Source organism: Capra hircus, chromosome 5, assembly GCF_001704415.2.
Source record: "Capra hircus breed San Clemente chromosome 5, ASM170441v1, whole genome shotgun sequence".
NCBI lineage: Eukaryota > Metazoa > Chordata > Mammalia > Artiodactyla > Bovidae > Capra > Capra hircus.
This window is the reverse complement of record NC_030812.1, coordinates 73,265,153-73,317,149: the sequence shown is the minus strand read 5'-3', so window position 1 is coordinate 73,317,149 and position 51,997 is coordinate 73,265,153. Positions and strand designations below refer to the sequence as shown.

Sequence of the window (51,997 nt, the reverse complement as noted above, 5' to 3'; positions counted from 1 at the left end):
GGTGTTTGCTATGACCAGTGTATTTTCCTGGCAAAACTCTATTAGTCTTTGCCCTGCTTCATTCCGCATTCCAAGGCCAAATTTGCCTGTTACTCCAGGTGTTTCTTGACTTCCTGCTTTTGCATTCCAGTCCCCTAGAATGAAAAGGACATCTTTTTTGGATGTTAGTTCTAAAAGGTCTTGTAGGTCTTCATAAAAGCGTTAAACTGCAGCTTCCCTAGTGTTACTGGTTGGGGCATAGACTTGGATAACTGTGATATTGAATGGTTTGCCTTGGAGACGAACAGAGATCATTCTGTCGTTTTTGAGACTGCATCCAAGTACTGCATTTCGGAATCTTTTGTTGACCATGATGGCTACTCCATTTCTTCTGAGGGATTCCTGCCCGCAGTAGTAGATATAATGGTCATCTGAGTTAAATTCACCCATTCCAGTCCATTTTAGTTCACTGATTCCTAGAATGTCGACGTTCACTCTTGCCATTTCCTGTTTTACCACTTCCAATTTGCCTTGATTCATGGACCTGACATCCAGGTTCCTATGCAATATTGCTCTTTACAGCATCGGATCTTGCTTCTATCACCAGTCACACCCACAGCTGGGTATTGCTTTTGTTTGGCTCCATCCCTTCATTCTTTCTGGAGTTATTTCTCCACGGATCTCCAGTAGCATATTGGGCACCTAATGACCTGGGGAGTTCCTCTTTTGGTATCCTATCATTTTGCCTTTTCTTACTGTCCATGGGGTTCTCAAGGCAAGAATTCTGAAGTGGCTTGCCATTCCCTTCTCCAGTGGACCACATTCTGTCAGACCTCTCCATCATGACCTGGCTGTCTTGGGTTGCCCTGCAGGCATGGCTTGGTTTCATTGAGTTAGACAAGGCTGTGGTCCTAGGGTGATTAGATTGACTAGTTTTCTGTGAGTATGGTTTCAGTGTGTCTGCCCTCTGATGCCCTCTTGCAACATCTACCATCTTACTTGGGTTTCTCTTACCTTGGGCGTGGGGTATCTCTTCACGGCTGCTCCAGCAAGGCACAGCTGCTGCTCCTTACCTTGGATGAGGGGTATCTACTTACCGCCTCAGTTCCTCACCTTCAACGTGGGATAGCTCCTCTAGGCCCTGCTGTGCCTGCGTAGCCACCGCTTCTCGGGTTGCTCCTTCCAGCCACCAGCCTTGGCTTTGGGCATGGGTGGCTCCTCCCAGCTGCCGCTCCTAGCCTCGGGCTTGGGGTGGCTCCTCAGGGTCACTGCCCCTGGCCTCGAGCGTGAGGTGGCTTCTCCCGGTTGCCCCTGACCTCGGATGCCCCATGGAAAAGAAATGCAAAAAAGCAAAATGGCTGTCTGTGGAGGCCTTACAAATAGCTATGAAAAGAAGACAGGTGTAAAGCAAAGGAGAAAAGGAAAGCTATAAGCATCTGAATTCAGTGTTCCAGAGAATAGCAAGAAGATAAGAAAGCCTTCTTCAGCGATCAGTGCAAAGAAATAGAGGAAAAGAACAGAATGGGAAAGACTAGAGATCTCTTCAAGAAAATTAGAGATACTGAGGGAACATTTCATGCAAAGATGGGCTTCATAAAGGACAGAAATGGTCTGGACCTAATAGAAGCAGAAGATATTAAGAAGAGGTTGCAAGAATACACAGAGGAACTGTACAGAAAAGATGTTCATGACCCGGATAATCAGGATGGTGTGATCACTCATCTAGAGCCAGACATCTTGGAATGTGAAGTGAAGTGGACCTTAGAAAGCATCACTATGAACAAAGCTAGTGGAGGTGATAGAATTCCAGTGGAGCTATTTCAAACCCTGAAAGATGATGCTGTGAAAGTGCTGCACTCAATATGCCAGCAAATGTGGAAAACTCAGCAGTGGCATAGAACTGGAAAAGGTCAGTTGTCATTCCAATTCCAAAGAAAGGCAATGCCAAAGAATGCTCAAACTACTGCACAGTTGCACTCATCTCACATGCTAGTAAAGTAATGCTCAAAATTCTCCAAGCCAGCCTTCAGCAATACGTGAACCATGAACTCCCTGATGTTCAAGCTGATTTTAGAAAAGTCAGAGCAACCAGAGATCAAATTGCCAACATCCGTTGGATCATGGAAAAAGCAAGAGAGTTCCAGAAAAACATCTATTTCTGCTTTATTGACTATGCCAAAGCCTTTGACTGCATGGATCACAATAAGGTGTGGAAAATTCTGAAAGAGGTCAGAATACCAGACCACCTAACCTGTTTCTTGAGAAATCTGTATGCAGGTCAGGAAGCAACACTTAGAACTGGACATGGAACAACAGACTGGTTCCAAATAGGAAAAGGACTCCATCAAGGCTGTCTATTGTCACCCTGCTTATTGAACTTCTATGCAGAGTACATCATGAGAAATGCTGGACTGGAAGTAACACAAGCTGGAATCAAGATTGCTGGGAGAAATATCAATAACCTCAGATATGCAGATGACACCACCCTTATGGCAGAAAGTGAAGAGGAACTCAAAAGCCTCTTGATGAAAGTGAAAGAGGTGAGTGAAAAAGTTGGCTTAAAGCTCAACATTCAGAAAACGAAGATCATGGCATCCGGTCCCATCACTTCATGGGAAATAGACGAGGAAACAGTGGAAACAGTGTCAGAGTTTATTTTTCTGGGCTCCAAAATCACTGCAGATGGTGACTGCAGCCATGAAATTAAAAGACGCTTACTCCTTGGTAGAAAAGTTATGACCAACCTAGATAGCATATTCAAAAGCAGAGACATTACTTTGTTGACTAAAGTCCATCTAGTCAAGGCTATGGTTTTTCCTGTGGTCATGAATGGATGTGAGAGTTGGACTGTGAAGAAGGCTGAGCACTGAAGAATTGATGCTTTTGAACTGTGGTGTTGGAGAAGACTCTTAAGAGTCCCTGGGACTGCAAGGAGATCCAACAAGTCCATTCTGAAGGAGATCAGCCCTGGGATTTCTTTGGAAGGAATGATGCCTAAGCTGAAGCTCCAGTACTTTGGCCACCTCATGTGAAGAGTTGACTCATTGGAAAAGACTCTGATGTTGGGAGGGATTGGGGGCAGGAAGAGAAGGGGACGACCGAGGATGAGATGGCTGGATGGCATCACGGACTCAATGGACGTGAGTCTTAGTGAACTCCGAGAGATGGTGATGGACAGGGAGGCCTGGCATACTGCCATTCATGGGGTCGCAAAGAGTCAGACACGACTGAGCGACTGAACTGAACTGAAGAACAATTACTACTGTTATGTTACTACTACTGTTATTGTTACTGTTACTCTCATTGTTACTGTTACTGGGGAAGCAATATCATTGACTCAACAAGTGTAAATGCCCAATATGTTGAAAAATCATATTTCAGGTGTTTGGAATAACTCAGATATTAGTTTAGACTTAGGGAAACTTCATAATCAGATACAGACTATGGAACACTCTCAATTAGATTTTACTGAAGCAGGAGCAGCCAATGACTTTTTCCATACATTCTCTAACTTCATTTTTGGAACGACTATACTGTCTATTGTTTTTAGGTATGTTGCTGTGGGTGCTCTAATCTTGCTCATCATAATCATTCTTCCGTGTATTGTCAGGATTCTTCGGCAGAGCTTCAGAGGCTCGCGACTGAACTGCATCTGGCTGCTTTCAGAAATTAAAAAACGGGGAGATGCCGGGAGCCAGCATGAGGAGTCCCGCCCGTGGCAAAGGTCATGAGGTTAAGGGGTCCGACAGGCAAAGGCGAGTATGGCCTTAAGGGAACCTCGCTGGATTTTATCAAGCATCTACCCCCAAAACCAGAGTCTGCCTGCCTTACTGCATTAGTTGCTTTCACCAACTCCTCTGACATTAACAGGGGGCTGTCCCCCACCACCTTCCTCTAATAGGAATTAACTTAGGGCTCCAGTCAATAAGTCTCCTGGGCGTAAAAAGAAAGTCTCAGCTTAAACCCCTCTGAGAGCTTTCTAACTTACCTGACTGGTATGTCCGGACTTTTACAACTACGCATGTGATTGTTTACAGCCCCCCATCCATGAGAGGCATGAAGCTTAAAACGTCTTAAAGATACAGAGCCTTTTTTAAAGAGCTAAGAATTATATTAGTGTAAGTTTTCATTGTTGAGTTAATGACTGCTGCCAGGCCTCCATATTCTTTATCTTTTAGGCACCTGGAGGATATTAATCAATGTAATTGGGATGTAGAAAAAGAATATAGCAGTTTTGATGTTAGCAATACTAGACTTTTGAGTTAATGAACTTTCTCTTTGTTATAAACCACTGTACTCCTGTTTCCTTGTGATAAATTGTTGTGTCCTTGCTATGTAAGAATGTAACCTTAATTAGTGCTTTCTGAGAGTGGCACCAGACTTTAGTAAGAACAACACTTTTAAGGCAAATAAGTTTTCTGGTTGATAGACCCTTATCAGAAAAGGGCCATAAAATGCTAATAGGCCTCCTGGCCAGAAGATGATGTAAATCACCTAAGACTTGTGTATACAGCTAGGTATGCAGAGAGAAAGCCTGGTCTCGATAAGAGTCAGGGCTGCTGATCTTGCATAATTTTGTGTTATCCATTGATCTCTATGTACAACCAAAAGTATAAAAACGTTTCCTGGACAATAAAGGATGGACCAGCCACTGGAAAGGCTGGTTTCCCCCATGTGGTCTTTTCTCCTTCTTTTCTTTTCTGGCTGAATTCCCATCTGGAGTGTGGAGGCTCACCATGTCTACTTACTTGCCCTGGCTTCTAAGACCCATGGGAGAGGGAGCTCAAGGCGGGGCACCCTCCGCTATTCAAGTGTGCGCCAGTGGCCTATGTAGATGGTGCAAATTTCTTGTCTTGAGACTTTATTAGCTTTCCATGTAAACCAAGTTATTTAGCCTCTTTTCTCTGATATTTTTCCTACTACACTATCTTTTCCTAATCTCTCTTTTCTAATTAAATAGTCCTTTCCCAGATTTTGACTCCATCTCCCCTTCAAATGGCCCTGGATCCACTGGGGCTGGACACTGGCATCTCCACGCAGGACCCTTGTCACTTGTCACCTTGATTTCTGCAGGAAGACAGCTGGTCACGGCTTCCTCCCCTCTGCCTTGTCCTCTCTCCACCTGACTCTCCATTACCCCTTTCTTGTCCATTTTCAGGATGTACTCTCTGAAACTCTTTCCCTACCATCTCCACAGCTTTCTAAAAAGTACCCTTTAAAAGAATTGAGATATCAGTCACATAACATACAATTCACCATTGAAAAGTAGCTTTTAGTATATTCACTATGTGTACAAACATCACCACTACATAATCCCAGAACTTTTCCATCATCCCCAAATCAATGCCCATACCTATTAGAAGTTAGTCCCAGGTCTTCTTACCCCCTTGCCTTGGTCTTATAGTTGCCATCCTCTCATTCTTGTCTATTTCACCAGTTAAGTGTAGAAGTCAACAGGAAGGCTGAGGGATGGGTGTGGAGGTGGAGGGGTGATCCTTAATCTTGCCTAATATAAGAGCTGGCCTGGGCCAGTCTGGGAACTGAGTCTTAGAAACCTAACGGGGTCATTGATTCACAGGCCACAGTGCTGGGATCCCCTGGAGAGGTGAGGGCTCAGACATGGGATCCTGGGAGAAGTCAATGTCAAAGCCACAGGCGACCTAAGCAATGGTCAATTTCCAGAGGCTGAACAGAGAGGCAGAGTTCTGAAAGGATGAGAAGACTCAAAGCCTAGAGGAGGAATGAAGCCTAGGGATGTTTTGTATTGGTTAGGATATGGATGCTGGGCTGCTGTAACAAAGGGCTCACAAGATACTAACATATTGACTCAAACAATGTAGATGTATTCATTTCAGACACAAAAGTCCAAGTTTCTAGGCATTTAGGAGGTAGGTGGTAGGTAAGTCGACCAGAAGTCCAGCCTGTTATTGCTCAGCCATCATATCCAGTGAGGAGTCTTATTCAATGTGGAAGCTGGTTTTCATCACACATTTCAGCCCAAAATAGAGCAGAGAAGGACACAGAGCTCATAATTTCCCTTCAAAGGCATGACCTAGAAGATCCACACATTATTCCTCTCACCTTTGATTAGTCAAAATTTAGCAATGAGGTTACATGGAGCTACAAAGGAGACAGGGCTAAACTCGCTGTCTTTTCTATATAAAATAAGGACACTAGAAATGGCTGAAGTAGTTAATTTTATGTTGTGTATTTTTCCTATAATTAGAAACTTAAAAAAAAAAGTTTTTTTTTTTTTTTTGAAGGAGTGAAGGATGAAAATTTGGGAATGATTATTTGGTCTCTTCAGGGCTTCCCTGGTGGCTCAGACAGTAAAGAATTCGATGCAATGCGGGAGACCTGGGTTTGATTACTGGGTCAGGAAGATCCCCTGAAGAAGGAAATGGAAACCCACTCCAGTATTCTTGCCTGGAGAATCCCACAAGGCTACAGTCCATGGGGTTACAAAGAGTCAGACACAACGGAGTAGCTTCACTTTCTTTTCTATTGGTCTCTGCTACAGCTGCTAATTCAGAAAAAAGTATGACATTTTTGCAGGAAAGAAACTAAAAGATATTACCTGGTCACTGTTGAAAAATTCTTCAAAAAACAGAATCAGTGTCATCTTTTCTGTTGATCTCTCTAGGTTGTCCTCACTGTAGTTTTTTATAGAACCTTAATAGGAAGCTAAAGCCCTTTTATTTGCCCAACAATCAGAGAACAAAGTTCATTGGCCTGGCCACCATGTTGTCCTATGTCTCTAAATGCCTGTTGCTGGCATATAAAGGGGAGATGCTGGGACACAGCATCGGATGTGATCTCACTTGCTCTTGAATTTATTTATCCCTCCACGGTGCCCCTCTGAGCATCTCACCATCACCCCAGGGGACCGCAGCCAGAAAATTAACAGACATTTCTAGTTTTGTATTCACAATCATAGTCTGGGAGGAAACTTCAGAATCATATAGAAAAACAAGCAACTGTATAAAATTAGGGATGAGGGTATCGCTAATGCCAGGAATCAGAGACCAGTAGGAAAGTCGACAGCTCAGTGGAGGCAAGTGAAGAGGTGAGCACTTGCTGGGACCAGGGTGGACGGTCCACCTCAGGGGCCAGCAGTGAGGAGGGATGAACAGGGGGAACGAAAGAGGCTGGACAAGGAGAGGTATTAGAATTGATGCTCCACGGACACACATGGCCAGCTGGAAAGTGAGCAAGGACCCCTCCCTTCCACAAGGGACTCTGGGATCAGTGGCCCCTGGGCGCTCATGCTCATGCAGCCCTGGGGACTGCTCCCTCCCCCTTGGTGGGCAGACATGGGCACCTCCAGCACTTCTCCTGCACAAGGTGAACATCAGTCCAGAGGACCTTAAGAGGGAGAACTGATATTAGTGGGTCCTGGAGTGAGTTACATGATAGCTCCCCCAAAAGTACATCCATGCCCTAATCTCTGCAACTGTGTATGGGACCTTATGTGGAAAACGGTCTCTGAAAACCCTTTAAGTGAAACATCTTGTAATGAGAGCATTGCGGCTGATCTGAGTAGGCCCTAAATCAACTAGCATCCTCGTAAGACACACAGAGACAGCAGAGAGCAGGGGGAGAAGTCCACGAAGAGACGGGGGCAGGATGCAGGTGTGCAGCCACAGCCCAGTCCTGTCCAAGCAGCTGGGAGAGGCGGGGAAAGCCCCCCAGAACTTCTATGGGAGTGGGCCCCCGCTGACAGGAAGCAGCACCCCAGCTCCAGTGCTGGCCCCACCTCTCTCATCACCTCCTGCTGCTTCCTTCCCAGGGCCCGAAAGTGTACCTGCTCGGTGGCTGGACGGGTCAGCAGCTGGAGGCCTGGCAAGCGTTTGGTCTAGGAGCCTGCAGCTCTCCTGAGCAACTAGGCTGGCCAAAGAGAGACCCGGGGGCCTGCGTGCAGGCCTGCTGCCCAAGTGCAAAACATCCCTTCTTTGCCATAGATAAGTCTAAACCCAGCATATACAAAACAGTGAGGAATACAGGGAAATTGAGCCACCAGTGTAGACCTGGTAGGACAAGCTACTCTCTTCTAGATGTGGAAGTGACAGTGAAGGTCATTCAGTCCTGTCCGACTCTTGGCGACTCCATGGACTGTACAGTCCATGGAATTCTGCAGGCCAGAATACTGGAGGGGGTAGCCGTTCCCTTCTCCAGGGGATCTTCCCCACACAGGGATAGAACCCAGGTCTCCCTCATTGCAAGCAGATTCTTTACCAGCTGAGCCACCAACGAAGCCCAAAACTTGAACCACTTCTTTGGAGCCAGAATCCAACCAGCTACCTAAGGATGACAGCAGCTAACCACCTCTACAGTCCTCTGCTCTGCCAGCTGAGCTACCGAAGGGTGCAGACATGGAAGGACAGTGATACAGACTAGGAATTTTACCATTTTTACAGGAAGAGGAGAAAAGACAGCATTTTTTAAAATCAAAAATCGAAAAATTAAAAAAATTTGCAACTAACACAGATTAGTTTTTATGAGCAAAGCAGCCTGAGACACTTTAATAATAAAGGGATGTTTGTAAAACCTAGGGAGTACCTAGGCAGATGCAGATCCAGAGCCATGTTTCCTGAGTAGGCAGTGCTGTCTCTACATGGAGCTGACATGGGGACGCGGGTTGACAATACCTCGGACATCCATGCTGGACATGTGCCCCAGCTCATATCCCTCGAGATCCTCAGGGCAGGACCCTTCCCGGCTCAAGTTCTGGGCCCGGGGACACAAGGGTAAAGTGCCAGCCCTGGGGCTTGAGCCCCGCAGGAGGCCAGCGTGAGGCCCGCTCGTCCCTGTGCCACGCGGAGCCCCTCCAGACCCACCTTGGTGAAGAGCCGCCGCCACGGGGTGGGCAGCTTGAGGTAGGCGGCGCAGTTCCTCTGCAAGACCTTCATGGCCGCCAGCTGCTGCCGCCGCTTGGCGAAGGCCCTGTGGGGCGAGGGTCATGGTCAGCGCCTCCAGGCGGAGGCCGGCCAACCTCCCTGCCCACAGTCCTGACCTCGCTCCCGGGGCTTTTTCCAGAGCTAAGATCCAGTGGTGTGACCTCACCCAGGGAACTGTGTCACCAGCACCCCCAACCCCCACCCACCCAGCAGATGTTCCAGGATGTCTGGAGACATTTCTGGTTGTCACAAGTAGGGAGGGCGCTCCCGCCCTCTGGTGGGGAGAAGCCGGGGCTCCTGCTAAAGCCTCTCAGAGTCCCTATATGGGCCACAAAAATGTGGTGGTGTGAGGGTTGGAAAGGATTTCCAGATACAGGGTATTTAGAAGAGAGAAAGTATTGGGAACAAAGGGCAGAGGGAGTGAGGAGCGCTGCTCACAGTGGGCAGACTTCCTGATGGACCAGGGACAGCCGATCATTTGATCAGCCGGCGTGCTTGATGCTTTTGTGGGCCAGTGGCCAATTCTTATAGCCTCAACACATAGGAAATTCCTGCAGGAAGGGCACTAGGTGATTCGTTAGGGTGAGGGTTTTTTTTCACCTACTATGGGGTCGGGGAGCTGGCCGGTTTAGATTACCGGGCTACCGGGCTCATGGCAACGGTTGCTCTGGGGCACAGTCAGTTTGGGAGATGAGCTTGGTGCGGAGCTCTGTATCTGTGGCCGTGGTATAGGGCTCCACATGGCATCTAGCTTTGCCCTCGGGGGACCCCAAGGTCCAGAAGAATACTTTGGGCTGCATGTGTTACAGAATGCAAGTCCGAGAGCCTGACATACTGTGAGCCAAACAATAGCAAAATATCAGAATTTGGGGCCCAGAAAGGTTTACTGCTGGGCCATGCAAGGAGATGAGAAGTAGCTCATTCCATAAACATCCTGAAGTCCCTGATATCTCTCAGCAAAGCCCTTGGACTGGAAAGGTGTGGGAGGGGAGTGGTTAGTTTTCGCAGACTTCTTGTTGTCAGATCCTTTGTTCTTAAGGTCAGGTCACTGTCAGCTCATGATGTTTGTCAAAACCTCCACAATAGAAATGTTATTTTCTGTTCAGACAAGAAAGGGAAAATTCCCAAGCCTCAACTTTCACTCTCTGAGGTCCAGGCCCTATGTAAGAGGAGAGGGTCCCATATGGGCTGGTTACCCTGCCCAGAGCCTTCTTCCAGCACCCAGTCTAGGTTCTCCCACCCATGCCCAGGCCCCGATAAGGAGGCAGATTTCAGCTGACAACACCATCAGGTCCCTAGGCCCTGTCCAGCCGTCATCACTGAGGGAGCCGGGCACCCAGACCCAGCTGTCCCTCAGGCTTCACATTTAACATGGAGAGATCATTGCATGGGATCTGCAGGGACATGTGTTGTAGCAAATGCCCTTCAGGTTAATCCCTAACCCCCAGCTGTTGCCCTTCTTAGAACAGCCCCCACCATAGAATGGCCTTGAAGCGATGCTGTGCAATGTCCTTGCCACTTAACCCTGACCTCTGGCACCTTCTTGGTGTCAACAACTGACCTCAGCTGGACCAGTTCTTGGAACTTGAATGGAGTGACTGAAGCTGGTTAAATCTGTCACCTTAATGAGAGTGTCCAATTACTCCAGTTGCTGAGGCCTCTGTGGACTGGGACCCATGGAGACCTCCACCACCTCAGTTCTCAGAGGTGGGGATGGATGAGAGGTTCACTGTCTTCCCAAGGATGGGCCCGGCCAGTGGGCGGCCAAGCGAGGGCTCTGGAGCTCTGCTGGTCACCGTCCCCAGCCTGTCCCCCACCCTTCAGCTCACCTTCAGGCCTGAGGCTGGAAGGCCTGGAGGGCAGGGGAGAAGGCGGCCATCCCCCTCTTATAACACTACACCGTGAGGACACCACTGCCAGGCTGAGTGTTGGAGGGAGGGCTCTGCGACCACCCACTCCTGGTCTGCCAACAGTCTCCTTACTGTCTCGAGCTAACGGCTGTAGGACCCCGTCCCTATTACACTGGGAGGCTTTGGGCATCTGTGCTCAGAGTCATGGGTGCCGGGGAAGAGCTGGAGGCAGGTGCTGCTAAGGTCGATATTCTTAAGGGTCATTCTAGCCCTGTGGGGAATACACGGGTGGGGGCAGGGCAGTGCCTTAGGTAAACACAGGAAGATGGTTCTGGAAACTTCTGCAAGAGTCCTAGAAAAAATGTGAAGGCAGCCTGGGTGAGGCGTGTGCTCTCTCTCTGCCCCTCTGTTTACGGCTGACCCTCTCTCACACCTGCACATAAGCCCTCTGCTCTCCATCACCCTTGAGTGACCCGTGTCCATTCTGATCCCCAGGCTTGGAGGAGGAGTATCCCCATGCTCAGCCCAAGTCAGATGACACGGGCTCCCCTGGATGTCCCATGGGCTACGTCTGTTTGCCCCAGGCTTGTTCGTCTCCTTGACACACCCTGAAGTTCCTTGACATGTTGCAGCCAACTGGTTTCATTTTTTCTCTTTTTTGTTTTTTCGAAATCAGTCTCTGTTACCGCACAACATCTGGAATTTCATGGGAATTTCCCGACCAGTGCACTGATCTCTCAGTGCACTCTGGACCCAAACAGCACCTTGCAGTTTGTTAGATGTTCCATCCACTTTGTTGTCATCACCACTGAGGCCACCACCATTATCTTCACCGTCGTCATCAAGAAGTCACTGCCTGAAGCTGTACATAGACCATTCTTCATGAAGACATACAGACGGTCAACAGGAATAAGTAAAGATGCTCAACATTGTTAATAGTTAGAAAAATGATAAAACTACAATAAGGCATCACCCCCTATCAGTCAGAAGGGCCATTGTCTAAAAGTCTACAAATAAACAATTTTGGAGAATATGTGGGAAAAGGGAAGCCTCCTGCACTGCTGGTGGGAATGTAAATTGGGGCAGCTGCTATGGAAAACAGAATGGAAGTTTCTTTAAAAATAAAACTATCAAGTGATCCAGCAATCCCACTTCAGGGAATATATCTGGAAAAGACAAAAGCTCCAAATCAAAAAGATACATGCACCTCAATGTTCCTGCTGCTGCTGCTGCTAAGTCGCTTTAGTCGCGTCCAACTCTGTGCGACTCCATAGACGGCAGCCCCCCAGGCTCCCCCGTCTCTGGGATTCTCCAGGCAAGAACACTGGAGTGGGTTGCCATTTCCTTCTCTAATGCATGAAAGTGAAAAGTGAAAGTGAAGTCACTCAGTCGTGTCCTACTCTTAGTGACCCCATGGACTGCAGCCTACCAGGCTCCTCCGTCCATGGGATTTTCCAGGCAAGAGTTCTATGATCACACTAAGTGAAGTAACTGAGACAGAAAAGACAAATATATAATATCACTTATATGGAGAACCTAAAAAATAGCACAGGGGGTACCTTGGTGGTATAGTGTTTAGAATTTGGTGTTTTTACTGCTATGAAATTGAAAGTGAAAGTCACTTAGTTGTGTCTGACTCTTTTTTACCCCATGGACTATACAGTGCATGGAATTATCCAAGCCAGAATACTGGAATGGGTAGCCTTCCCCTTGTCCAGAGGATCTTCCCAACTGAGGAATCAAACCCAGGTTTCCCACATTGCAGGTGGATTCTTTACCAGCGGAGTCACCAGGGAAGCCCTGTTCATTCTCTGGTCGGGGAACTGAGATCCCAAAAGCTGCTTGGCATGGGCCAGAAAAAAAAAAAAAAAAAGAGGAATACAAATGAACTTCTTAACAAATCAAAACAGACTCAGAGTCACAGAAAATAAATTTATTGTTACCAAAGGGGGAGAGGCGTAAATTAGGAGTATGGCATTAAAAGGTGCACATTACCATATATAAAATAGATTGAAAAAACCACCCAAGAACTTAATGTATAGCACAGGGGAAAATATTCAGTATCTTGTAATAATCTGTAATGAAAAAATTAAAAAGAACAGATATATACATAGATACGTGATAACTGAAACATTTTGCTGTATATATGAAACTAATACAATATTGTAAACCAACTGTACTTCAATTAAAGAAGCAAGCAAAAGAAGGCACTGGCTGATTAAGATAAGCTGCTGGATTGAAGGTGAGTTGATGCTGGAGAGGTAGGGCTAGAGGCCACCGACAGGGGGAGACTCTTCTTTCTGGGGCATCAGACCTTGGGGAGGGTGATAGAGGAGCCCCTGCTACTTCTGGATTCCAACAATCCTAACTCTTTGGCTTTCTCTCATCTTCAACCCGTTCATGTTCCTAGTGTTTCATTGCTAGTTCCCCTGCCTCTCCCCTTATTCTGCCTCTAGGGACTTCTTTAGTTCAAAATAAGTGGTTTCTGATGGGAGGGGGTTTGAGGGGAAATGGATATATGTATGTGTATGGCTGAGTCCCTTCACTGTTCACCTGAAACTATCACAACATTGTTGACAGGCTATCCCTCAATATAAAATAAAATTTCATAGTATGAAGGAAAAAAGTGGTTTATCTCCCCCCACCCCCCACCCTTCTCTAGTTCCCCTCTTCCCTCAATCCAGGCTCCAGGCTCCTTCCTTCACTCTCCCTGAGCCGTCACCAACATCCAGCCCTCCCCTGCTGTGCTCAGCTGCAGAAACCCTAAATTCCTGAGACTCAGCTCCAACAATTTTCTCTCCCTCTCCTTTTTTCCTCTAACAAGGTACCTCTGCCCCTTGACCCGTGTGTATCCTGGCTCCTGCACTGTCCAGGGGGTGGCTGAGTCTGGCCCTACTGCAGAAGCTCATACATCTTGTTGCGCTCCTGCGAATTCCTCTCCGGCTCGCTGGCCCGCTGCCTCAGGTTCTCAGCAGACTCTGCCTTTGCGCCATCATGCAGGTGCATTGGCTCCTTCACTAGGAAGCCCACGTCCACCAGGAGGGAGAGCCCTGTGGCGGCTGCACCCGCGATCTGGGCTCCTGTGACAGCTGCTGGAGCCATGGTAGCGGACAGGCCTTCCTTACCAGCCGGCGCCTGGGACTGTGATTTTCCCAGGGCCTAAGTAGTCGCCTACATTGGCTGCAAATTCAGGGCTGTCTTTGCCTGTTTCCATGACATGCATATTTTTTTGAATGTGTTGCACAGCTTTTGCCAATTTCTCTGTTGTATCAACAGTTCGGGGGTTGCTCCTGAGTGCCTCTAGGAGCACCTTCCATTTCTTGATGCGAGATGACATCAGGCTACTGGCTTCAGTTTCGGCTACTGACCTGCTTGCGTTTTCCTCGTAGCTGGTGGGCGCAGTTGTCACAGCAGCTGTTGCTCCCAGCCCAACCCAGAGGCTCAGATGCCAGACTGCCCCCCCGTCACGGGTGCCAGAGCCAGGCCAAGGAGGGTCCGGGCGCCAGATGCAGTGCCAGCGGTGTGAGCCACCATGTTGGAGATGGTGTGCTCCTTGTGGTCCGTGTCAACCTTGTCTGGGAGCTTGTGGAGCTTTCCTGTACGCTCCTCCAGCTGCTGCTTCACCCGAGGCAACTTCAGAAACCTCCTCCTGTCCAGCTGCCATTTCTTGAGCATTTCCTGGTCCTTCCCTATCAAGTCTCCTTCCAATTCGTTTAGATATTTGTGTAGTGCAACCACGTCTTTCCTGTAACAATGAAGGTCAAGGGATTAGAAAGGCAGTTTGCTTGTCTGCAAAATAGGTTCCATAATGTCTATTCTGCATAAATATGGATTTAGCATTATAAACCTATTAGAAAAGAATTTTACAAATGTAAACTTTTCTCTTTCAACATTAAACACAGGTTTTGTACCTTGTAGATCCTTCATAGACTTATTCAGGAAGAAAGACAAGAAAGTGAAGTCGCTCAGTCATGTCTGACTCTTTGCGACCCCATGGACTGTAGTCTGCCTGGCTCCTCTGTCCATGGGATTTCCCAGGCAAGAATACTGGAGAGGGTTGCCATTCCCTTCTCCAGGGGATCTTATCGGCCCAGGGATTGAACCCAGGTCTCCCACATTGCGGGCTGACTCTTTACCATCTGAGCCACCAGAGAAGCCCCATTTAATCCTGGAACAGATAAGCAAATGTCCCCTTAGGGTACTGGTAAGTTAAGAGAGGTATTTGAGGGAATACCCCGGTGATCCAGAGGTTAGGACTCTGCACCCTCACTGCCCAGGATATGACTCAATCCCTGATTGTGAAACTAGGATCCCACAAACCATGTGGCTCAGCCAAAAAGGAAAAATAGGTATTTGGTAAAGACACCTCAGAGACAGGTCAACATCATCACTTCCAAAGAGTTGGTAAGTTGGGAACTCCACAAATAAAAAAAGTGGGATTGGAGCAGAAAACTTGTATTCAAGGGCCTCGGTGTGTAGTGAGGAGTCATTTCTTGGCCCTTGGCTACCGGGAAGTGGTCCCTAAGCCCCTAGAATATTCTGGCTGATATGAATGTCCTCGTCTGCCTGGGCCTCTTGGCACTGGACAGTCTGATGAGATGTATGATGGGGCCCCTGGGTCACGTGGTATCCGTTCTGACCTCTGGAGGAGCTGGACTCTAGGACATTAGTCTGACCTCTGGGAGGTGCTGGAGACCACAAGTCAGGATAATTTGTTTTTAAATGGGTGCGTGTCCCTGGAAGGCAGTGTTCCGTGTGACCTGCCACTCACTGAGTTCCAGAACAGTAATGCATCCTGGGGATAATCGAAGCTTTGGATGTGAAATCCACCCAGACTCTGCCCTGTGGCTGATGGAAACCCACAGGCTTCCTGTAATACGCTGAGATCACTATGGCTTTCAGTGAGTCCTGTCTGTTGTACAGGGAATTTTCAAACCTGAGGGTGCTTTTGGGCATCCCCTAAATTTGCCATTGGTTCAAACGAAAGCATAGTCCTGAGCACTGTGCCCTCACCCTTTGCAGATTGACTGTCTTTGTGATTTAGAATTTGTAGGGAAAAAAAAAAAAAAAAACAACAAATAAACCCAAAGTCAGAACTAGAAGGCACCTTAACAGTCATTTAATCTGCTATCTACTGTCTTCTAAGGCTTGTGTCCTCGGCCTTCCCAGCAGCAGGTCCCTGAGTCCATCCACTGCCCCAGCTGCCTGGAGATCAGGAGATGTGTTGCTGGTTCCCCTGGTCTCTGCAGCCTACCTCACTGACTCCTGACCCAGTGCCCACCAACACTGTCCTCTCAGGGGTCACATGTTAATTTGTGACAGCCTCATAAGCCTGCACCCCAAGGTCACGTGGAACTTTGTGGATCCTCTAAAGATTCAAGAGAGTTGAGGAAACATCCATCTGAATGGCTGAGCCTGAAGAGACCAGCACTTGCACAGCAGGTGGAGGAAGTGCTTTCCTCATCGGTGGGGATGCATGAGGCTCCTCAGAATCCCTCAAATGACACACAATCACAGCCACTCACTGTGACCCTGGAGGGCTCCCTGAGCCACAAGGCCTTCCACTGTCAGGGAGGCTCCACGGAGACTACAAGAGGATCCCAGATGGAGTGAGAAGCCAGGTCCAGGCAGGGTGTGCAGACACGGTCACCCAGGGCCCTCTAGCCCAGCTTGAGGGATCGTGAGGGAGGGAAGAAATGCCGTCCCTTCCACTCAGGGTACCTCTGCTAGGCTCACAGCCCCTTCAGTTCCATGTCCTCGGGGCCCACTCTCCTCACTCTAGTCCCCGTCCTGCTGCCCAAGCCTGTCTACTAGTCCTCCAACCTGGACCCTCTGCTCCACCCTGACCCTGGGTCTGACCCTGGTCCAGGACTCCCTGGTCCTTGCTTCCCCACCTCTGACCATACAGTTCACTCTGAGGCCGTGAACATAGTCCATCAGACTGAATTGCTGTTCCCATTAGACACAGGCAAGTCTGAGACTCTAACATATAAGCACAGAGCCCCAGAGTTGGGCAGCGCTAGATCCAGGATCCCACCAGCTCTAACCAGTTCCTCTCCAGCCTCGCTGCATTATGGGCCAGCAGGATCCTGCCATTTGGTTTGATACAATCATTTGGTACAGTTCGTAAGATGGGGAATAGAAAGGGTCTAGGCAGAAGCCTGAGTAATACAAACAATGGCATCAGGATTTTCTGACTTGCCCCAGAGGAAATTCTGCTTGATTTTTATCACCGGAAAGAAGACTCTTGGCCCCTGTCTCTTCCCAATAAGATTTTAAAATGTTGATATTGACTGAACACCTACTGTGTGTCAGTCATTATGGGAAGCTCGTTGCATGCACGATCACAGTGTCCTCACAATTTAACTGAACAGATAAGGACTAAAGCAGAGAGCAGTTCTGTAACGTGTCCGAAGTCATATAACCTGCCCCTTCCTTGCAGGTTTCATCTTCTCTCAATTCAACGTTCAAATGACATGGAGGAAGCATTCCTCATGAGATGTTGAGAGGGAACATCCTCATCCCTCACCATAAGGTCCTGCTTGGAGGAGGTGTTCCTTCCAGGAGGAAACTAGCCTGGTGCTTCGGGGTGCGGGTGACCTTCCTGATACACCTGTGCAGGTTACCTGGGCAAACCAGCCTTAACCTCAATTTCTTCAGGCAATCAGTCAGCAGGAGTAGCAGTTCCTTTCTGCTCAGTATGTCCCAGAGATACTCAGTGACATCCTCAAAAATGATCTCAATATCTAGATGAAAGGAAAGGGAATAAGATTAGAACTTGTGAAGTAAAAAAGGGAAAGCGTTTGTCGCTCAGTGGTCTTTGGTTTTTTGCGACCCCATGGACTATAGCCCGCCAGGCTCCTCTGTCCATGGAATTCTTCAGGCAAAAATACTGGAATGGGTATCCATTCCCTCCTCCAGGGGATCTGCCTGACCCAGGGATCAAATCCAAGTCTCCTATGTTGCAGGCAGATTCTTTACTGTCTGAGTCACTGAGAAAGCCAAGAAAAATGTGTGATGGATAATAAATGGTGTTAAGAAGCTTTTTTTGTGTTTTTAACCTTGTGGAATCTGGGGGAGGGCTTGCAGATTTTAATTTTCCAGCCTAGAACATGTATCTAGATCACTATGGTGACAGTTCAGAAGTTGGTGAGAGCTACTTGAGTTTTTGAATTTGGTGGACCTGAAGTGCTGAAGCTCCAGTTGGATGTTGCTGTACCAATTCTGAAAGACCACCCGGTTCTAACAAAGTGCAAGCATGTGGTGTAAACCCAGTGGACACATATATCCGCTCTGGCACTCACAGTATAAAACCACTTCTACCTTATGCTCCTAGCTGAGATGTGGCTGGGATAGTAGAAGCTGCTGGAGAGAATGTATCTGCTTGCAAGAAAGGTGACGTTCACTACCAGGACGGTCTCTGGGGGCTACACCGAGTTTGCTCTGGAAGCCCATCACACTGTTGACACTCTGCCAGGAAAACTGGACTTTAAACAAGGAGCTGCCATCAGCATCTCGTGCTTTACTGCTTATCGAGTCTGCTCCACAGTGCCCGTGAAAGCTGGAGGAAGTGTTCTGGGGCAGGTTGAGGAGCTGGAAGAGCAGCATGCCAAATGGCTAGAACTTAGGGCTTAAAGATTTTGGGCACAGCTACTACTGAGGAAGGACAAAAGATCGCTTTCCAAAATGAAGCCCACGAAGTATTTTATCACAAAGAAGCTAATTATATTGATAAAACTAAGAAATCTGTTGGTGAAAAGAGTTGATGTGATTATTGAAATGTTTGCTAAGGTGAACCTTAGTGATGCTTTGAATTTTTTGTCACATGGAGGACGAGAAATAGTTGTTGGCCGCAGAGGTCCTACTGAAGTAAACCCACAGGATCTATGACGAAGGAATCTGGCATAAGAGGAGTAGCTCTCCCTTCACCCTCCAAGGAGGAAGTCCAGCAGTTTGCAGCAGCCCTCCAAGCTGCAATGGAAATTGGTTGGTTGAGACCAGTAATAGGCCGCTGGTATTCACTGGCCCAGGCAGCCCAGGCTCATGAAGATATCTTTCATAACTATGGGGCTATGGGAAAATGATTCTTCTCTTAAAATGATTAATCCTTGCATTGATTTCCTGTGTAATTAGAGGTTTCTTACCTCAGTTTTGAGCAAACTGTGTTTGCTCTGCTTAGCTTTCATTTGATTCAGTGAGTTTCTTCTATTGAAAAAAAAATACTTCTTTTTAGCAATCATAGGCATTGAGTGTAGTTTATTTTATAGCTGGCAATATTCTTTATGCCTTCTACCTCTCATCAAGGAATCATCGTAATGGGAACTAGGATGCTAGTGGTCACTTGGCACTGGAGGACGTTATAGAAATTCCTAACCAATGCTTATCATGAATCCCATACCTTTAACTAAAACATGCTAATTCAAAATAGGACTGCTTGATTCCCAAGCCTACTTCTCCTTATAAAGTTTCTTTAGTCTCTGGTTAGCCCACAGCTGGAGAAGACAATGGCACCCCACTCCAGTACTCTTACCTGGAGAATCCCATGGATGGAGGAGCCTGATGGGTTATAGTCCATGGGGTCACAAAGAGTGAGACGTGACTGAAAGGACTTAGCACATCAGGTGCATAGTTTCCACATATATATGTGTTGATTAGTTCAGTTTCAAAGTAAATTTAAAATTATCTCTTTGTGTGACAGGGATCATATATTTTTGTTTAAATTAATAAACGAATTTGATGCCTTAAGGATGATCTGCTTTTGTTGTCATAACATGGTATCTGCAATAAATTCTGCAGCACATTAAAAATATAGTATTTAGTATAAATTAGTTAGAATTCACTTTCTTGAGCAGCAATCACCTGGGCACTCTTGGCATAGTCACCTGGGGTTATGGATGGAACTGTTTTCCCCCCACCCCTCAATTCATATGTTGAAGATTTAACCCTCTGGTGACTATATTTGAAGACTGGGCCTTTAAAGAGGTAATTAAGGTAAAATGAGGTCATAAGTGTGGGGCCCTAGTCCAATAAGTTAAATGTCTTTATTAGAAAGGAAGAGACCAGATTTTCTCTCTATTCCTTCCCTCTCCCGCAGAGGAAAGGCCATGTGAGGACAGAGAGAGAATTTACAAAAGAGGGGGAGAGTCTCACCTCTCTACTACCTTGATCTTGGACTTCCAAACCTCCAGATATAATGATCTAATCCTGGGATTTAGGTGTCTTCAGGAATGTACAGTTTTAAACCTTCAGAAAAAGAAGGAGGGCTTCCCAGGAGATGCAGTGGCAAAAATTCGGCTGCCCATGCAGGAGATGCAAGAGTCATGCGTTCGATCCTTGGGTCGGAAAGATCCCCTGGGGTAGGAGATGGCAGCCCCCTCCAGCATTCTTGCCTGGAAATTCCCAAGAACAGAGGAGCCTGGCAGACAACAGTCCATGAGGCCATAAAGATTCGGACACAACGGAACAACAGAGCACGCGCGCGCGCACACACACACACACACACACACCAGGAGAAGGAATACAAGGGAGGTGTTTTGTTAGTTACTACTTGTAGCAGAGACTGGCAGCACCCTATAAATGAGTGCTTTCATGTTTTGGGAGTGAAACAAAAGAATATTCACATTAAATATGATAAAGAATGTAATGACAATAAATAGCCTCAGATCAGTACAGAGCAAGATCACTGCTCAAATGAGTTACCAAAATCCCTGTGTGATTTCAGGGATCTAGAAGTTATGGAATTACTCAGTGTTAGTAGCTCAGTCCTGTCTAACTCTTTGTGACCCCATGGACAGTAGCCTGCAAGTCTCCTCTATCCAGGAAATTCTCCTGGCGAGAATACTGGAGTGGGTTGCAATTTCCTTCTTCAGAGGATCTTTCCGAGCCAGGAAAGGAACCTGGGTCTCCTGCATAGCAGGCATATTCTTTTACTGTCTGAGCCACCATAGAAGCCCAGGGGTTCTGGAATTGTAGGTAAGACATAGGCAACTAGGGTGGGGCTGGGTCACAATGTGAGATGTGTTTCCTGGTACATGCACACGCAGATACATTATTCTTATTTCACAGATGAGGAAAGTGAGACTCAGACAGGATAAGGGACAGCCCAAGGCCAGCGAGCAGAAAGCTCAGAGGTGGAATCCAAGCTCAGGTATCAGACACTTCTTGGATATGACTTGAATCCTCCTTATTTTGAACTCCTGTGATTTCTTCATTCTACCATGCAGTACACCTAGGGGGATTTTTGCAAGTGATTTTTGGTGGTGAGCACACTGCAGCGTATACAGAAGTAGAAATATAATGTTGTACACATGAAACTTATAAAATGTTATAAACGGATGCTACCTAATTTTTAAAAAGGGTTTGAGGCCACCTGCCATGGAGTAAGACTACCATGTGAGAGGCTTCATCTTGCTGATCAGAGACACTCAGGATGGGCAGTGAAGGGGTGGAGGCAGACGTGATCCTGTGTAAAACCCCGTCACCTCTCCCCTCTAGGTGGGAGGTGATAAAAGTCAGACTGGGGTTCAGTTCAGTGTCCGCTGACTCTTGCAGAGCGGCTGGGCAGGTGGCAGGGCGAGAGCTGGACGAAAGGTGTCTGTGGTGATGCCCCAGGGTCTGGGAGCAGGAGGAGGCTCAGGCCAAGGGAGAGGGCAGGAGGAGCTCCAGGGATGCTGGGGGACCCCCTTGCTGCCCTGCCTGGCCTTGGGGACTCCCTCTGCTGTCCCCCTCCCCAAGGGCTGTCCTGGCCTCACTTCTGAGTCACTTGCTAGAGGGCAGTTGGGGAGGAAGTAAGCACCTAGCAAGAGGCTCCCTAAGGAGAGAGCTGGGAAAGAGGCTTTGTGGACACACTCCCTTTGGGGGTACTCCACGTGGCCCCCCTGAGGGGCTCCAGGATGCTTATCCATCCTCTTCTTGGTTCTTGATTCCTCTGTAGGTTAACTCTGCCAGGAGGAAACACCCTCAATTCTGGGTCACATGCAGAAACTGGACAGAAAAAAGGCAGCTGCCTCCCTGAGCATTTTCCAAGGTTTTCTGAACTCATGATGGCAGCAGCGGGGTCTCAGAGATCTCCCTTCAGATCCTTGTCTGCGTCAGGCTGGAAGGAGGTGTGACCTCACCCTTGGGGAACATAAAACAGATTGTGGGTTCGATCACAAGTGAGCAGCGGCTGCAGGGAGCAGGGGGTGGTGAGGTCTCTGGTGAGTTCCCCTGGGACGGCCACCAGTGTCACGGGGAATTTAACACACTGTGGTTCTCTGTCCCCTGGGCTCTGCAGGTCACTAGTTAAGGAAAGTTACTTATCCCCAGCCACTCCCCCCAAGTCAGAGTCTTGCTCTCCTGTTGGGGCACAGGGAGAACATAATCAGATGGGAGACACCCATCTGCAAAGTTATCAGAGCGAGAAAACCAGCGAAAAGACCAGATAGGAAGGAATAATCTGGAAATTACATGAGGCTAGGAACACTTGTGTTTACTAATTGGTAATAACTAATATTGATCCATTATCTATGACATGCAGGCTCCTGAAGCTCACCTGAACTTACATCAGCATAAGTTTTCAAGCTGATTCCAGAACCTGGGCTTGAACCCAGTCTTTCTGAGCCAAATCCCAGGTTTGTGATGATTATGCTCTACTCCCTTTAATATACAAAGATATTTATTTGTGGATATATATTTATCAGTTAAATGAGTGCTTTCATTCCAAAATAATGTCTTGCTCTCTGTGCTTAATTCTCTGCCTTGATAAAGTTGCTGGTGATACAGTTCCCACAGCCCATGCCCTTTTTGCTTCTGCAAGAGCCTTTATCTCACAAAGGCCTGGAGTTCCATCGTCCCCACCCCACTTCCTGTATCCCTGCCCTGTGTGGGTGAGGACCTCGATGGCGCCCCATCCCTCTGCTGTCCTCCCCTGACTACTGGACTTTAGGTTGTTTCTAATTCCTTATGCAAATAATAGTGTAAAGAACATTCTCCTTGTATAAAACTACATTTGAGACTGTTCCCTTAAGCTATATCTAGGAGTAGGACGTAGCTAGATAGCTATCTAGGATGTAGGATATAGGATCTAGGATATAGCTATCTAGGCTAGACCACAAGGCATCAGCACCTAAAAAATATTCATACCTAGAGACACACTGTTATGCAAAGAAATTGCAGCAATTTATGTTCACACTCATGATACATAAGGGTGTCCATATGATACATAAGGGTGTCCATCCTTTCAGACTTTCCCATTCTCTGGCTGCTGCTAAGTCTTCAGTCATGTCCGACTCTGTGCAACTCCATAGATCGCAGCCCGCCAAGCTCCCCCGTCCCTGGGATTCTCCAGGCAAGAACACTGGAGTGGGTTGCCATTTCCTTCTCCAATGCATGAAAGTGAAAAGTGAAAGGGAAGTTGCTCAGTCGTGTCCAACTCTTAGCGACCCCATGGACTGCAGCCCACCAGGCTCCTCCATCCATGGGATTTTCCAGGCAAGAGTACTGGAGTGGGGTGCCATTGCCTTCTCCGCCCATTCTCAGCGTTCTTCAAAAAAAAGAGCAGTTCAGATCTTTATATATAAACAATCTATTTTGGTTCTGCTTGTGATTATCTTGTCATAGGAGATGAGGAAGGAAAGAAAATATTGATGACATTTAACTACTGTTTCAAGAAAGCAAAAGAGCCTTTGTCAACTACTCCTCCTGAGACCTGACTGAATGACAGTAGAGATACTTACAGTTATAATACCAGCTACTGATAACAGTGAGTTGTGTTTGTGGTCTTTGCTTTGCAATGGTATTTGCTCTCCAATGGTATTTGCTCTAAAACTTTACAAATGATAGCTTGTATTTTATTCCATTGGCCTTTGAGATGTGTAGCATTATATCCTCATTTACAAATAAGGAAGCTGAAGTACAGATGTTACATGACTCGCCCAAGGTCAGAAGTCCTGCCCCTGGAAGTGAGCTCCACCCTACAATCTGGGCTCAAGAACCCATAGCCTGCCTCTCCTCCCTCTGCTGCTAATAAAAACAAGCATGGTGGCTACAGGAGACCAGAGGCTTCAACAAATATCTGAAGACTCACTGGATGGAGACGTGATAGCTAAGTGAAGAAGAGTGCAGTGGAGGAGGAGAAACAGGGAGAGAGAGCTGACAGGAGAGAAGAATAGTCTGCTGGGTTGAGCCCCAGAGAAGGAGCAAGATGAGAGGGAGGCCGATGGGAGAGCAGGGGACAAGTTTACCAACACCACGGCCCACCCCATATTCACAGCAGCCTTCACCCTTCACCAGACTTTTCAGAAAGCTACTTGAGAATGAGTTGCAGGAAAAAAAAATGGCTGGTGTGTTTGTATAATTATGGAGAAAAGTAAAGGGTACCTAAGAGAGAGATAGACGTGGGATCCAGGAATCAGGAACATCAACCCAGAAGAAAGGGAATCCAAGAATCCCAGCTGGGCGTGCAGCAGACCTAGGGAGAAATCAGTCCAGAATAGGATAAGAAGTCCAGAGTCTGTGGGTACAGGGGACTTGGTATCATATAAGGCACCGTTGGAAGGAAATGGAGGAAATGTTGGAGATAAACAGTGCAAGGGGTGAAAACAAGGCCAATTAGAAACATCAGGAAAAACTGAAGCTATGCTGAAAAGCATGTGCCGCTATAAGGTACAAGTTAGCTCTAAAAACGTATTAAAATAACACAAAAATCTAAACTCTTTTGTTTGATTTTTTTTTAATATAAGGTAAATTTATCTATGTTCAAGTCCTGGTTTTCCGATTTTGATTGTTTTGGAGACTGTTTAGAACTGAAGTGTTGTTGATATGTATCTGTTCAGTTCAGTCGCTCAGTTGTGTCTGACTGTTTGTGACCCCATGAACTGCAGCACGCCAGGCTTCCCTGTCCATCACCAACTCCAGACTCATGGAGTTCACCCAAACTCATGTCCATTGAGTCGGTGATGCTATCCAACCATTTCATCCTGTCTTCACCTTCACTCTTGCCCTCAATCTTTTCCAGCATCAGGGTCTTTTCAAACAAGTCAGCTCTTCACATCAGGTGGCCAAAGTATTGGCGTTTCAGGTTCAACATCAATCCTTCCAATGAACATCCAGGACTGATCTCCTTTAGGATGGACTGGCTGGATCTCCTTGCAGTCCAAGGGACTCTCAAGAGTCTTTCAAAAGCATCAGTTTTTCAGTGCTCAGCTTTCTTTACAGTCCAACTCTCACATCCATACATGACTACTGGAAAAACCATAGCCTTGATTAGATGGACCTTTGTTGGCAAAGTAACGTCTCTGCTCTTTAGTATGCTGTCTAGGTTGATCATAACTTTCTTTCCAAGGAGTAGCATCTTTTAATTTCATGGCTGCAGTCACCATCTGCAGTGATTTTGGAGCCCAGAAAAATAAAAGCATGTGACACTGTTTCCACTGTTTCCTGATCTATTTGCCATGAAGTGATGGGATTGGATACCATGATCTGAGTTTTCTGAATATTGAGCTTTAAGCCAACTTTTTCACTCTCCTCTTTCACTTTCATCAAGAGGTTTTTTAGTTCTTCTTCACTTTCTGCCCAAAAGGTGACGTCATCTGCACATATGAGGTTATTGGTATTTCTCCTGGCAATCTTGATTCCAGCTTGTGCTTCTTCCAGCCCAGTATTTCTCATGATGTACTCTGCATATACGTTAAATAAGCAGGTTAACAATATATAGCCTTTGTATATTTGTATATCCAAAAAGTACTGCTTTCTGGATTTGGAACCCGTCTGTTGTTCCATGTCCAGTTTTAACTGTTTCTTCCTGACCTGCATACAGATTTCTCAGGAGGCAGGTCAGGTGGTCTGGATTCCCATCTCTTTCAGAATTTCCCACAGTTTGTTGTGATCCACACAGTCAAAAGTTTTGGCATAGTCAATAAAGCAGAAGTAGATGTTTTTCTGGAACTCTCTTGCTTTCTCAATGATCCAGCGGATGTTGGCAATTTGATCTCTGGTTCCTCTGCCTTTTCTAAATCCAGCTTGAACATCTGGAAGTTCATGGTTCATGACCTGTTGAAGCCTGGCTTGGAGAATTTTGAGCGTCACTTTGCTAGCATGAGAGATGATTACAATTGTGTGGTAGTTTGCACATCCTTTGACATTGCCTTTCTTCGAGACTGGAATGAAACTGACCTTTTCCAGTCTAGTATGAAAAAGCAAAATATAGGACACTGAAAGATGAACTCCCCAGGTTGGTAGGTGCCCAATATGCTACTGGAGATCAGTGGAGAAATAACTCCAGAAAGAATGAAGCGATGGAGCCAAAGCAACAATACCCACTTGTCAATGTGACTGGTGATAGAAAAAAAGTCCGATGCTGTAAAGAGCAATATTGCATTGGAACCTGGAATATTAGGTTTATGAATCAAGGCAAATTGCAAGTGGTCAAACAGGAGATGGCAAGAGTGAACGTCGACATTTTAGGAATCAGTGAACTAAAATAGATTGGAATGGGTGAATTTAACTCAGATGACCATTATATCTACTACTGTGGGCAGGAATCCCTTAGAAGAAATGGAATAGCCATCATAGTCAACAAGAATCTGAAATGCAGTACCTGGATGCAATTTCAAAAACGGTAGAATGATCTTTGTTTCCACTGCAAACCATTCACTATCACAGTAATACAAGTCTATGCCCCGACCAGTAATGCTGCAGAAGCTGAAGGTGAATGGTTTTATGAAGACTTACAAGACCTTCTAGAACTAACACTCAAAAAAGATGTCCTTTTCATTATAGGGGACTGGAATGCAAAAGTAGGAAGTCAAGAAACATCTGGAGTAACAGGCAAACTTGGCCTTGGAGTACAGAATGAAACAGGGCAGAGGCTAACAGAGTTTGCCAAGAGAATGCACTGGTTTTAGCAAACACCCTCTTCCAACAACACAAGAGAAGACTCTACACATGGACATCACCAGATGGTCAATACTGAAATCAGATTGATTATATTCTTGGCAGCCAAAGGAGAAGTTCTATACAGTAAGCAAAAACAAGGCTGGGAGCTGACTGTGGCTCAGATCATGAACTCCTTATTGCCAAATTCAGACTTAAATTGAAGAGAGTAGGGAAAACCTCTAGACCATTCAGGTATGACCTAAATCAAATCCCTAACATACAATGGAAGTGACAAATTGATTCAAGGGATTAGATCTGATACTGCCTGAATAACTATGGATGGAAGTTCATGACATTGTACAGGAGGTAGGGATCAAGACCATCCCCAAGGAAAAGAAATGCAAAAAGGCAAAACGATTGTCTGAGGAGGCCTTACAAATAGCTGTGAAAAGAAGAGAAGTGAAAGGCAAAGGAGAAAAGGAAAGATATACCCATTTGAATGAAGAGTTCCAAAGAATAGCAAGGAGAGGCAAGAAAGCCTTCCTCCATGATCAAGGTACTTGTTAATCAATATAAAAATTAAAGTACACTTCTAGAATTTGGGATCTGAAGCACTAAAGGGAGGAGGAGAATTAATATCTCAGTTTCCAAAGCTAAAAATCAAGAAATAGTGGGTCCAGTTGAAAGCGTAATAAACGAAGATGTAAATAAGGTGCTCACAAGTACAAAGCTTCCTAATAGGGGATATCAAATTAGTGAAATAATGATATAAACAGAAGATGGGGAAAGATATAAGAAAAAGTAACAAATAAAGAAATCCTTATTTTTCCAAGTCAGAAGTAAGTAAATAATATCAAAAAATTTAAATTTATTTATTTTAATTGGAGGCTAATTACTTTACGATATTGTATTGGTTTGGCCATACTTCAACATGAATCCGCCATGGGTGTACACGTGTTCCCATCCTGAACCCCCTCCCACTTCCCTCCCCAATATCAAATTTTTAAGTCAATAGAAAGAAAAATGCAACCCTAAATATTGACTAGCTATTGTGGTTGATGACTCCCCACCTTGCACCAGGCACCTTCTCAATTGCTTGGTATGAATTCACTTCCTTTTAGTTCTCACAGTGATCCTATAAGAAAGGAAGCTGAAGCTCAGAGAGGTGAAGCAATTTACTCAAAGCACACAGCTAGTGCTAGAGCCAGAATCCAAGTCCAGGTTCCTGTCTCCTGCACACACATTCTCACACCATTCCACCTCCCAATGTAGTAATAGCATTTAAAGACCATGATTAGCTATCTAAGCTTTTCCTTGGGAAGGAAAGAGCAGAACCCTCTGTACAAATTGATCTGTACTTGGGACTGGATTGTTTTAACTCCAAGACAGCAGCGGTCAGTAACCCACAAAATGGGGTGGTTTCTAGTGCTGCCACCCTCAAGATGATGGAAGTGGTTGAATTTAATGCCAACAAGAAATAAGAGTGACTCCTGCTGTGACAGCTGTCAGTATGGGAGACATATTCGTTTTGATGAAACCAAGTTCTCTAAGAAAGTGAAAGTTAAAGTGGAAGTGTTAGTCACTCAGTCGTGTCTGACTCTGCAAGCCCAGGACTATAGCCCTCCAAGCTCTTCTGGAGGAAATTCTCCAGGTGAGAATACTGGTGGGCATTACCTCCTCCAGGAGATCTTCCCAACCCAGGGATGGAACGAGGTCTCCTGCATTGCGAGCAGATTCTTTACCTTCTGAGCCACTAAGGAAGCCCTCTAAATTCTCTAAGTAGGGATGGTAACTGGGGTTAAACCAGAATAATCAGAATGAACAGTAACTCTAAACAGACACACTGTTCAGCAGCATCTTGCCCACCCACATGGGCACCCATGGGCTTCCATCCACTCATAGGAAGGAAGACCCCTTGCAGGGGAGGTGAATCCCACAGGCTGGCATCTCTGCTCCTGCAAAGACAAGGATGCTCTTGAAGATGATCAGAGAAGTGGTCAGAAGGGGTACCCACATAAATAACAATAATAAAAGATAATGATTACTATAAGGATGTTTCATTGGGCCAAGCTGAGTCTGCGAAAGGCCATGAGTTCAAAATAATGTTACATGGAGAGGGCTTTAAATAAAGTGTGGTCAGAAAGGGAGACACAAAGGTTAAAAAGTGTGCTAGTGGTGATGCAGGTGACGGAAGACTCAAGAGACGTGGGTTCAGTCCTGGGGTCGGGAAGATCCCCTGGAGAAGGCAATGGCAGCCCACTCCAGTATTCTTGCCTGGGAAATCCAGTGGACAGAGGAGCCTGGTGGGCTACAGTCCATGGGGTCACAAAGAGCTGGACACAACTGAGTCGGTATCTTTCTATTCTTTCTATATTGCCAGGAAGAGTAAGTGTAATGGGAAATATTTCATTGTTAATTAAGTTTAAAAAGAAGAGGAGTCTTGAAGTCTATAGGTATATTTCTTTCTGTTTATTTACACGAAAGTTTATAAAGGATTGAGAAAGAAAGAACAAGCCCTGACATCTGGAGGCTGGCCTAGTATCACAACAGGGCAATGCTCTTCTCCTGTTGGATGTAAAGGCTCTCACAGAACTCCAGCCTCACACCAGGTCACCCTGAGAGCAGGATCGAAGGAAACAGCATACACCCATTACCGGGGTCCAGCCCCAGTTGGATCCAGGGTATCCTCAGGGAGATGGCGTTGGCGTCCTAAATAAGAGTTTTATTTAGAAATATAGAGAGAGATAAAGAAGGAATATAGCAGTTAGGAAAACAGAGGAGAGAAAGAGGCTGAAATTCCATGGTTTACACAGGAAGCCAGTAAAGCCCTGGGACAAGGGACTTGCACCGTCTACATAGGCCACAGGCTCCCGCTTGAATAGCGGAGGGTGTCCCACCTTGGGCTCCCTCTCACGTGGGTCTTAGAAGCCCGGGCAAAGAAGTAGACATGGCGAGCCTCTGTGCTCCAGATAGGAATTAGCCTGAAAAAGAGGAGAGAAAGAAAAGAAGACATGGGGGGAGCCAGTCTTTCCAGGAACTGGTCCGTCTCTTTATTTTTCAGGGGGGCTTTTATACTTTAAGTTGTACATAGAGATAAGTGTGAGAAGCAGAGTCACGCAGGGTCAGCTGCTCTGACCCTTATCTAAAGACAGAGTGTTCTTTGCATACCTTTGTTCTTACAAGGGTCTGATGTTTGTTTACAATATCTTCTGGTCTGGACACCGATTCACATTTTATGGCCCCATCTTTGTTTCTATTGATAAAGGTTAGTCAATCAGAAAACTTGTTTTCCCTTAAGATCTGCTTAGTCTTAAGATCGTGATAAAATTACATTTTTACATAGCAAGGATACAACGATTTATAACAAAGAAAGAAAAGTACAGTGATTTATAACAAAGAGAAAATTCATTAACTCAAAAGTCAAATATTGCTAACATTAAGACTACTATATTTCTTTTTCTACATTCCAATTACATTGATTACCATACTCCTAGGTGCCTGAGGATATGGAGGCCTGGCGGCAATCAACTCAGCAATGAAACCCTTCACCAACATGATTTTTATCTTTAGAAAAGCCCTATGCTAACTAAGAGTTTCAAAATACTCCAAACTCTCTGTGCTGTTTATGGTTGAGAGGTTGTAAACAATCATGTGCGTAGTAGCAGGAGTGTGGATAATCCAGTCACACAAGCAAGACTGCCAGCAGAGAGGTTTGGGCTGAGACACTCCTTTTCCAACCAGAAGACTATTAACTGGAGCTCTAAGTTAATTTTCCAGAGAAAGGTGGTCGGGGATAGCCCCTGTTAATGCCAGAAGAGTGTAGTATAGCAGACAGTAAACAGACAGATTTTGGTTTTGGAGTAGATGCTCGGGCAGGTCCAGGGCGGGTCCCTCGAGGCCTGATTTGCCTTTGCCCAGTCAGGTCTCTTCCTCATGACCTTTGCCATGGGTGGGATCTCCCATGCTGGCTCCTGGCATCTCCCCCTTTTTTATTTAAGACAGCCAGATGTAGTTCAGTCATGAGCTTCTGAATGCTCTATCGAGAATCCTGACAATACAAGGAAGAATAATTATGAGAAGTAAGATTAGAGCTCCCACAGCAGCATAGCTAAAGACAGTAGACAGAATGTATTTTCCTGAAATAAAGTTAGAGAATGTATGAAAAAAGTCATTTGCAAGTCCTGTGGCAGTAAAATCTAATCGGGAGTGTTCCATGGTCTGTATCTGATTATGAAGTTTCCCTAAATCTAAACTAATATCTGAGCTATTCCAAACACCTGAAATATGATTTTTAATTTTCTTCCAATTATAATCTGTCTCGTTTAGTTTTAGGGGCGTTACACATATCCACCGATAGTCAGCATGACAGGACAGTGCCAATTTTGTTTTTAATGCCTGTAGTTCAGTCCCAATATGTATTATAGCTTCTTCTAAGGCATCTACCCTCATTACTAATTTCCTATCTGTAGCTTCCTGTGTTGCCAGTGCTAAAGAAACATTTTTTGACATAGTATCAACATATTGGCAGTATGTACTTGTTGATTCAATGATATTGCTGCCACAGTAATAGAAATAATTGCAGCTATTAAAGCTGATATCCCCAAAGTAAGCCCACAAACCGTCGCGATCGCATTAAATCTTGTAAATGTTGCAGCGCAGCAGGACCATGGTTGTCATACCAATAAGTGGCCACAGTCACAGGCACCATAAGACAGGGTGGGCGTCACAGCACCACAAAAGAACAAGCATCACATTGAGGGGTCAAACAAGATGAGAGCATGCATTGTTTACAAGACATTACATTAGGTCCGCCTGAATAATTCATTCGTATATTAAGTCTTCCAGAATCATTGGTAAAGAGAAAAACAGGGAGAGGGTAATCAAGCTAGAATAGAATAAGTAGAATCATTTTCTGGGCGGGTTAAAGTAACAGGAGCAGTAGCGGCAAGTGCTCTCCAAATTTCTGGCTGCCGAAAGGTTTTATTTTTAGCTGTAGGAGACAGAGTGGGAGGAACAAATTGATTATAATGCCATCTAGTGGCAGATAATGGCCAAGGAACAGAATCTGCTTTCCAATTTTCAATTCTATCAGAGTCAACAAGGATGGCACTTGGGTTGCTGCTTGGATTTGGGTTGCTCCAATCCTGAATTATATAATTTCCACCTCCTGGAATTCTGTAATCAATTCTCAAATTATAAGTACAAGATTTCCAAATTGGATACCCTGAATGATCATCTATAGTGTTCCATATGACATCTGAGGGAGCAACGTTATTACAATTTGGATAATCTGGTGGAGCTTTAAGAAACAAGGATTTGTAGGGGTCAAGGACCCCAGGCATATGAGCTTGAAGTATCCAAACTGACCGATGCCCTTTAAATTTAAGTTTTGAGTTTGGGGAGTCCGTCAGAATTACTTTTTTAGAAGCTCCAATACATCCCTCTTTAGTGGGAGTAATAAAGTTTCCCGTGTGACTAACGGGAAAATTAAAACAAACAGGAAGATCATCAGTTAATCCTCTAAAGGTATAATTGAAATTAATGGGGTATTTATCTTTCATATAGGAAGCATATGATCCTCCCAAAAGATGAGGCTGGTTTGTATGGACTCATATAGGGTCACTGGTCCAAGTAACTACTTGGAAGTTCGGAGGGTCTGGGAAATATGCCCAATATTTTTCTGGAGTTGGAGAGGAGGCGCTTACCTGGCAAGATAGTAAGGCAAGCATGGCAATAAACATTTTCTCAGGGGAGGTTGAAGATCCCTGTAAAGAAGCTATTTCCTGTGCCTGGTGACAGAGCGTCTTAATTTGTCCCCAAGTGGGTATGGAGGCTTGCTGAGTTGCCTGGGTAGGACGTCCTGGCACCTTCCTGCAGGGTAAAAGATTAGGGGGAACAATATTTTTTATACGGAGTTGTGTCATCTGTCTGGTGGGTGGATCCGCTTCCTGCTCATCCGGGATCTCCGGTGTCAGTCATCTCAAGGTCAGCGGGATCTTCCGTATTGGCGGAGGGGGTAGAAGTAGAAAAGGCCCCTTCCTTTTTTGTGGTCGTGGCAGTGGAGGAACCAGGTGTCTGGTAAGCTGTGACATGACGAATCAGTCTGTCAAGAACCCAAATCGGAGAGTCTGTGTCCTGTGGAAAAACACAAGCATATCCTCGGCCGCCAGTTAACAATGGGTCAGGACCCTTCTAGTGTCTGGAGAGGAGGTCCTTCAATTTCACCAGCGGCTTTGCATTCTGTTGCTCTGGACACAGATGATGAAGCATTGCAGTGGTTCCGGACAAACCAACACTCAAGTTATTTATTACAAAGAGAGCATGTTGTAAAATCTGATGGGGGGCACTATACTTAAATTCCCCTTCCTTTAATTTTTGAATTTGTATTTTTAATGTTTGGTGTGCTCTTTCTACTATAGCTTGTCCCTGGGGATTATAGGGGATGCCTGTGTTATGCTTTATTTGAAACTTTGTACAAAATTCCTGGAAAGACTTAGAAGTGTAAGCAGGGGCATTATCAGTTTTTAAAGCCTTTGGCAGACCCAGATATGAAAAACAAGTAAAGAGATGTTGTATTACATCTTTATACGCCTCTCCTGTGTGAGCAGTTGCAATAACGACATGAGAAAAAGTATCTACAGTTACATGAACAAAGGGCACTTTTCCAAATGAGGAGACACGAGTTACATCCATCTGCCAGGTGCATTAGGTCTGAGACCGCGAGGGTTAACTCCCATAGGTAAACTATTTATAGTAGTGGGACAGTGTGAGCAGGAACGAACAATCTCTGGAGCTGACTCTTGAGGAATTTGAAACTGATATCTTAATGCAGTAGCATTTTGATGATGAAGTGAGTGAGAGGCTCGGGCTTCTTCAAAAACAGGCCACTGTAGCCCTGGTTAGTGAATCTGCCAAGACATTTAGAGCATTTCAAGGTCCAGGCAGTCGGAAAGGTCCAGGCAGTCGGAATGAGCTCGAATGTGGCCAATGAAGAATACTCTGTTTCTTTTCCAAATTTGCTGCTGCAACTTAGTTAACAAGTGAAATATAGTAGTTTTGTTTTCTGGCAGAACTGCAGTCTCAGTGTGTGGAAACATCCTGACCACATACTGAGAGTGAGAGTAAAGGTTAAGTTCCTCCTCTGGAAACATAACAAAAGCCTCCATAACAGCTCTGAGTTCAGCTCTTTGAGCTGAAGTTTCTTTAGTTTGTAAAATTTTATGCTAATTTTTTGTAACCCACAAATGGGTAAGAGATGTGAACGAACAATTCCCGGAAACAATTCCCGGGGAGGCAACTTGCAAAGGGTCACACAGCTCTTCGTGGACAGAGTGGGGCTAAGTCCAGACCTTCTGACATGGGTATGTAAGGGAGGGGAGTGGAATGTGATTTTAATAACTCAGAAATTTCTAGGTTTGTCTCTGCCTTTATAAACACATAGATCTAATCTCACGCCCCTCTTGCTACACTGGTATATCTACAGTCTGGCTTCTTGTCCTTAGATTGTAAATCCTGTATCATCATGTGGGCGTTGCGCAGCAGGGCCTGCGTCTACCCACGTGGTCTCCTGTCATCCTCTCTTAGGCCTTCATTTTTCCCCAGGACCTGGCACTGAGCAGGCACTCAGGACAGGGTGGGTGATGAAAGCTGATTCCTTGTATCTCAAAAGACACCATTTGCCCCCATCAGCCCCCACACAGTACCCAGGGGCAGACTCAAGGCGGCCAGGCCACAGGGAAGAAGGACTCTAGCCCCCCTGCCCTCCTCCATCCCCTCAGCTTTCTTGAAATTTCCCAAAGGACTGAGCACCCACAACATGCACCTTCCTTCTGGGGTCACTGCTCATGTCTCAGGGGTCCACATCCCAGGCTGAGACCACCTGAGCAGGCGGCTACCTCCCTCTGCACTGTGTAGGGGTCCCAGGGGTGGGAGGAAGCTGTCAGAAACACGTGCCTCCACATCCAGGCTCTGTCCTTCAGGCCATGGTCTCACCTCTCTGAATTTCCATTTCCCTTCCTTTGTCAACTAGTGACAATCAAGGTTTGCTCAGACAGTTGTCCTGAGGATGGGGAGATGGGCGGGGTCCTACCCACCCCCTGCTTACCCTGGAGTCTTCCTCTGGCTGAGTGTGAACAGCTGTCCTCAGCTCTGCAGATGCAGCCGCCTTCTGTGTGTCTCTGCAATAAACCATGCACACCTTCTGGTCCCGGATATAGTCGGAGAACCAAAAGGGAAGTGAAACCCTCAATTCTGAGTGGCTCATGTTACCAACACCCTGCCTACCAGGCCCTGTCCAGACATATTGCCACCCTCCTGCTGCCCCCTTAGAGAAACCACCCCAGCCCCGACATCCCACGTCCTTCTGACAGAGCCCACCCTGCCTCGGCTCCTTGAAGGAGACCTGCCACCAACACACCATGAGCCCCTTGGCAACCAGTCCCCCACCCCATGGCCCTCTTTCCACCCGCTCAGCCCTCCCCATTCACCCACTCACCAGCCTGCCTGCTTTACTCACCCTCATGCCACCAGCAAGTGGCACAGTTCTGGAACACACCAGCTCCTCACCACATCCTGGGCATATTGCTGCTGCCTAGGGTCACAATGGGACACCACTCCAGTACTCTTGCCTGGAAAATTCCATGGATGGAGGAGCCTGGTAGGCTGCAGTTCAGGGGTTCGCGAAGAGTCAGACAGGACTGAGCGACTTCACTTTCGCTTTTCAGTATCATACATTGGAGAAGGAAATGGCAACCCACTCCAGTGTTCTTGCCTGGAGAATCCCAGGGACGGGGGAGCCTGGTGGGCAGCTGTCTCTGGGGTCGCACAGAGTGGGACAAGACTGAAGCGACTTAGCAGCAGCAGCAGTAGCAGGGTCACACCCACGTGGCTTCTAGTATTTGTTCATGCAGCTCCTTCTCCTGGGACACCTGCTGCATCAAACCTGGAGAAATCACAGTCACCTTGTAAAGCCAAAGTCTGGCATCACCTCCTCTGAGAAGCCCTCCAGGACCTCCCCTGCAGAGTCCCCTGTCCCTGCTCTGCTCCCTTGGTACCTGGGAGAGGGGCCTTAGGCCGCCCCTCAGCCTCTGTGTCCATGCCCCACCCACCTCCTTTTGATCAAGTCCTTCTAGGCTTGGCCCTGCTGACAGGCGCAGAACTAGTGCCTCCAGGTCCCAGCAACTCGCCTGAGGAGGCCCAGCCTTGGCGGTCAAGGTCAGTGGATGGACGCCAGTTTGTGGGAAGGGCTGCGAGCATGCTGCCATTTTCTACCCTGGATTATTTCTAGTTGCACAGTTTCTTTTCTCAAAATGGAGGGCCTTTGGAGGAAGGCTGCTGATCTGGCACCTCAAAAGTCAACAACAGAAAACCAGTCTCCTTTTCTGCTTGCTTCCTGAGCAGAGAACGCAGTGTGTGGGGGGTGAGCATTGGCCACCCTCTGTGCAGGCTCTGTCCACGCCGTTCCTGTTGTGGTCTCACATCAGCTCTAGGGAGTGTCGGCTCCATTTCTCAGATAAAGAAACAGAAGAAAAGGCCCTACAGCCTACAGTCCTGGTGGCCTTTTCTTCTTTGCCCCCACCACAAGGGGCAGCAGTGGGGCTGGACCCCCCACGGAGGCCCACCTGCTCTTCCATCAGGGGTGCTTCATCCCAGAAAATGCCCGGTCATCATGGTCACCTTCCCCATCTTAGAGGGAGGGACAGAGGAGTGACGGGTGTTACTCCATGAGGACCACACTCTACAGTCTGGTCTGACAATTACCTTGGAACACAGATCAGGAATCTGATCTGATTTTTACAGTAAAGACTCCAGTACTCTTGCCTGGAAAATGCCATGGATGGAGGAGCCTGCAAGACTGCAGTCCTTGGGGTCGTTGAGGGTCGGGCATGACTGAGTGACTTCAATTTCACTTTTCACTTTAATGCATTGGAAAAGGAAATGGCAACCAACTCCAGTGTTCTTGCCTGGAGAATCCCAGGGACGGTGGAGCCTAGTGTGCTGCCGTCTATGGGGTCACACAGAGTCGGACACGACTGAAGTGACTTAGCAGCAGTAGCAGCAGCAGCAGCTGATGGCATGGGCGAGGAGGGGGCTTTCTTCCAGCAACTCAGGGGAGGAACCTAGATTCAAACCAAGGTTGTCACTGCCTATTGTAAATGCCACTCCTTGATTAAAATTCCTTTTGTTTTTTTCCTTTAAATCATTTTTTCCCCAGGAAACTCCATCCTACTGATTCTTCTCTCTTCCACTAGCATGGGTTTATCTCTGAGATGCGGAACTCAGCTAGTCCAGAGGAACTGCGTCCAGGTGTCATGAAGGTCCTCTGCTGAGAATCCCTAAGAGATGCCAGACCATCCTGGGCTCAATAACACAAGCTCACGGGAGAGCAACCATGGGAGCCGCAGACTCAGATCAAGGTGAGGATTCAGCAAGACCTCAGTCCAGGGGCAGGAGAGAGACCACCCCATCTGCAGACCATAAAGGGTCAGTGATGATGAAATTGGGCTCCACTTGACCCCAGCGTCACAAGATAAGTACCCAGGATGGCTACAGCGACCCACCTGCCTGTCCTTGTCCCTTTATATAGGATCAGTTGGAGTGAGTAGGGGGCTTCAGACTGAGCATGTGACCTGAGGGCTTTAGGAGTCATCAGAGCTGCTGATGGAGATGGGCACCAGGGGGCAGAGCGCCGGGGATCCCCTCCAGGCTGACAGAGCACAGGGGATCCCCTCCATGCTGACAAACCTCAGGGGAACTGGTCTCGGCCACTCTCTGCCAGGCTGCTCTCATCACAATAGCCAAAGTGTGGAAGAAAGGAAAATAACATAAGAAAGATTCTGTCTATACATACCACAGATTATTACACACTTAAAAAAGGAAGAAAGTTCTTTTTAAAAAAATTATTTTAAAAGAAAGAAAATTCGGACACATGCTACAGCCTGGATGCTCCTTGAAGCCACTGTGTTCAGTAAAATGAAACAGTCACAAAAAATCTTATTGTATTTTCTGTGTTTATTAAGTTTGCAGAGTAGGCAAATCCATAAAGACAGAAAGCAGGGTGGTGGTTGTCAGGGGCTATGGGAGGGGGAGGCGAGTTCGGTCCAGTGGAGCCTCAGGTTTCAGGAAGAAAGAAAGAATATGGAGATGCATGGTGGTGATGGCTGCACAAGAGATGAATGGACTTGATGCCACTCACCTGTGCACTAAAAATGCTTAAGTGGTCAATTTTATGTTGTGTATATTTCACCACAGGAAGGAAAAAAGAAAGAAAAAAAAGTCTCATCACAAAGGACAAATATTGTATGATTCCACTCATATGAGGTCTTGAGAGGAGGCAAATTCTTAAAAATCAGGCGTACACTGGTGCTTGCCAGGGCTGGAGAGGAGGGAGAATGAGGTATTAGTACATAATTGGGACATAGTTTCATTTTTGATGTAAAACAATCTGTGGCTGGATGGTGATGCTGGTTGTACAATGATGTGAGTGTCCTTAATACCACTGAACTGTACACTTAAAAGTGGGTAAGATGGTAAATTTGATGATTTTCAAAAATTAAAACAAATTGTTGAAAAGCTGAACATTTGTGGGCAAACATAGCAGCACCTGAACACTTTACAGTCTGTAAAACACTTTCACACTCAACACCATGCAAGCTACCCCAGGCCTGTGATGGAAACATTTACTATCTCAATGTCACCTGGGAAAACTAAGGCTCAGATTTGCCCCCAAATGGGGAAACTGGCAGGTCGGTCTGTTTTCTGGACTATGCCATTTCCTTAGAGGAAGAGAAATCCTTCAACCTTCCAGTAGTCTAAAAAATGTACTTTCCTTCCATAAATGCTCCCTGTGAGCTTGAGATGAGTCATAAACATCAATTACCTCTTGTCCAAAGAAGTGAGCCCAGAGGCCTGAGTCCCTAGGGGCCAGAGAGATGAGTCTGGTGGGGCCAATGGGGACCCTCTGTGACTGGCATCAAGTGTCAACTCACTTCTGCAACAGCCCCACCTCTGGGGGAAAGCTGCCTGAACTCTTCCTTCACAGAGACTCTGGGAGCCACTCTGCTGTTTCCACACCTGTCTGTCTTCCATGAGTGCGGGGAGATTTGGCATCATGCAGCCCTCCCTTATGGGGATAAGATGGAAGCAGTGACAGACTTCATTTTCTCGGGCTCCAAAATCACTGTGGATGGTGACCACAGCCATGAAATTAAAAGACATTTGCTTCCTTGAAGAAAGGTTATGACCAACCTAGACAGCGTATTAAAAATCAGAGACATCACTTTGCTGACAAAGTCCCCTATAGTCAAAGCTATGATTTTTCCAGTAGTCATGTTTGGATGTGAGAGTTGGACCATAAAGAAGGCTGAGCACTGAAGTATCGATGCTTCTGAACTGTGGTGTTGGAGAAGACTCTTGAGAGTCCCTTGGACTGCAAGGAGTTCCAACCAGTCCATCTTAAAGGAAATTAGTCGGGAATATCATTTGAAGGACTGATGCTGTAGCTGAAACTTCAATGCTTCGTCCACCTGATGCAAAGAGCTGACTCATTTGAAAAGACTCCGATGCTGGGAAAGATTGAAGGTGGAAGGAGAAGGGGATGACAGAGGATGAGCTGGTTAGATGACATCGCTGACTCAATGGACATGAGTTTGGGTAAACTCTGGGAGTTGGTGTTGGACAGGGAGGCCTGGCATGCTGCAGTCCATGGGGTCCCAAAGAGTCGGACATGACTGAACAACTAACTGAACTGAATGAAGAACTTATAAAAAATTTGAAAAGGATAAATATGTACATACACGTATAATGGAATCACTTTGCTATAGACCTGAAGCTAATACAATATTGTAAATCAACTATACTTTAATTAAACATGGAAACAAACAAGTCACTTCCTACTGAGTTCAAAGGTGAGCTGATGCTGGAGAAGTAGGGGTAGAGACCATCACCAGGGGGAAACCCTTCTTGCTGGAATATCCGACACTGGGGAGGGCGATAGAGGAGCCCCTGCTACTTGTGCAGGATCTCTACAATCCTAACTCTTTGGCTTTCTCCCATTTTCAAAGCTCCCCTATTCCTGGCCTCTCATTGCTAGGCTCCCTGTCTCTCCCTTATTCTTCCCTCAATGTCTTCTTCAGTCCAAAATACGTGGTTTCTCCTCTTGACCCTAAAGATGTCCCTGGTCCCTGCATTGTTCTAGGGGTGGCCCAGCCGGGCCCTATTGCAGACTCTCATAGATCCAGGTGAGCTTCTCCAACTTCTTCTCCAGCTCCCGGGCTTTCTGCCTCATGTTCTCAGCCGATGCTGTCTTTGCCCCCTCCTGCAAGTCCCGTGCATTTTTCACCAGGTTGTACACGTCCAGCGCCATGAGTAAACCTGACAGGACTCCACTCCCGATGCGGACTGCTCTAGACCCTGCCAGAGCTGGGCCTGTAAAATGACTTTTCACCTGCCCAGTGACTATGTATGTCTGACCAGTGACTACTAATTCACTTTTGAATCTGGCCTCCCTGATGACTTGAATATCCTTCCCAAAGTCTTTAATTTTTTTGGGAAGTTTTGCATATTTTGTTTTGGCTGTGTTAAGGGAACTGGCCTGGTTTTCTGCCGATGATGTGTTTATAGATTCCACCAACATGGTGGAAAAACTTGTTACAGAAGCTGCTGTTCCCAGCCCTAATCCAGCGGCTGAGAGTCCCAGACTGAGGCCTGCTGTACAGGGTGCCAGAACCACGCCTAGGATGCTCAGGGCACCAGACACAATGCCGGTGGAGGAGGCCACCACATTGGCGATGGTGCAGTCCCTGTGCACCTTGTCAACTTTGTCTGCAAGCTCACGGAGCTTTTTTATGTTCTCCTTCAGCTCCTGTTTTACCTGAGGAAACTCCTTCAAAAACCTCTCCTTTTCCTGGTGATATTTTTGGGACCTGTCTTGGTCCTTCCCGGACAAGATTGTTAGCTGCTTGATCAGATACTCACTGAGTCCATCTGCACCTTCCCTGTAACAATGAACATTAAAGCCTTAGAAAGACAGTTTGCTTGTCTATGAAACAGGCTCAACAAGCTCTATCCTGCATAAACCACAGAGATTTTATTGTAAATCACAAGAATTTTATTAATGTAAAGATTTTTCCTACCTTAAACCCTCATTTGGATATTATTAGTGCTTCATGTACTTATTCAATCATGGAATAAAAAAGCAAAGGTCAGCTTAAGAGACCTTTGACTTAAGAGAGATATATGATAAAGACACCTCAAAGGCAGACCAATACCATCACTTCCAGAATGTGTGGAAAATGGGAACAAAGAATTGGGATTAGAGCAGAAAATCCTTCATTCAAGGACCTTTGAGGAGTCCCCTTTTTCTTTGCTCTTGGCTGCTAGGATGTGGTCCCTAGGCCCCGAGAATATTCTGGCTGATAGGAATGTCCTCGTCTGCCTGGGACTTTGGCCACTGGACAGTCTGACAAGTTGACATGTGGTGGGCCTCTGGGTCCCGTGGTATCAGTTCTGACCTCTGGAGGAGCTGGACGCTAGGGCATTAGTCTGACCTCTGGGAGGGGCTGGAGATGAGAGGTCAGGGTAATGTGCTGTTAAATAGGGTGAGCGTCCCTGGCGGGCAGTGCTCCATGTGTCCTGCCCCACTGAATCCAGGACAGTAATGCATCTTGGGATAAATGGAAGCTTCGTGTGTGAAAACTGCCCAGACTCTGCCCTGTGGCTGATGGGAAACTGCACCCTTCCCTGTATTAAATCATAACTGGGATCCTGATGCTTTACGTGAGTCTGTGCATCCTTCCATGGAGTTCTAAAATCTGAGGGTGGTTGTGGGATCCCCCAAATTTGCCCTTGATGGGAAATGTAAGGACAGTCCTGGCACTGTGCCCTCATACTTTTCAGATGGGCTAACTGTGCATCTCGATTTTATTTTAATTTTTAATCAAAACTCAGCTAGAAGGACCCTTAACAATCATTTTGCCTGGCATCTGCTCTCACCCAAGCCTGATACCCTGGCCTTCTCAGCAGGAGGACACTGGGTCTGTCACTGCCCATTCTGACTGGGAAGCAGGAGATGAGCTGTGCGCCCTGTTCCCGTGGGCCCTCCAGACCACCTCACTGACGCCTGAGCCAGCACCCAGCACCCCTGTCCTCTCAGGGGTCACATGTTAATTTGTGACAGCTTCATGAGCCTGCACCCCAAGGCTGTGTGCAACTTTATGGAACCTCTGAAGATTCAAGCAACTTGAGGAAATGCCCATCTGAATGGCTGAGCCTGAGGAGACCAGCACTTGCACAGCCGGTGGAGGAAGTGTTTCCCTCTTGGGTGGGGATGCGCGAGGCTCCTCAGAATCCCTCAAATGACACCAAATTGCAGCCACTTACTGTGACCCTGGAGGACTCCCTGAGCGACACGGCCTTCCCACTGTCAGGATGGCTCCATGTAGACTAGAAGAGGGTCCCAGATGGAGTGAGAATCCAGGTCCCAGGCAGGGTGTGGAGGACACCGTCACCCCGGGCCCTCTAGCCCAGCTTGAGGGGATCCCATCAGGGAGGGAAGAAATGTCCCCTCTCCCACTCCCAGGACCTCTGCTAGGGTCACAGTCCCTTCAGGTCTGTATCCTCGGGGCCCATTCTCCCCACTCTAGTCCTGGTCCTGCTGCCCAAGCCTGCCTACTCGTCCTCCAACCTGGACCCTCTGCTCCACCCTGACCCCTAGGTCTGACCCTGGTGCAGGCCTCCCTGAGCTTTTGGATGAGATGAGTGCACTTGGTTCCCCACCTCTCACCCTGCAGTTCACTCTGAGGCCATCACTACAATCCATCAGATTAAATGGCTAGTCCCACTAGACACATAACACATGACAAATCTGAGACTCAAAGTCTTAAACCCACAGGCCCAGAGTTGGGCAGGGCTAGATCCAGGATCCCACCAGGTCCAACCAGTTCCCCTCCAGCCTCTCTGCCTTATTGGCCAGCAGGAACCTGCAGTGTTGGTATAATTCCTAAGGTGGGGAGTGAAGGAGTTTTAGAATCCCAGGAACACAAAATGGTGTTTGGGTCAGGATTTTCCGACTTGACCCAAAGGAAGTCCTTGGTTCTCATCTCCAGGGAGAAGGTCTCTGATTCTTCCCAACAAGCTTATTTTAAAATTAACATTGATTGAGCACCTACTCTGTGTCAGCAATCATGAAAAGCACTTGTGTGCCTGATCTCAGTGTCCTCATAGTAAAACTGAACAGAGGATGAAGCAGAGAGTAGTTCCGTAACTCGTCCAAGGTCATATGACCTGCCCTTTCTTGCAGGTTTCATTTCTTCTCAACCCAATGTCATTCAATGCCAACAAATAACACGGAGGAAACATTCCACATAGGATCTTGAGGAGGAACATCCTCGACCCCAACCATAGGATCTTCTTGGAAGAAACTAGCCTAGGAGAATCTTCCTGGGGGCATGTTGGTGACATTCCTGGTGTACCTGCATGGTTACCTGGACAAATTGGCCTCGGTCACAAGATTCTCCCAGGGTTCATCTTCAGTGAGCAGGGATAGCAGTTCTTCCAAACTCATATTCTTCTGGAAGTACTCTAAGACATCCTTATAAAAGCTTTGGCTCTCTAGACAGGAAAATAAAAATTGAAGATTCGAATAAACTATGGTGTGATGTAAACAGTATTGAGTATAAGTGGTTAAAGTTCACCTTTCTGAGCAGCATTCATCTGGCACGCTGTTGATGGACTTCTCTGGGGTCTCAGATGGACTATATGTACCAGCCACAATTCATAAGTTAACGCCCAGACCCATCCACTCTGCAATGACTGTATTAGAAGATAGGGGGCTTTAAGGTAGTCGTTAGGTGAAATGAGGCCTTCAGTGTGGGGTCTTAATCAGTAATACCAGTGTCTTTATTAAATGAAGAGACGTCAGATCTTTTCCTCTCTCCCTCTTCCCTGAAGTACTAAGTGTTCTTAGGTTTTCTTTTTCTCATGTATCACTAAGGGCGAAATGAACTCAGGGCTCACATGGAGGGAACCCACAGCACTAGATCTGTGTGTTGAATGTTTAGGGTGGTGTGGGTGGAGGAAATAACTGAGCACCTGGGTGTCTGCATGGGCATTTGAGAACAATAGAACTAGTACCTGCCTGAGGCCATCACCTGGTAATCAGGTGTTTATATATGGGAGCCCTGGGCAGGTGCCCTAGCAGAGCACAGGGGAGAGGGGAGTCTAGAGAAGGGGAGAGGTTTCTACTTGGATCTAACACATTCCAGTTAAAGGGGACAGCACAGCACTAGGCAGGCCCTACTATGTGGCAGGACCTGGCTCAGGCCACGGACGCACATTTTATTTGGTCCTCATCACAACATAGGGAAATATTCCTCTCATTTTACAGGTTAGGACAGGTAAGGTGCTCCAGATCTGGGAGGCAGGTGTGGGAGCCAGCAAAGGCCAGATTGGGGTTCAGTTTAGAGTCCACTGACCCTCACAGAGCAGCTGGGTGGGCAGCAGGGCGAGAGGTGGAGGAAACAGCCTCTGTGTTGACACCCCAGGGTCTGGGGGCAGAAGGGGGCTTGCACCAAGGGAGAGGGCAGGAGAAGCTCCAGGGGACCTCCTCTCCCTGTCCCGCCTGGCCTTGGGGACTAGCTCTGCTGTGCCCGCCCCCTCCATGGGCTGTCCTGGCCTCACTTCTGAGTCTTTAGCTGGGGGTCAGGAGGCAGGGGGAGGAAGTTAGCGTCTTGTCTGTGGCTCTCTGAGGAAAGGACCAGGAATGAGGCTGTGGGGACAGACCACCGAGTGTTAGGGGATTCCCCATGTCTCTCTGGGGGATGCTTATCCACGCCTTTCTTGATTCTTGATTACTCGGCAGGTTAATTGGGCCTGGAGTACCACCCTCAATTCTGGGTTACAAGTAGGAACCTGCCAGAGACGAGGTGGCTGACTACCTGAGCAGTCCTTGGGATCTTCTGAGCTCATGTTGCCAGCAGCAGGGTCTCAGAGATGTCCCTTCAGCTCACCCGTCTGTGTCAGGCTGGAAGAAGGTGGCGTTTCGCCCTTGGGGAAGAGAAAACAGATTGTGGGCTTGATCACGCATGAGCAGTGGCTGAGGGGGCAGCGAGGGGCGAGGTCCCGGGTGGTTTCTTCTGGGACGGCCGCCAGTGCCAGCGGGGACTTAGCCCCGCGTGGTTCTGTCCCCTGGGCTCTGCAGAGCACCTGTTAAGGAAAGTCACTCATCCTCCCGCCGTCCTCCACAGCCAGAGCTCTGCTCTCCTGCTGGGGTACAAGAGAGGATAATCAGACAGGAGAGAGCCATCTGCGAAGTTACAGGAGCAATAACACCAGAGACAGCAGAAGAGGTAGGAAGGGATACTCTGGAAATTACATGAGGCTGGGAACGCTTGTGTTACTAATTGGTTATAGGTGATATTGATCCACTGTCTATGACGTGCAGGCTCCGGAAACTCACCTAAATTTAGGTCAGTCCAAGTTTTCATATTTCTGCTGGAGCCTGGCCTTGAACCCAAGTCTTTCTGATCCAAATTCCTGGTTTGTGATGACTTGCTTTAATGTACCAAAATGTCTATTTGAGGATGCATGTTAATCGGAAAATTACTCTTTTTATTGTAAAATGATGTCATGCACTCTGTGCTCGAGTCTCTGCCTTGATAAAGTCCCCGGTGCTGTAGCTCCCACGGCACACATCATCCTCACTACTGCAATAGCCTTTATCCCACAAACCTTTTTTCTGGAGTCCCACCAGCCCCACTCCAATCCCCGCAGCCCTGCCCTGGTCAGCTGAGGCCCTGATTGGTGTCATCTTCGCTGTCCACTCCTGATTGTTGGACTTCGGGCTGTTTTTAATTCTTTGTGTAAATAGTAGTGCAAAGAACACTTTTCTTGCATAAAACTTTGCCTCCATTTAAGATTCTTTCATTAAGCTGTTTCTAGAAGTAGAATGACTGGATCCAAGGGTATCAACACCTAACATTTTTTCTTACTTAAGCTACTTTGTTATGCAAAGAAACTGTACACATTTACATTCACACATATCATATGTGATGGTGTTCATCCTTTGTCTTATCTCTGTTATTTTTTTAAATAGCAGATCTTTATATAGAGAGAACTTCTTTTGATTCGGGTTGTGACTATCTTGTGTTGGGAGATGAGAAAAGAAAGCATGGTAATTACACTGAGGTAGTATTTTAAGAAGGCAAAAGAGTACTTATTTAGTATTCTTGCTGAGACCTGACTGAAATGATAGTAAAGGTCCTTATAGTTATAGTAACAGCTACTCGTGAGAGTGGCTTGTATTTCTGATTTTGCTTTGCACTGGTAGTTACTCTAAGACTTTATAAATTATAATCCATATTGTTCTGATAACCAGGCAGTGTGTACCACTGTATCCCCATTTACAGCTAAGGAAGCTGAAGCATAGACGTTCTGTGACTTGCCCAAAGTCAGAAACCTTGTTCATGGAGAACTGGATCCCACCCCACTCTCTGGGCTCAAGATCCCATGCCCGGCTTCTTGTCACTTTGCTGCTAACAATAATAATAAATAAAAAGCAGGGATGGCGGCAACAGGAACCCAGAGTCTTCATATTCCCTCCCTTGGCTGAAAATTATGACTGCTTTTTATTTACCTGTTGCACCTTTATCCTTGCTCTGGTCTCCCCTCTCAGTAGATGGAGTTACTGAGACAATCATGGGTAAAACTGCCCCTGCCATTCTTTCTATCACCTTCCCTCTGCAATGCCCAGGGTTTCCCTCAAGAATAGTAACCATCAGCTTGATAACTAGGGAGTATGCCTGGTGACGAGGCTGTGGGCACTGGCTGTGTGGATGGGAGAGAATTTACACAGACAGGCCCATCTCCAGGCACGTGGGAGAGGAGAGCTGGCTGGTCCCCTGCCTCCTTCTCTGCCTCAAAGCTGTAGGACCCCAGGAGCCAGGACAGCCAATTGAAAATGAGAAACACAAGGACCAAGAGCTATGGCAGAGAGAGGAGGAGGGTGTGGGCAGAAAGGGCTGATCCTGGATGATGCCAAACACTTGAAAATACATTTGGACCCTCCACCTCATCCTTCCGTTCTTCCCTGCCATTCTTGTCCTGGTCCTGCCCCTTGTCTGGGGCCTCAGCTGGGTGTGGATGCTGGATGGTTCTTCTTTCTGCTGGATTTCTATCTGGGTGTCCTCCTCTGTTAGCCTCTGACTGGTCACTTCCTGGAAAGGCTGCCAGTGGGAGAGGGGAGGACCCTAGAGAAGCCTGTCCCTGCCCAACTGCATGGCCAGACACAGAGACCTTGCCTCCATGTGGGCAGACAGAGATTCTACCAAACCTCTTCCTCCACGTGGTACAGCTCATACTCTATGGGCAGGGACAGCAGGGGTAAAGGCAGTGTCATATTCAAAGTCCTTAGCCCATCGCCAGGCCCTCCCGTTGCTCCTATCCTGTCTCCATACCCTCCTGACTCCACGGGGCCTGGACCAGGGGCCTGGAGGACTCCCAGCTGCCTGGACGCTGGTTCGCCCCCAGCCTCCAGGCCTTCGCTCAGGCTACCCCTCCAAGGCCTTTCCCCACCTGCCTCACCAGGTGAAATGTTACTTGTCCCTGGAGGCCTGTCTCAAGAGCTTCCTCTGCCTGCTGTCTTCCTCTGTTTTCCTTCCAGTCTCCCCTGGAATCTTGCACTTTCCTGCCTGTGGTCTGTTTGTGTGGAGTTTCTGCAGCTCCCAGCACCGGGCGGGGGCTCTGTCTCTTCTCTGCTGCTCCTCCTGCTCCAGGGCATCTGGGGCTCCCTCCACCCTCCTGGGCACAGCCTGGCTAAAGTACGAGGTGTGGGACCAGTTACTGGGGCATGAATCAACCAGATTCTCAAAGACATAGCACCACACCTCTTTCACCTGCAGGTGAGTAATTCCATTTGTTTTCCTTGTCTGTCTTCATACAAGCTCTTTCTGATAGAGAGTGCCATCAGATTTCTGACTGTTCCCATTGATGGGCATCCCACGCTTTTCCAGAAGGTCATCCTCTGCCAGTAAAACAGGATTGAGACCTACATGGTCTATGCTCTCCAGCATCTTGGTTTAAGAAAGCTTTTGTATGAACACTGTATCTCAGGTAGCAGGAAAACCTGTATTTTTCATGTCTCCTTACCCCAGCCATGATATTTGTATCAGAGGAGAAAGAGGAAGAGAGAACTGTGGCAAAACAGGAGGCTTACCTGAAATCTGCTACACTGTGCTGAGACTTGAAGACTTGAGCAGGACATTCCTAAACCTCCCCTTCCACAGGATGCCCAGCCCAGGTCTGCTCTGGGTGCAGGGCCCAGCTTCCTCCTCTCGCTCTCTGCTCCCAAACTGCTGCCTGGGACGTTGAGGGGGAAAGCGTGGAGTCATTTCCTGACTGCAATGGAGGCAATTTTGAAAGCACAGAAATGGGTGTGCTACTCTTTGACTGAGAAAAGTACCACTTAGACATGTCCTGCTTGAATGAGAAGGAGAAGAAGGAAGAAAAGGAAGGGGCACGAAGAGAAAGAGGAAGAAACAAAAAGATTCTAATCAATCAATCAATCAATTCCAAACGATCTAAATGAAAATGGAGAAGAACAAGAACTACAAACATACTAGGAAACATGTTAGAAATAGTTTTGAGTTGGGCCAACCACTCTCATCAAGACAAAATTGCCAGAGCCATAAGGAAGGTCTGATTTATTTGACCTCTTGAAAGATAAATATTTCAAAAGGAAGCCACAAACCAAGTCAGAAAAGAAGGAGAGCCAGGAAGACACTGTTTGCAATATTTATAGTAGACAAAGATGAACATTCCCAACACAGAGAGAGCCTAAAATCCACATGAAAAGACTGAATGCCGTTTCTCACAAATGGGCAAGAGATGTGAACAAACGATTCGTGGGGAGGCGACTTGCAAAGGGTCACACAGCTCTCCGTGGACAGAGTGGGGCCAAGCCCAGACCTTCTAACATGGTATGTAAGGGAGGGGAATGGAATGTGATTTTAATAACCCAGAAATTTCTAGGTTTGTCTCTACCTTTATAAACACATAAGGCTAATCTCACGCCCCTCTAGCTATACGGATGTATCTACAGTTTGGCTTCTTGTCGTAAGATTGTAAATCCTGTATCATCATGCGGGCATTGCACAGCAGGGCCTGCGTCTCCCCACGTGGTCTCCCGTCCTTCCTCTCTCAGGCCTTGGTTTTTCCCCAGGACCTGGCACTGAGCAGGCACTCAGGATAGGGTGGGTGATGAAAGCTGATTCCTTGTATCTCAAAAGAAACCGTTTGCTCCCATCAGCCCCCACACAGCACCCAGGGGCAGACTCAAGGCGGCCAGGCCACAGGGAGGAAGGACTCTAGCCCCCCTGCCCTCCTCCATCCCCTCAGCTTTCTTGAAATTTCCCAAAGGACTGAGCACCCACAACATGCGCCTTCCTTCTGGGGTCACTGCTCATGTCTCAGGGGTCCACATCCCAGGCTGAGACCACCTAAGCAGACAGCTACCTCCTTCTGCACTGTGTAGGGGTCCCAGGGGTGGGAGGAAGCCGTCAGAAACACGTGCCTCCACATCCAGGCTCTGTCCTTCGGGCCATGGTCTCACCCCTCTGAACTTCCATTTCCCTTCTTTTGTCAGCTAGAGACAATCAAGGTTTGCTCAGACAGTCGTCGTGAAGATGGGGAGATGGGCGGGGGTCCTACCCCGCTGCTTACCCAGGAGTCTTCCTCTGGTTGAGCGTGAACAAGACCCACCTGTCCTCAGCTCTGCAGATGCAGCCGCCTTCTGAATGTCTCTGCAATAAACCCCGCACACCTTCTGGTCCCGGATATAGTCAGAGAACAAAAAGGGAAGTGAAACCCTCACTTCTGAGTGGCTCAGGTTACCAACACCCTGCCCACCAGGCCCCGCCCATAACTATTTCCACCCTCTTGCTGCCCCCTTAGAGAAACCACCTCAGCCCCGGCATCCCACATCCTTCTGACAGAGCCCACCCTGCCTCGGCTCCTTGAAGGAGACCTGCCACCAATATACCGAGAGTCCCTTGGCCAACCACTCCCCAACCCCATGGCCATCTTTCCACCCCCTCAGCCCTCCCCATTCACCCACTCACCAGCCTGCCTGCTTTACTCACCCTCATGCCACCAGCAAGTGGCACAGTTCCGGAACACACCAGTTCCTCACCACATCCTGGGCATATTGCTGCTGCCTAGGGTCACAATGGGACCACACTCCAGTACTCTTGCCTGGAAAATCCCATGGACGGAGGAGCCTGGTAGGCTGCAGTTCAGGGGGTTGCAAAGAATTGGACACGACTGAGCAACTTCACTTTCACTTTTCAGTGTCATACATTGGAGAAGGAAATGGCAACCCACTCCAGTGTTCTTGCCTGGAGAATCCCAGGGACGGGGGAGCCTGGTGGGCGGCCGTCTCTGGGGTCGCACAGAGTGGGACAAGACTGAAGCGACTTAGCAGCAGCAGCAGTAGCAGGGTCACACCCACGTGGCTTCTAGTATTTATTCATGCAGCTCCTTCTGCTGGGACAGCTGTTGCATCGAATCTGGTGAAATCATACTCACCCTGTAAAGCCAAAGTCTGGCATCACCTCCTCTGAGAAGCCCTCCAGGACCTCCCCTGCAGAGTCCCCTGGCCCTGCTCTGCTCCCTTGGTACCTGGGAGAGGGGCCTTAGGCCGCCCCTCAGCCTCTGTGTCCACGCCCCACCCACCTCCCTTTGATCAAGTCCTTCTAGGCTTGGCCCTGCTGACAGGCGCAGAACTAGTGCCTCCAGGTCCCAGCAACTCGCCTGAGGAGGCCCAGCCTTGGCGGTCAAGGTCAGTGGATGGACGCCAGTTTGTGGGAAGGGCTGCGAGCATGCTGCTATCTTCTACCGTGGATTATTTCTAGTTGCACAGTTTCTTTTCTCGAAATGGAGGGCCTTACAAGAAGGCTGGTGATCTGGCACCTCAAAAGTCAACAACAGAAAACCAGTCTCCTTTTCTGCTTGCTTCCTGAGCAGAGAACGCAGTGTGTGGGGGGTGAGCATTGGCCACCCTCTGTGCAGGCTCTGTCCACGCCGTTCCTGTTGTGGTCTCACATCAGCTCTAGGGAGTGTCGGCTCCATTTCTCAGATAAAGAAACAGAAGAAAAGGCCCTACAGCCTACAGTCCTGGTGGCCTTTTCTTCTTTGCCCACATCACAAGGGGCAGCAGTGGGGCTGGACCCCTCATGGAGGCCCACCTGCTTTCCATCAGGGGTGCTTCATCCCAGAAAATGCCCGGTCATCATGGTCACCTTCCCCATCTTAGAGGGAGGGACAGAGGAGTGACGGGTGTTACTCCATGAGGACCACACTCTACAGTTTGGTCTGACAATTACCTTGGAACACAGACCAGGAATCTGATCTGATTTTTACAGTAAAGACTCCAGTACTCTTGCCTGGAAAATGCCATGGATGGAGGAGCCTCGTAGGCTGCCGTCCATGGGGTCGCTGAGAGTCGACACGACTGAATGACTTCAATTTCACTTTTCACTTTCATGCATTGGAAAAGGAAATGGGAATCAACTCCAGTGTTCTTGCCTGGAGAATCCCAGGGACGGTGGAGCCTAGTGTGCTGCCGTCTATGGGGTCACACAGAGTCGGACACGACTGAAGTGACTTAGCAGCAGTAGCAGCAGCAGCAGCTGATGGCAGGGGCGAGGAGGGGGCTTTCTTCCAACAATTCAGGGGAGGAACCTAGATTCAAACCAAGGTTGTCACTGCCTATTGTAAACACCACTCCTTGTTTAAAGTTCCTTTTTTTTTCCTCCTTAAATTCATTTTTTCCCCAGGAAACTCCATCCTACTGATTCTTCTCTCTTCCACTAGCATGGGTTTATCTGGAAGTTAATCAAAAGCACCCTGAGATGCAGAACTCAGCTAGTCCAGAGGAACTGCATCCAGGTGTCATGAAGGTCCTCTTCTGAGAATGCCCAAGAGATGCCAGACCATCCTGGGCTCAATAACACAAGCTCACGGGAGAGCAACCATGGGAGCCGCAGACTCAGATCAAGGTGAGGATTCAGCAAGACCTCAGTCCAGGGGCAGGAGAGAGACCACCCCATCTGCAGACCCTAAAGAGTCAGTGATGGTGAAATTGGGCTCCACTTGTCCCCAGTGTCAAAAGAGAAGTACCCCAGGATGGCTACAGCGACCCACCTGCCTGTCCTTGTCCCTTTTTATAGGATCAGTGGGAGTGAGTAGGGAACTTCAGACTGAGCATGTGACCCGAGAGCTTCAGAGTCATCAGAGTTGCTGATGGAGATGGGCACCAGGGGGCAGAGCGCAGGGGATCCCCTCCAGGCTGACAGCACAGGGGATCCCCTCCAGGCTGATACGATCAGTGGGAGTGAGTAGGGAGCTTCAGACTGAGCATGTGAC

The 51,997-nt window shown here is 47.4% G+C and overlaps 2 protein-coding genes and 1 pseudogene across 2 annotated transcripts; 1 reads left to right on the top strand and 2 right to left on the bottom strand.

The window, feature by feature from the left end:
• LOC102177504 (apolipoprotein L3) lies at window positions 13,848-16,479 on the bottom strand. The gene is given in 3 exon segments (XM_018049052.1): window positions 13,848-14,176; window positions 14,179-14,471; window positions 16,463-16,479. Coding segments are annotated over 3 exon segments (639 nt in total).
• LOC108636132 lies at window positions 17,855-18,827 on the top strand (annotated as a pseudogene).
• Window positions 39,378-49,453, bottom strand: LOC102171493 (apolipoprotein L3). Its single transcript, XM_018048276.1, has 4 exons — window positions 49,334-49,453; window positions 44,515-44,623; window positions 43,063-43,189; window positions 39,378-40,575 (listed from the first exon to the last, which is right to left on the bottom strand). Exons 2-4 carry the CDS (start codon window positions 44,543-44,545, stop codon window positions 39,795-39,797), a joined length of 939 nt encoding a protein of 312 aa, XP_017903765.1. The 5' UTR covers window positions 44,546-44,623; window positions 49,334-49,453; the 3' UTR covers window positions 39,378-39,794.

What these genes read in the sequence shown, in the direction of transcription:
- LOC102171493 (XM_018048276.1), bottom strand. Translation starts at nt 44,545, where the DNA reads ATGAGCTCAGAAGATCCCAAGGACTGCTCAG. An exon ending in AGATCCCAAGGACTGCTCAG is followed by an intron (nt 43,190 to 44,514) that starts GTAGTCAGCCAC and finishes TTTCCTGTCTAG; the next exon opens with AGAGCCAAAGCTTTTATAAG. An exon ending in ACCGAGGCCAATTTGTCCAG is followed by an intron (nt 40,576 to 43,062) that starts GTAACCATGCAG and finishes TCATTGTTACAG; the next exon opens with GGAAGGTGCAGATGGACTCA.